General features: G+C 54.0%; 3 protein-coding genes and 1 non-coding gene across 13 annotated transcripts; 1 reads left to right on the top strand and 3 right to left on the bottom strand.

Annotated features, from left to right (window-relative positions):
* Positions 1-5,194: 5,194 nt before the first annotated feature.
* On the bottom strand, positions 5,195-8,368 carry CD209 (CD209 molecule). Of its 2 annotated transcripts, XM_019944075.3 has the most exons (8): positions 8,235-8,368; positions 8,012-8,086; positions 7,812-7,898; positions 7,363-7,512; positions 7,071-7,148; positions 6,676-6,827; positions 6,074-6,186; positions 5,204-5,664 (listed from the first exon to the last, which is right to left on the bottom strand). In XM_019944075.3, exons 1-8 carry the CDS (start codon positions 8,272-8,274, stop codon positions 5,523-5,525), a joined length of 837 nt encoding a protein of 278 aa, XP_019799634.2. In that variant the 5' UTR covers positions 8,275-8,368; the 3' UTR covers positions 5,204-5,522. The 2 variants fall into 2 exon arrangements, with proteins under 2 accessions (XP_073658040.1, XP_019799634.2); XM_073801939.1 differs by lacking the exon at positions 7,363-7,512 and having other exon boundaries at positions 5,195-5,664.
* Positions 8,369-11,085: 2,717 nt separating this feature from the next.
* On the bottom strand, positions 11,086-11,192 carry LOC117312068 (U6 spliceosomal RNA). Its single transcript, XR_004526236.1, has one exon. It is a non-coding gene; the product is annotated as a U6 spliceosomal RNA (small nuclear RNA).
* Positions 11,193-30,612: 19,420 nt separating this feature from the next.
* Positions 30,613-60,535, top strand: EVI5L (ecotropic viral integration site 5 like). 9 transcript variants are annotated; one of them, XM_073803304.1, is made up of 20 exons: positions 30,614-30,789; positions 41,974-42,157; positions 43,520-43,709; positions 44,111-44,335; positions 44,421-44,495; positions 45,155-45,280; positions 46,453-46,596; positions 46,728-46,817; positions 47,965-48,062; positions 48,146-48,206; positions 51,413-51,466; positions 52,343-52,375; positions 53,367-53,507; positions 56,235-56,480; positions 57,916-58,056; positions 58,138-58,293; positions 58,380-58,526; positions 58,609-58,704; positions 58,761-58,880; positions 59,037-60,535. In XM_073803304.1, exons 2-20 carry the CDS (start codon positions 42,021-42,023, stop codon positions 59,313-59,315), a joined length of 2,559 nt encoding a protein of 852 aa, XP_073659405.1. In that variant the 5' UTR covers positions 30,614-30,789; positions 41,974-42,020; the 3' UTR covers positions 59,316-60,535. The 9 variants fall into 9 exon arrangements, with proteins under 9 accessions (XP_073659403.1, XP_073659402.1, XP_073659405.1 ...); XM_073803305.1 differs by having other exon boundaries at positions 30,615-30,789; positions 58,785-58,880; XM_073803307.1 differs by having other exon boundaries at positions 30,616-30,789; positions 56,352-56,480; positions 58,785-58,880.
* A 3,007-nt stretch (positions 60,536-63,542) lies between these two features.
* PRR36 (proline rich 36) lies at positions 63,543-68,088 on the bottom strand. Its single transcript, XM_033854468.2, has 6 exons — positions 67,958-68,088; positions 67,138-67,412; positions 66,922-67,021; positions 66,581-66,693; positions 64,568-66,487; positions 63,543-64,391 (listed from the first exon to the last, which is right to left on the bottom strand). Exons 2-6 carry the CDS (start codon positions 67,403-67,405, stop codon positions 63,877-63,879), a joined length of 2,916 nt encoding a protein of 971 aa, XP_033710359.1. The 5' UTR covers positions 67,406-67,412; positions 67,958-68,088; the 3' UTR covers positions 63,543-63,876.
* Between the last annotated feature and the right edge of the window lie 205 nt (positions 68,089-68,293).

Below are 68,293 nucleotides of genomic sequence, written 5' to 3'. Positions count from 1 at the left end.
ATTCAGGGGACACGGGTTTGAGCCCTGGTCTGGAAGATCCCACATGCCCACAGAGCAACTAACCCCATGCGCCACAACTACTGAAGCCTGCGCGCCTAGAGCCTATGCTCCGCAACAAAAGAAGCCACTGCAATGAGAAACCCGCGCACCACAACAAAGAGTAACCCCCACTCGCCAGAACTAGAGAAAGCCCACGTGCAGCAACGAAGACCAAAAGCAAACAATAATTAATTAATTAATTAAAACAATCTAATCAAAAGATGGGTGGAAGATCTAAATAGACATTTCTCCAGAGAAGACATATAGATGACCAAGAGGCGCATGGAAAGATGCTCAACGTCACTAATTATTAAAGAAATGCAAATCAAAACTACAGTGAGGTATCACCTTACACCAGTCAGAATGGCCATCATCAAAAAGTCTACAAACAGTAAATGCTGGAGCGGGTGTGGAGAAAAGGGAACCCTCATGCACTGTTTGTGGGAATGTAAATTGGTACAACCATTATGGAGAACCGTATGGAGGTTCCTTAAAAAACTAAACATAGAGCTACCATATGACCCAGCAATCCCACTCCTGGGCATATATCCAGAGAAAACCATAATTTGAAAGGACACCTGCACCCCAATATTCATAGAAGCACAGCTTACAATAGCCAGGACATGGAAGCAACCTAAATGTCTATCAACAGATGAATGGATAAAGAAGATGTGGTACATATATACAGTAGAATATTACTCAGCAATAAAAAAGAATGAAATAACACCATTTGCAGCAACATGGATGGACCTAGACATTGTCATACTGAGTGAAATAAGTCAGAAAAAGCAAATATCATATATCACTTATAGGTGGAATAAAAAAATGGTACAAATGAACTTATTTACAAAACAGAAATAGAATCACAGATGTAGAAAACAAACTTATGGTTACCACAGGGGGAAGCAGGGTCAGGGGGAGGGATAAACTGGGAGATTGGGATTGGCATAGACACACTACTATATATAAAATAGAAAACTAATAAGGACCTACTGTATAGTACAGGGAACTCTACTCAATACTCTGTAATGACCTATATGGGAAAAGAATCAAAAAAGACTGGATATATGTATATGTATAACTGATTCACTTTGTTGTACAGCAGAAACTAACACAACATTGTAAACCAACTATACTCTAATAAATTTTTTTTTAAAAGTTGCAGGTCTCCCCACCTATTCCTGCCACCAACAAAACAAACCAAAACAAAATCCACTAAAGTAAGTCAGCTTTGCTGCATTGACATAAGCAGGTGACATTGAGCTGCCTATCTCATAAAACATCCCCAATACATGACACATACGAACAAAAGGAAAATAGTAAATTCAGAGACAGTAATTGAAAAGATTCACGAAATGAAAGTTCACACAAATCAGCTAAGGAAATAGTCCCCCAGAAAAGGAATCAGGAAGTAAAAGAAAACCGTAAGTCTCCACTTTAAAGAGAATTAAATCTAATCAAACAAGCATTTGAGGATATGAAAAATCATCTTACATCAAAAATTCAAAAACTAAAGAACCAAGTACTGATGTGGGCAGAAAAGAAAAACAGGAGTAGATGAAGAGAGGTTTGAATCAACTCAGGAAATAAATGGAAGAAAAAGACAAAATTATTTCAGAAATGCAGAATAAATTATAAGGTACCCAAGAGAGAATAAACTCAGATGAAAGTGTAATAAAAAGCATTGGATAAAAGCAGAAAAACGACTAAGAAAGTGACAATGGGGGCTTCCCTGGCGGTCCAGTAGTTAAGACTCCACACTTCCAGGGCTTCCCTGGTGGTGCAGTGGTTGAGAATCTGCCTGCCAATGCAGGGGACACGGGTTCGAGCCCTGGTCTGGGAAGATCCCACATGCCGCAGAGCAACTGGGCCCGTGAGCCACAACTCCTGAGCCTGCGCGTCTGGAGCTTGTGCTCCACAACAAGAGAGGCTGCGACAATGAGAGGCCCGCGCACGGCGATGAAGAGTGGCTCCCTCTCGCCGCGACTAGAGAAAGCCCAAGCGCAGCAATGACGACCCAATGCAGCCCCCCCCACCCCCGCCACCAAAAAAAAAATTGAATGGAGACCGTCTAGAGATTCTTAGAGCTCTCTCTATTCAGTTCTCTCTTCTTGGGACACTGTCCATTGAATTCTAGCCTTTTCAGCCTGCCTGAATTCCCAACTCTATCTCCTCAAGCCAGTGAGAACTCAGAGCTCTGCTTGGGTTTACCTTCCCTGCACTGCAAACTGGAAACTCCTTCCAGGCAGTCAGCTGGGCCAATTGTAGGGCTCACCTTGTTTCTCCCCTTTCAAGGACCGCTGCATTACACTTATCTCCAGAGACCGAAAATAATTCTTTCATATACTTTGTCCAGTTTTTCACTTACTTCAAGCAGGAGCTGGTACCACATCTTGGCTGGAAATTATCATGGGGATCTCTTAATTCCGTCTTTACAAACACAAGCTAGTAAATAAGAATCGTAATAATTACTGGAGGGATTTTTCTTGAGAAAAGCCATTCCAGCATTCACTGAATTTGGACAGTGTGATTCCTGGATCATTTTTGTTTTCAACACAGTTCAACGGTTTCCATTTTTTCCCCCTTTGTCCCCTTTTATTTCACTGGAATTATTTTTAATAATCAATTATGCTAGCCTCATAGAATGAGCTAGGAAGAATTCTCTCCTCTACATGCCAGGTGCATGGCTGGGAGCCAAGGTTCTGGAATTCCTCTGTGGACAAGTTAATAAGAATCTGCTACACTATGCCACAAATAGCAAATACACCCCAGCATCTCAGCAATGTAACACAACACAGTCATGGCCAAAACACTTGCAAAACTGTTGCAGATCAGAGAAGCTATCTTGCATCCAAGTTGCAATTGTGGGTTCCAGCGTTGCCAAGGGGAGAGAAGAGTGTGCAGGGAGGTGACCACCAATCGTTCTTAAATGTCCCAGTCTGGAAATGACATGGTCAATCTAGTCTCAGCCCATCTATTTACCAGGCGTGGTTCTGATGCACTGTTTGAAATGAGTCCCATGAGCCCAGCCTGAATTTGGTTCAGTTCCCCCAGACGCAGGCTTTAAGACAAGGATTTCAGTACAAGAGGTTGATTTGTTGGGTCATCCTCAGAGGGCACTAGGAGAGAAGGGAAGGAAGCCATAAGAAAGCATTATTTTTTTTAAATTTTTATTTATTTTTGGCTGCATTGGGTCTTCGTTGCTGCACGGGCTTTCTCTAGTTGCGGCAGGCAGGGGCTACTCTTCATCGCGGTGCGGCTTCTCATTGCGGTGGCTTCTCTTGTTGCAGAGCACAGGCTCTAGGTGTGCGGGCTTCAGTAGTTGCAGCACACGGGTTCAGTGGTTGCAGCACGCGGGCCCTAGAGCGCGAGGGCTTCAGTAGTTGTGGCTCGCGGGCTCTAGAGCACAGGCGCAGTAGTTGTGGCACACAGGCTTAGTTGCTCCATGGCATATGGAATCTTCCCGGACCAGGGATCGAACCGTGTCACCTGCATTGGCAGGCGGATTCTTAACCACTGTGCCACTAGGGAAACCCCAAGAAAGCATTATTGGCATTATTGAGCAGGTGGCTTTTTCCTCTTGCTAACCTCTACGAGCTCTGAAACATGCCTCAGAGTTGTCTAAGTCAAGAGCAGAGAGAGTTAGGATATTATCCACCAACTCATTGAGATTTACCTCGTACAGCACATCCATAAGAAGTACAACACGTGGTAGACAGAATAGCATCCCCCCTAAAGATGCCCACATCCTAATCCCCAGGACTTATGAATACTTTATGCTGCATGGAAAAGCAGGAAGTAAGGTTGCAGGTAGACATAAGGCCCCTAATCCGCTGATCTGAAAATTGTGAGATTAGACTGCATTATTCAGGTGGGCCCAATGTAATCACCGGGTCCTTTAAACGTGGAAGAGGGAGGGAATTCCCTGGTGGTCCAGTGGTTAGGGCTCCGTTCTTCCACTTCAGGGGGCACGGGTTCGATCCCTGGTCATGGAACTAAGATCCCACAAGCCGTGCAGCGTGACCAAAAAAAAAATTAAATGTGGAAGAGGGAGGAAGAAGAGTCAGTGTTTGAGCAAATGCAGGGTGAGAAAGCCTTAGTCCTTGCTGGCTTTGCAGAAGGAGGGAGGGCGCTCCCAGCCAACGATTGCAGGCAGCTTCTAGAAGCTGGAAAAGACAAGAAAGCAGATTCTCCCTGCTAACCTCCAGAAAGGAAGGCGGCCTTACTGACACCTTGATTTCAGGCCCATGGGGCCCATTTTGGACTTCCAACTTCCAGAACTGTAAGATAATACATTTGTGTTGTCTTAAGCTACTAAGATTGTGGTAATTTGTTACAGCATCAATAGGAAACTAATACACATGCCTAGAAATAATGTGTTTGTTTGTTTGTTTTAATTTAGGGACTTCCCTGGTGGTCCAGCGGGAACCAACTGGACTGTGGAGTTAAGACTGCACACTCCCAATGCAGGGGGCCCAGGGTTCGATCCCTGGTCAGGGAACTAGATCCCACGTGCTGCCACTAAGACCCAGTGCAGCCAAATAAATAAATAAATATTTAGGAAAAAAAAGTTATATGAAGAAAATCATAAACCTTTACTGAAGGACATTTTTAAAGTACCCGAACAGGGGAGGGAGGGTGGGGGAGGATGGGTTGGGAGTTTGGGGCTAGCAGATGCAAATTATTATATATAGAATGGGTAAACGAGATCCTATTGTAGAGCACAGGGAGTGATATTCAATATCCTGTAATAAACCACAATGGAAAAGGATATGAATAAAAAAATATACATGTATAAAATCACTTTCCTGTACACTGGAAATTAACACAACATTGTAAATCAACTTTACTTCAATAAGATATATTTTGAAAAAATAAAGTACCTGAATAAATAATTGGTTCACGAATCAATGAACACATAGATAGCTAGACAGACACACACATACCTATACATATTGTATATATATACATATATGTATATATGTACTGTCCCAACCAAAATTACAAACTGATTCAAAACTGTATCTGGGAAATAAAATACACAGTAGTAGAGAAAAATATATTGAAAAAAGATCATGTCCTAATGTACATCAAACAGATTATCGAACTATAGTAACTGAAAAAAAAAACCTGTAGTAAGTGAAACAGTGGCAAGGAACAAAAATAAGTTCAATGGAACACATAATGCAATGTATGACTTTATTAAGGGGATGTCATGGGGGAGCTGAGGCGGGGCTGAGACCATCAATAGATGAAAAAAGATGGTCTATAGCCTATGGTGGGATGGGTCCTAGAGGATAAGGCGGTCTCAGGATCTGCCTCAGGATCTCGAAGACCTCCGTACAGGAGGGAGATGGGAATTCACCAAAGGGAAAAACAGAAACGGGTGGGGCCTGAGAGAGACCAGACCAGCAGACCGCATGTCTCAGTTGCCTGATCTCTGCAAACCGGGACAGGGTGGGGTGGGGGGGAGGCAGTGACCCTCAGAGGGCTGGGCAGGGAGACGAGGGCTTCTCACAGATCCAGGAGTTTTGGGTGCTACATTTGCCATCATTCCAGCCATCGTTGTACAATTCCACACAGTCCTCATCTTCGTGGTTGTTGGGTTCCCCTTTCTTCCAGAAGCTGTGAACCCCATGAGAGCTCTGAGCCCCCTACTCCTCCCAGAGCCCACCCCCAGGCCCCCCCTTTGGAGGAGCTGGTCCCTGGGCTTTGGCAGCAAATTGCCAAGAAACAGCCAGAGGGTGGTGAGGAGTTTGGAGGCAGGGTTTTGGAAATGTGGGTTAGGGTTAGAATCCACCTCCATTAGCATCAGCTCTGGCAAAGTTAAAATGCAGATTCTTGGGCCATTACCCAGACTTACAGAATCTGAGGCCCCCACCACTACCACTCCCACCCCCAGAATGAAGGCAGGACTCTGCATCTTCACCAAGCTCCTCAGGTGATACTTTCCAGTCCCAGAGTCTGAGCAACCCTGCTTTGAAGGAGGGGCGTCCCTGCCCGCACCCTCGGGCCATTGTCACTGGGAGGTCACCTGAGTTGGAGGGGGCTGTTGTCCACCCATTTCCAGGAACCCTCATTGTGGTGGTCACTGAGGCCAATCCAGGTGGGTTTATTATATCTGACATACCAAATCTTCAGGAATTTCTGGGGGTGGGGGTGGGGAGAGGGGTATCAGAAGGAAGATCCCTGAATGCCACGCATCCCATGTCTGCCCACGTTCCCATGGTCCCCTGCCTCCCGTGGAAGTTCCTTTCACAGTCTAGCCTATAGCCCCTACTCCAGTTGTATGTGTTCACATGTGCGTGGAGGCTGTGGATGTGTGTTAATACACATACATGTGTGGATATGTGTTAACTTGTGTCTCAGTTGACATACATTATGTGTGGTCTCAAGGGTACTCTAAATTCCTTTTCTGTCCAGACATGGGCTCCTCTCAAACATGTTCTTCTCTCACTTGACCTTCCCGAGTCCATTATGCTTCCTCCTCCAGGAAGTCTTCCCTGACTGCCTCTCACCTCTCACCCCCATCTGCTCTCTGGACCTCCATCTCTCAGAGGGCAGAGGAGTGCAGCAGAAAGCTCTTTCTTGACCAGTCATATGGCCCAGCCCCAAGGGGAACCTTGCCCGGCCCACCTGCTCCTCAAGACTTTTGATGATCACCAGCTGGGCCCCAATGTCCTTACAGGAGGAGACAGCAGATTTCCAGTCACTCTGGGTCCAGGAGAATAAGTAGCAGCTCCCCTGGAAGAATTCCCAATTCCAAGGACAGGGACGGCACAGGCCAGCTGGGAAGGAGGAATGGGGTTGGGACAGAGAGGTCACTTGGCTCCTAGGCCCCAGACACCTGCATCAGACCTTGGGAACCTAGGGCCAGCCCCTGTGTTCAGCTGTCAGCTCAGTCCCCAAGAAATCCATGAGAAAGAACCCAGCTCTGCCCTGCCCTCCTCAGTGTGGCAGCCATAGAAGGTGGGTCCCAGCCCCACCTACAATCCTGTGACTTCCTCTTGACTTTGACATGGGACCCTTACCCAGGGTGGCATTCATCCAGGACAGGTGCTGCAGGATCTCCTCCAGGTTTGATTGCATCTGCCCCTGTGCAACATCAACTGGAGGGAGAGGACCTCAATTATTAAGCCCCTACTGTGTGCTTGGTGCAGAGAGGGCCCCATGAGAACATTATGTATGGATCTCACAGGAACCTGAAGAGCCCATGACACAAAGAAACTGAGGCTTAGAGAGTGACTTGCCCAACATCACCAGCCCCCAGGACCTCTTGCAGGGCTCCAATCCACTCCCCCACTCCTGCCCTCTCTCCTTCACCCCTGGTGGTGATGGATGTTCCAAGGTCCTGCTCCCTCAGAGCCCCATCCCCTCTCTGACTCTGGAACCCGACGTCCAGCCCCTCATCCAGGCTGTTGTTCTCCACGTGGTGGTCCCCCAAATCTCTCTGCAGGAACTGGATCCTGGAAACTACAACAGAGCAGAGAATTCCCCCTTTATGAGCGCCAACTCTATCCCTGACCCGGTGCCAAGTCCGGTTTCAAGGTCTCAGGGAAACTAAGCTCCCCATAGAGGAGGATGTACTGCATTTCACGTGAGGAAACAGAATCAGAGAGGGGGAGTAACTGGCCCATGGTCACACAGAAGGTGACACGGAGCCCAAACGCCCCAGCCCTAGTAGGTCTGGAGGATGTGGAAAAGGGCAAAGACCATCCCAGAGAGAAAACCCAAAGGGACCCAGGACTCCAAACCCCCAGATGCTGACTCACCTTGAACCAGGGTGGTCAGCTGGAGCATGAAGAAAGCCAGTGAGATGAAGAGCAGCAGGGGAAGCAGAGGGTTCTGGGTCAGACACCCTGCAGGACCAGCAGATGGGCAGAGCTTGGGGCTCAGGGGCAGATCCTGTCCCACCCCACCCCCAACCACCCCCTTCCCCAGTCGCCTGCTCCTGAACCAGCCGCTCTGGTACCTGGTGAGCTCCTCAAACTGCGTATGAGTCCAGGGTGTCTCTCAGCCAATGTCTGGCCCCCAAATGTCTCCTCCTCTGAATAGGACAGAGCACATGCAATTGAACTTGGAAGCCTGCTGAGTCCTCTCTCAGAACTGCAAGCTGAAGGCCAGGCCCCAGCACCTTCAGAACACTGGGGCCCTGTCATCCCCACCATCACCCCAGACTGGGGGTCCAGCCTCACCGGAGCCACCCGGTTCCTTGGGGTTACACATCTCTGCCATCCTCCTTTCCTCTCTGTCCCTCTTTCTAACTCCTCTCTGAACTATGGTTTTTATAACCCCACGTATTTCCCTCTGTAGCCCTTCCTCAGATCTGTTCTTTCTCAACTCAGGAAGAATGAGGAACAGGATGCGGATAACACTTCCTCTCAGAAAAATCCGGGGAGGGATAAAGCGCCTGACACAACTGAGAGGTCAGTTAGGATCGGGTAGAAGCTGTGCAGTCAATTTTGGTGCCAGAAGGCACTGTTCCAACCCCTATCCAGTCCTGGGACCTTCAGCCTCACATTCTCAGAGCCTCAGTTTCCTCAACTGTGAAATGGGACAATTACCCTGCCTCACACTGTAATTGTAAGGTTTAATACAGTGCACTAGTAATGGGTATAAATTGCCTATTCTAATGATGAATACTCAGCAATAACAGCACTTAAGCATGTGCCCACTGTTCCCCCTGGTGTGTGTTCTCCCTCACTGTAGCAAGTAATAAGCCCGGATTTGTTAACCACAGGTGTGTTCCTAGTGGTCTAACAGTTCTCACAACAGCCCTATGAGATAGGTAGTTATTATCCTGCTTTACTGATGAGGAAACTGAGAAACAGAGAGGGCAAGCAGTTGCCTGAGGTCACATAGCTCAAAAGCAGTGGGGCTGGGAGTTGACCCATGAGTCCCTGCTTAACCACTACACAAAGCAGTTACTTTTTTCTCCGTTGTAGTTACTAAGTATTTTGTAGAGAGTCACTTTGAAACTTTGTGTATTGAGCTTCCAATTTATTTCTGTATGGACCCTGGTCTCCTATCTGATGCAATTGGGTGTATGTTACAATCTTTTTTTTTTTAAATCTAAAGTGAGTTTCTTGGGGCTTCTCTGGTGGCGCAGTGGTTAAGAATCCGCCTGCCAATGCAGGGGACACAGGTTCAAGCCCTGGTCCAGGAAGATGTCACATGCCACAACTAAGCCTGTGTGCCACAACTACTGAGCCTGCGTGCCACAGCTACTGAAGCCCGCCTGCCTAGAGCCCATGTTCTGCAACAAGAGAAGCCACCACAATGAGAAGCCTGTGCACCGCAACCAAGAGTGACCCCCTCGCCACACTAGAGAAAACCTGTGTGCAGCAACATAGACCCAATGCAACTAAAAATAAATAAGTAGAACAAATAAATTTATTTTAAAAAATAAATAAATAAAGTGAGTCTCTTGTAGACAGCATATAATTGGATCATCTTTTTATTCATTCTGTCAATCTCTACCTTTTAATTGGAGAATTTAACTCTTTTATATTTAATGTAATTACTGATAAGGTAGGGCTTCTATCTGCCATTTTACTATTTGTTTTTCATATGTTTTATTTCTTTTTCGTTCCTCAGTTCCTTTGGTACTACCTTTTTTCATGTTAAATAGATACTTTCTTCTTTTTTTAAAAATTGAAGTATAGTGATTTACAATGTTGTATTAGTTTCTGGTGTACATCAAAGTTATTCAGTACATATATATTCTTTTTTCATATTCTTTTCCATTACAGTTTATTACAAGATATTGAATGTACTTCCCTGTGCTATACAGTAAATCGTTGTTGTTTATCTATTTTATATATAGTAGTTTTTTATATAGTAGTTCATCCTCTCCAGCATTTTTATTTATTTGTTTGTTTGTTTATTTTTGGCTGCATTGGCTTTTCATTGCTGCACACAAGCTTTCTCTAGTTGCGGCGAACAGGGGCTACTCTTTGTTGCAGTGCACAGGCTTCTCATCGTGGTGGCTTCTCTTGTTGTAGAGCACGGGCTCTAGGATGCTCAGGCTTCACTAGTTGTGGCCCACGGGTCTTGTTGCTCCGTGGCATAAGGGATCTTCCCTGACCAGGGCTCAAACCCATGTCCGCTGCATTGGTAGGCAGATTCTTAACCACTGCACCACCAGGGTAGCCCTCCAGCATATATTTTTTGTAACTTTTAAAATTTATTTTTTTAATTATTTATTTATTTATTATTTTATTTATTTATTTTGGCTGCACCAGATCTTAGTTGCAGCATGTGGGATCTACATTGCGACATGTATTGCAGAATCAGTTCCCCGACCAGGGATTAAACCCGGGCCCCCTGAATTGGGAGCTCAGAGTCTTACCCACTAGACCACTAAGGAGGACCCCTGTAAATTTTTAATGGTGGCTATTCTGACTGGTGTGAGGTGGTACCTCATTGTAGTTTTGATTTGCATTTCTCTAATAACTAGCAGTGTTGAGCATATTTTCATGTGCCTATTGGTCATCTGTGCATCTTCTTTGGAGGAATGTCTATTTAGTTCTTCTGCCCATTTTTTTTAATTCTCTTGTTCTTTTATTTAACCAGTTTTTTAAAATAGATCTTTATTGGAGTATAATTGCTTCACAATACTGTGTTAGTTTCTGTTGTACATCAAAGTGAATCAGCCATATGCATACATATGCCCCCATATCCCCTCCCTCTTGAGCCTCCCTCTCATCCTCCCTATCCCACCCCTCTCAGTCATCGCAAACACCAGGCTGATCTCCCTGTGCTATGCTGCTGCTTCCAACTAGCTAAATATTTTACATTCAGTAGTGTATATATGTCGATGCTACTCTCACTTTGCCCCAGCTTCCCCCTCCCACCCCGTGTCCTCAAGTCCATTCTCTATGTCTACATCTTTATTCCTGCCCTGCAACTAGTTTCATCAGTACCGTTTTTTTTTAATAAGATTCCATATATATGCGTTAGCATACAGCATTTGTTTTTCTCTTTCTGACTTACTTCACTCTGTATGACAGACTCTACGTCCATCCACCTCACTACAAATAACTCAAAAATATAGAACGCTTCACGAATTTGCGTGTCATCCTTGCACAGTGGCCATGCTAATCTTCTCTGTATCATTCTAATTTTAGTACATGTGCTGCCAAAGCGAGCACTTCTGCCCATTTTTTGATTGGGTTGTTTTGTTGTTGTTGTTGTTGTTGAGTTGTATGAGCTGTTTGTATATTTTGGAACTTAAGCCCTTGTCGGTCGTATCATTTACAAATATTTTCTTCCTAGTTGTAGGTTGTATTTTCGCTTTGCTTATGGTTTCCTTAGCTGTGCAAAAGTTTATAAGTTTGATTAGGTCCCATTTGTTTATTTTTGCTTTTATTTCTTTTGCCTTGGTAGACTGACCTATAAAAACATTGGTACAATTTATGTCAGAGAATGTTTTGCCTATGCTCTCTTCTAGGAGTTTTATGGTGTCATGTCTTATATTTACGTTTTTAAGCCATTTTGAGTTTATTTTTGTGTAGGGTGTGAGGGTGTGTTCTAACTTCATTGATTTACGTGTGGTTGTCCAGCTTTCCCAACACCACTTGCTGAAAAGACTGTCTTTTCTTCATTGTATATTCTTGCCTCCTTTGTCAAACAGTAATTGACCGTAGGTGTGTGGGTTTATTTCTGGGCTCTCTAATCTGTTCCATTGATCCTTTTGTCTGTTTCTGTGCTAATACCATGTTGTTTTGATTACTGTAGCTTTGTAGTATTGTCTGAAGTCTGGAAGGGTTATGCCTCCAGTTTTGTTCTTTTTCCTCAAGACTGCTTTGGCAATTCTGGTTTTTTTAAGGTTTCATATAAAATTTAGGATTATTTGTACTAGTTCTGTGAAAAATGTCATGGGTAATATGAGAGGGATCACGTTAAATCTGTAGGTTGCTTTGGGTAGTATGGCCATTTTAATCAATATTAATTCTTCCAATCCAAGAGCATGGGATATCTTTCTATCTCTTTGAATCATTTTCAATTTCCTTTTTCAATGTTTTATAGTTCTCAGCTGATAAGTCTTTCACTTCCTTGGTCAGGTTAATTCCTAAGTACTTCATTTTATTTTGTTGTTGTTGTTGCAGTTTAAAAAGAGATTTTTTTAAATTTTCCTTCTTGATATTTCATTGTTAGTGTAAAGAAATACAACAGATTTCTGTATGTTAATCATGTATCCTGCTATCTTGCTGAATATGTTTATCAGTTCTAGTAGTTTTTGTGTGGAGTCTTTAGGGTTTTCTATTAAATAGATATTTTCTAGTGTATCATTTAAAATCTCTTGTTTCTTTTACTATATATTTTTGACTTATTTTCTTAGTGGTTGCCCTGGGGTTTACTATTAACATTGTTAATTTATAACAATCTAGTTCAGAGTAATATCAACTTAATTTTAATAATATACAAACCTTTGCTCTTATTTAGTTCAATTTCTGCCTCCTTTTGTGCAGCTATTATCACAAATTACATCTTTATACACATGTGCCCATCAACTTAGATTTCTAATGATTGCATTACACAGTTGTCTTTTAAATCAGATGGAGGAAAAAAGGAGTTGCAAACCAAAAATACATGTATACTGTCTTTTATATTTACCTGTGTAGTTACCTTTGTTGGTGCTTTTTATCTCTTCATGTGGATTTGAGTTACTATCTAGTGTTCTTTCATTTCATCCTGAAATACTCCTTTCATTTCTTTTATTGTGGGAAAATACACGTAACGTAGATTTTACCATCCAAACCATACAGTTCAGTAGCATTTAGTACATTCATAATGTTGTGAATTTTGTGCAACCATCACCAATATCTAGTTCCAGAACATTTTCATCACCGCAAAAGGAAACCCCATACCCATTAAGCAGTCACTCCCCATTTCCTCCTCCCCCCCAGAGCCAGAAACCACTAATCTACTTTCTGTCTCTATGGATTTACCTATTTCATATATATGGAATCATACAACACCCTTTGGTGTCTGGCTTCTTTTGCTTAGCGTAATGTTTTCAAAGCTCATGCATGATGTGACATTTATCAGTACTGTATTCCTGTCTATGGTGGAATAAAGTAGTTTTGCTGGATATAGAATCTTTGATTGACAGGTTTTTTTCTTTCAGCATTTCAAATATGTCTTCCCACTGCCTTCTGGCCTCCACAGTTTCTGATGAGAAATACACTGTTAATCTAATTGAGGATCACTTGTACAAAGTGAGACATTTTTCTCTTGCTGTGTTCAAGATTCCCTTTGTCTTTGAACAGTTTGGTTATTATGCGTCTAAGTGTGGATCTCTTTGAATTTATCCTCCTTGGAGTTCATTTAGCTTCTGGATATGTAGCCTAACATTTTCATCAGATGTTGGGTGTTTTCAACTGTTATTTCTTCAAATATTCTTTCTGCCCCTTTCTGTCCTTATTCTCCTTCTGACGCTCCCATGACGCATATGTTGGTATGGTTGCTGGTGTTCCACATGTCTCTGATGCTCTGATAATTTTTTTTCTGTTCCTCAGACTGGATAATCTCAATGGATCCATTTTCATTTTTTGCTGATACTTCCTTCTACCTACTCAAATCAATAGCAATTTGCCCTCTAGTAAAATTTTCATTTCAGTTATTGTACTTTTATTGATTGATTGATTTTTGGCTGCATTGGGTCTTCATTGCTGTATGTGGGCTTTCTCTAGTTGCAGCGAGCAGGGGCTACCCTTCCTTGTGGTGCACGGGCTTCTCATTAAGGTGGCTTCTCTTGTTTCAGAGCTCAGGCTCTAGGCACACGGGCTTTGGTAGTTGTGGCACCCAGGCTCAGTAGTTGTGGTGCACGGGCTTAGTTGCTCTGTGGTATGTGGGATCTTCCCAGACCAGGGCTCAAACCCATGTCCCCTGCATTGGCAGGTGGATTCTTAACCAGTGTGCCACAAGGGAAGTCCCTGTACTTTTTAACCCCAGAATGGTCTACATTGTTCCTTTTTATAATTTCTTTCTCTTTGATATCCTCTAGTTAGTGATACATTATTCTCATACTTCTCTAGTTTATTAAATATGATTTACTTTTGCTCATCGATCACTTTAAAAACAGCTGATTTGAAGTCTTTGTCTAGTAACCAATATCTGGACTTTCTCAAGGACAGTTTCTATTTACTTTTTTCATGTGTACGGGTAATATTTTCTTGTTTCTTTGTATGTCTCATAACTTTTTGTTGAAAACTGGACCTTTCAAATGCAAGCATGCCTCATTTTATGGGGCTTCACTTTATTAGGCTTTGCAATAATGCATTTCTTTACAATTGAAGGTTTTGGGCAACTCTAAGTTGTCAGATGATGATTAGTAATTTTTAGCAATAAAGTTTTTTTTTTCACTTTAACATCTTTATTGGAGTATAATTGCTTTACAATGGAATAAAGTATTTTTAATTAAGGTATGTACAGTGTTTTTTTAGACATAATGCCATTGCACACTTAATAGACTACAATATAGTGTAAACATAACTTTTATATGCACTGGGAAACCAAAAAAGTTATGTGGCTTGCTTTATTTCAATATTTGCTTTATTGTGCTAGTCTGGAACCAAACCCAAAATGTCTCTGAGGTATGCCTTGTAATATAACATGGCAACTATGGAAATAGATTCTACCTCCTCCTGAAGGTTTGTTACCATTGCTGTTCTTCCATAGTAGTTGTTTTTTTGTTTATTTAATGACTTTTCTGAACTAATTCTGCAAAGTCTCTATTCTCTGTCACGTATGGTGACTAAAATCTCTACTTAGTTTGGTGCTGAGCTAATGATTGAACAGACTTCCCTGAAAACCTGAAACTAAAAGTCCCCCAGTCTTCACCCAAGATCTCTGTGTGCTTAAGACACAACTTCAACACTCAGCCAGGAAGATTAAAACTCTGCTTTCCCCTCCCCTTCCTGCCTTCTCAGAGCCTCAAAGTCTGCCAGAATTAAGAGCTTAGCACCTTTTCAGGTATTTCCTGGGTATGCACACAACCCTCCACATACATGTGGCCTTCCAGATTCCCGGGGTATGTTGGAACTTGTCAAAGTCCCTAAGGACATCTCATTCCTTAACGTTTCCTTTTAAGACTTTTTGGTTAAGCTATTATTTACCCCCAACTGTTACCCATCACCTCAGGCAGCTGTGTTGTTAAAGCATTTGACAGGTGCTCCCTGCTGAGAGGATTTTAGCATTGGGCAAGTTCAAGTGAGGTCAATTAAAGACAAGCTTTTTGAGTGTGGTCTTCTGGGGAACCACTAGACAGATCAGATAATTACTCTTCCTTGGGAATGAGGCTTTGTAAGAGCTCCCGCTCTATTCTTTTTCTTCAGTACCAGGAATGTGGGCTGTTATTTTTTAAGGCTATTTCTTTTTTAAAAAATATTTTTCTCTTTCTTTCTTTCTTTCTTTCTTTGTTTCTTTCTTTCTTTCTTTCTTTCTTTCCGGCTGCGTTGGGTCTTCGTTGCTGTGCGCGGGCTTTCTCTAGTTGCGGTGGGTGGGGGCAACTCTTCATTGTGGTGCGAGGGCTTCTCATTGCGGTGGCTTCTCTTGTTGCAGAGCACGGGCTCTAGGTACGCGGGCTTCAGTAGTCGCGGCACACGGGCTCAGTAGTTGTGGCTCAAGAGCTCTAGACCACAGGCTCAGTAGTTGTGGCGCACGGGCTTAGTTGCTCTGCAGCATGTGGGATCTTCCTGGACCAGGGCTCGAACCTGTGTCCCCTGCACTGGCAGGCGGATTCTTTACCACTGTGCCACCAGGGAAGTCCCAAGGCTATTTCTTTTCTTTTTAATTTATTTTATTGAAGTATAGTTGATTTACAATGTTGTGTTAATTTCTACTGTACAGCAAAGTGATTCAATTATACATATATATACATTCTTTTTCATATTCTTTTCCATTATGGTTTATCACAGGATATTGAATATAGTTCCCTGTGCTATACAGTAGGACCTTGTTGTTTATCCATTTTATATATGATAGTTTGCATCTGCTAACCCCAAACTCCCAATCCATTCCCCCCGAACCCCACCCCTTGGCAACCACAAGTCAGTTTTCTATGTCTGTGAGTCTGTAAGGCTATTTCTGAGTTGGAGAGTGGGGAATGGGACTAGGGTACGTTAAAATTCCACCAAGCTCGTTGTTCTTTACTGAGATTCAGTCATTTCTCTTTACTCCCTGAATTACTGTAAGCTTTTGGTTGATTGCCAGAGTTCGAAAAGTGTTGATTCTGACAAATTCTGCAGTTTTTTCATTGTTTTTATGGAAAGGCAAATTTTACTCTGCCGTTTTTGCTGACGTTCCTTTTTTCTCTTTCTGTTTTTTGATGCTTAAATTTTCTTTGATTTGGCCAGTGGAAGCCTTTCATGCTGGCTTCTGTATCCTTTTGACATGTGCCTATCGGTTTTTTGCTGAGTAGACTTTCCTTGTCTGAACCCTGGAATCAACCATTTTTCCAAAGAGCACTGGTTGCTTTTAAGCAGAGAATGGCATTAGAAACCAAGACCTGAGTATTAAGTATGCTCATTATTATTGGGGTGTCACTGATCCCAGGACTTCTGAGTAGGCAGATGAGAAGACACACACAGACACACACACACATTTATTTCTCTATATATTTTGAAAACCATGAATTCACACCAACATCTCCAATTAAATACAATAAGGTTCATTCTCACTTCCCCTTCATTCGCTTTTTTTTTTTTTTTTTTGCCACAGAGCTTGCGGCATCTCAGTTCCCCAAGCAGGGATTGAACCCTGGGCATGGCAGTGAAAACCTGTAATCCTAACCACTAGTCCACCGGAGAACTCCCGCTCCATTCATCTTTGTAACACTCTTTTCTGATGGTGGGAAACCTGGTTCCCATTATCCTTCATGATTTATTTATTTCATCAATCCCCCTATATATAGCCAATCTCATTTTCCCATCACTATCCCCTATGCCAGCGGTCCCCAATCATTTTTTGGCACCGGGGACCAGTTTTGTGGAAGATGATTTTTCCATGGACCGGGGTGGGGGTCGGGGGATGGTTCCGGTGGTAATGCAAGCAATGGGGAGCGGCAGATGAAGATTGTCTCACTGGCCTGCCACTCACCTCCTGTTGTGCAGCCCAGTTCCTCACAGGCCATGAACCGGGTGTTGGGGGCCCCTGCCCTATGCTATGTAGATGCCCTCCTCACTGCACTTGGACACTGACCCTCTCCCTCCGGCTAGACAGACCCCCATGTTGTTGTCCTGCTTACGTCACTTGGGCTCTGACATCATCCCATACCAGCCATCCCTCCACGAGGATGCTCTCCTCACCAAGTTTGGACTCCAGCACTCTGGTGCCCACCATTTGGAATGCTTATTCTCGTCATCTAAGAACTGTATGATGTACCTTGTCCCCTAAACACCTCTCCATCTATGCAAACCTATCCACACCCAGAGCTGGTGTCTGCCTGCCCCCTTGGTACAGGAGCTAAAACTGCTCTTGCCTCACCTATGAAGGACTCTTTTTTTAAAACATTGTTTTTTAATTTTTTGGTCACGCCACTTGGCAGGTGGGAACTTTGTTCCCCGACCAGGGATCGAACCTGTGCCCCCTGCAGTGGAAGCTCAGAGTCTTAACCACTGGACCACCAGGGAAGTCCCTGAAGGACTCAATTTTATGTCTGAAACCCAGCTCATCAAGGCTTCCTTGCATTCATTCTTGACTAGTCCTATTGAAAAGTACGGGTTTTTCTAGTTATCACCATGGAAGGGAGGGTCTTTGGGGGACTTCTACATTCTCAACAGAAATGGAAATCCTGCCAGCACTCCTTCACCACTTACTTTGTGCTAAAGCTAGGAGGGTGTGGAGTGGGAACTAATAGTTTTGCCTTTCTTAATTAGGGAGTCCGACAGAGAGAGAGAGAGAGAGAGAGAGGGCCAGATTCAGGTTCAAAATTTTATCTGTCTACCAGCTGTCTCACCCTGAATGTAACCTTCTAGACCAAGAATTGGCAAATGTTTTCTGAAAAGGGACAGATAGCAAGTATTTTTCGGCCCTGCGGGTCAATCAGTCTCTGACACCGCTCCTCCGTTCTGCCCCTGTAACATGAAAGCACCCGGACAATATGTCAGTGAATGGGTGGGGCTGAGTTTCACTAAACTATTTATAAAAACAACTGGGAGCCAGCTGTTCACAGGGAGGAGACTGAGTCTATTTTCTTCACTGCTACATCCCCAAAGTCAAGAACACTGCCTGGCAGGTAGTGGGCACTCCAACAATGATAATAAACGAGTTATTATCACTTGTATATTCTTTTTTTTCTCTCTCTTTTTTTTAAAGTTTTTTCGGCCACGCCAGGCAGCTTGTGGGATCTTAATTCCCTGACCAGGGATTGAACCCACGCCCCCTACAGTGGAAGCATGGAGCCTTAACCCCTGGACCACCAGGGAAGACCCTCCCTTGTATATTCTTTTTTTTTTTTTTTTTTTTTTTTTTTGCGGTACGCGGGCCTCTCACCGTTGTGGCCTCTCCCGTGGCGGAGCACAGGCTCCGGACGCGCAGGCCCAGCGGCCATGGCCCACGGGCCCAGCCGCTCCGCGGCATGTGGGATCCTCCCGGACCGGGGCACGAACCCGCGTCCCCTGCATAGGCAGGTGGACTCTCAACCACTGCGCCACCAGGGAAGCCCCTTTTATATTCTTGATGGAAAAGTAATGACACAACCAGAGTGACTAGTGCTGGTGGATGGTTGAACAGAGAATGGGAGATCCAACTGTGCGGCATGTTCAAGGTCTTTCGGAGGGGGTTTTGTTCCTTAAAGAAAGGAGGAGGGGGCTTCCCTGGTGGCGCAGTGGTTGAGAGTCCGCCTGCCGGTGCAGGGGACACGGGTTTGTGCCCCGGTCCGGGAGGATCCCACATGCCGCGGAGCGGCTGGGCCCGTGGGCCATGGCCGCTGGGCCTGCGTGTCCGGAGCCTGTGCTCCGCCACGGGAGAGGCCACAGCGGTGAGAGGCCCGCGTACCGCAAAAAAAAAAAAAAAAAGAAAGAAAGGAGGAGGGGGACTTCCCTGGCAATCTAGTGGTTAAGACTCCGTGCTTCCCATGCAGGGGGCGAGGGTTCGATCCCTGGTCAGGGAAGTAGATCCCACATGCCGCCTGCCCAGCACGGCCAAAAAAATAAAAGAAGAAGAAGGAAAAAAAAGAAAGGAGGAGGGAAAGAACTTTTATCGGGCATCTGTTTGGTGCCAAGAGACCCGACTTTTCTCACGACAGCCCTGTGCAGTGGGTTTGTATCATCGACGGGATGTTTGTGTCCCACTCGGCCACATTCCTATCTTGAAACCTAATCCCTAAGGGGATGATATTCTGAAGTGGGCATTTGGGAAGTGATTACCTCGTGAATGGCATTAGTGCTCTTATAAAAGAGACCCCAGAGACGTCTCTCACCCCTTCTGCCATGTGAAGACACAGCCAGAAGATGGTCTTCTGTGAATCAGGAGGCGGGTCCTCACCAGACACCAAATCTCCCCACACGTTGATCTTAGACTTCCAGCCTCCAGAACTGTGAGAAATAAATGTTGGTTGTTTAAGCCCCCCTGTCTATGGCATTGCGTTATCGCAGCCTGAAAGGACTAAGACGCTCTGTGTCCCCATTTCACATATGGGGAAAACTGAGGCTCAGGGGTTGATGAGACATGCTCACGGCCTCACAACTGGAGGCAGATCTGGGGAGGTGGTGGCTTTCCCACCTCCAGAGACACATCAACAGAGCTGGAACACCAACCCCTCAGGAAGATGAAACAAGATACTTTCTCTTGGATGGGCTGTTCCTACTACTGTTCTTTATAAACCCCTCCGCCTGGTGTTCAATACTTCATGGTTGGATCCTGGACCGGCCATCCCATTTTTCCTCCTGGGGCTCTAAAGTCCTGCTGAAAAACTTTCAGTTCCTCTAGGAAGGAAGCCACATTCTCTTTCACTTCCTGACCTTTGCACGTGTGGATCACTTGAACTGAAAGCACCCTTTCTCCTACCACCCTGTTCCATCTCCTCTCAAACAACTCATCCTTCAGCACGTAACCTTTCCCCTAGAATGTGACCGTCAGAAAGCTCTGGAGTATTTTCCAACATCACCAAGCCACTCTCTCAGTCTCACCCGACTCTGACTGGATGTCCTACAGATTGAACGCAGTCCTGACACTATCCACCTGGAGACAGCATCAGATCTGTTAAAAAAAAAAAAAAAAAAAAAGCAACTGTGTACATGTTAAAGATCTTGTTGGCTTTATTCAATGATTCAAGAACTGGGCAGCATCCAGTCTAGCAGATAGAAAGGAGCCCTGAAGAGCTGTACAAAGCTAGAGGTTTCTTGGTTTGGGGTTTTTTTGTTTTTTATTTTCTATCTTTTGGCCGCACCACACGGCATGCAGGATCTTAGTTCCCCAATCAGGGATCGAACCCATGCCCCCTGCAATGGAAGCGCAGTCTCTTAACCACTGCACCGCCAGGGAAGTCCCAAGCTAGAGGTTTTATATAGGCAGAAGGGAGTAGGATCAAGGAAGTGGTACCGGCAAAAAAGTGGCTGGGTCATTGTAAGATTATTTTCCTGCAGGGGATGGCAGGGGTCTATCAGACGATTCCTTATTGGCTGGTTTAAGATTCCATTTCTGAGAGAGCTCTAACTGTCGTTAAGCCTGAGTTTGGTGATGTGAGACTCACTATAAGTGACTCCATTTTGGCTCTGTTTTCTTGTTTTTAACAGATCCCACAGGTTAAGGGGTCAGTCCCACAAAACTGTCCTCAACTTCAGACACCAAGTGTAGATCCAGGCCATGTGTACTTCTGACCCACCCACTACAAATCAGGGTTTCCCATGACTCCCTCCTCAAGTCTGATAATTTGTTAGAACTCACAAATCTTAGGGAAACATTTACTTACCAAAACATTTACTGGTTTGTTATAAAGGATATTATAAAGGAGACAGATGAGCAACCAGATGGAGTACATAAGGCAAGGTCCAGAAGAATCCTGCATGGAGGAGCTTCTGTCCCCGTGGAACTGGTGTGCGCCACCCTTACCAACCGCAAAGCTCATCAGATCTCAACAAATGTCTGGTAAACAGATGAGGTGAGTGAGGAAATACTGTCTCACTCCATTGCCTAGTTCATCTTCTGTACCACACAGACATATGTAGCTGCCCAGTCCTACATTCCCGCCTGGATTCTCATCTCTCTCTTCCACCGACAAATCACACCATCTTTTAATACCACCTCCCCCAGGAAGTCTTCCTTGCCTACCCACGTGGAGCCCCCTCCCAAACGAGTTGAGCTGCACAGACTCTGTCTACCTTATAAACTTTGATCTGACAGCAGAAGGATTTCCCCAAAGATCTGCCCCAGGTTATACCCCACCTTCCTCCCTGATTCTCAGACAAGTGCCACCTGCTGCTTTAGAGGTGTCATTGAAATGGGACCCAGGCTGGGCTGGCCTCACAGAAACCTACCAGCACCAGAATTCCAGAACCTCAGCTAACATACACAGACCAGGAGGAGACCACTGTGGGCTGTGGGCAGGAATCAGGCAATGGACAGCCTACTGTGTTTCTCACCAGGCTGGACAGCACCACCCAGTGGTCAAGGAGGCTTCAACACAGGTTTACAGAACAGATACCTTCCTGCCTCCTTGCCTTTGCATTAGCTGGTCCCTCTGCCTGGCATGCTGCCCTTCCTCCTTCTCTCAAGATTTTACCTATTCTTGAGAGTGACTTCACAGTCCTCTGGGTTTGCTCATTTCCTCACCTTGAGCCTTAGCCCCTCCTAGGCACTGCTGCCCTCCAGAGCCCCAGGAAGGAAGGTGTGCCCCATCACACATTCTGCCCTGCAGTAAAGGGTCCTGGGTCAGCTGTTGCTCCAGCCTCATCGACTCCATTCCTGGTGATGTGGATGAGTTGTGCCTCACGTCTTGGAGCAAGAAGACTTCCAGGAACAGAGGCATGCTTCATCCATCTTTGTGGAAAAACCTCTAGGTGTCACCACACTTCTTAGAAAAGGGCTGTTCTCACTCCTGCCTTCACCCCTCCCAAAACCACCAATGGCAGTATCTACTTTTCCTTTGAGAACAGCAGCAGACCCATTACTGTCTTGGCCTCACCCTTGATAAAGGTGGCCACTCCCCACTTCCTGCTTGAACCCCGCTTTCCTGGGACTCCCCTGATGGCTTCACCTGCTGGGTCTCCTCCTTCCTCCCAGCCCGTTATTGCTCCATCTCCTTCCTCTTCTTTTGCCTGACCTTGCAATTTGCCTGTCATTTATGAACCTTTGCAATCCAAATCCCCTTCTGCTGTTGGAAGGACAAGAAAGGAAGAGAACCAGGGATGGACTGATTGTCCAATTTCTCCAGGATTGCAGCCAGCCTGAGGTTGCAGAGGGCAGCAAAGTCAGAGGGAGACACCGAGACCAGAACTGAGTGAGAAACCACCCAAGATCCAATAGGTCAAAAGTGAAAGCCCAAAGTGGTTATAAATACCAAATGGCCACAAGCTAGGGTATAGGGAGACAAGGGTGAGGCTATAAAACAGTCTTGTTCTGATGTTGTTTTAGGTACTAGATCTTGAATTACTTTCCCTTCTAGTGTCTTGTATGATATTTAGTCTGCTCAGGTTTTTGTTTGTTTATTTAGTCTGCGCTGGGTCTTTTTTTTTGATATAAATTTATTTATTTTATTTTTGACTCTGTTAGGTCTTCATTTCTGCGTACAGGCTTTCTCCAGTTGCGGTGAGCAGGGGCTACTCTTCATTGCGGTGTGCGGGCTTCTCATTTCGGTGGCTTCTCTTGTTGTGGAGCACGGGCTCTAGGCGTGCGGGTTTCAGTAGTTATGGCACGCAGGCTCAGTAGTTGTGGCGCATGGGCTTAGTTGCTCCGTGGCATGTGGGATCTTCCCGGATCAGGGCTCGAACCCGTGTCCCCTGCATTAGCAGGCATATTCTTAAACACTGCGCCACCAGGGAAGCCCCTGCGCTGGGTCTTAGTTGCAGCGTGCTGGATCTTTTAATTGCAGCATGCAGACTCTTAGTTGCAGCATGCATGCAGGATCTAGTTCCCCGACCAAGGATTGAACACGGGTCCCCTGCATTGGGAGCACGGAGTCTTACCCACTGGACTTCCATGGAAGCCCCAGTTGGCTCGGATTTCAAGCTTCTTCTTGGGTCCCTTTGGATATCTTGTATCGCTCTGTGATCTATCTCCAAATTGTTCACTGATTTGCTTGTTTCACCTCTGGCTCCCCTACATAGAAGTTATCTGTTTCTATATAACAAATTGCCACAAACTGAATGGATTAAAACAACACACATTTGTTATCCCAGGTTTTTGCAGGTCAGGAATCTAGCCATGACTTAGTGGATCGTTTGCCTGGGATCTCTCTTGAGGCTGCAATTAGGGGGATGGCCAGGAGGACTAGGGTTTCATCTGAAAGTTGGATAGGGGAAGGATTCACTTCTAACCTCACTCATGTGGATTTGGGTCAGATTTGCTTCCTGTGGGATGTTGGACTGAGTCTCAGTTCCTAGCTATCTGTTGGTCAAAGGATGCCTTTAGTTATTTACCACATGAGTTTCTCCAACAAGGCAACTTCATCAAAGCCAGCAAGGAAGAGAGTGCCAGCAAGACAGGAGTCAGAATCTTTTGTAACCTAGTTTCCGAATTGGCATTTCTTCATGATGAGATATTCTACTGGAAGTAATTAGAAGCAAATTACTCTTTAGTAGAGGATTACACAAGGCCATGAATACCAAGAGGTAGGGACCATTTTAGAAACGGCTTACCATATCCCACCAGACTATAATTCTGTTAGTGCTGGGACCCTTTTGTTCACATTAACTATCATGTCTCCAGTGTTTTCGAGTGAATGGCATATAGTAGATGCTCAATTAATATCTGTAAAATGAGAGACTAAATGGAGTAAGCTGTATAGTCTAAGAGTAGAATAGCTAAGGAGTGCTTCAATATTTCTTTTATTATGTTCACGGGTTGTTGAAACTAATCAAGGAGCAGTGGGATGGGTGGAATTGTCATGGCAGGTAAAACCAAGGGCAGTGGACTGTAGGGTGAACACAGACAGGGAGAAGTCATTGCACTACAGAAGCCATGGGTCTTCTCATTTACATCACCTTGCAGGGCTCCAGGAAGTGATCAGCAGATATTAGGCTTGGTGAGTGCTATGTACCTGCCAAGATGTATCAGTTAGCATTTGCTGCATAACAAACTTCCCCTCTCCAAAAATTAATGATTCAAAATAAAAACTAGGGCTTCCCTGGTGGTGCAGTGGTTGAGAGTCCGCCTGGTGATGCAGGGGACACGGGTTCATGCCCCGGTTAGGGAAGATCCCACATGCCGTGGAGCAGCTGGGCCCGTGAGCCATCGCCGCTGAGCCTGTGCGTCCGGAGCCTGTGCTCCGCAACAGGAGAGGCCACAACAGTAAGAGGCCCACGTACCACAAAATAAATAAATAAAAAGAAAAGCTATTTAGTTCATAATTGTGTGGTTCAGAAATTTGAGTCTGGCTCTGTTGGAAAGTTCTGCTGAGCACAGGTGAGCTCATTCATGAATCTGTGGTCAGCTGGTGGGTCGATTAAGTCTGGCTACTTAGCCAGTGCAGTTTTACAAGATAAGTGAAAATACTTTGACAATGCTCGCATCAAGAGAGGAGGTCTTGATCCCCCTGAATCTGGGTGGGCTTGGACTGCTTCAACGAATAGAGTATAGCAGAAACAATATTATATGAGCTCCAACACTAGATCATAAAAGACCATGCAAGCTGCTTCCTTGTTTGCTGGAAGACTCACTCCCAGAGACTTGAGACGTCATGTAAGGAGTCCAACTACCCTGAAGCTGCCATGTTAGAGATGCCATGTGGAGGGACTACATGGAGACACCCTGAGACTACAGAAAAAAAGAGGGATTTTCCCCCCAAAAGACCCCAATCATTTGAGTGATCCAGCCCAGAAACCAGACATGTGAATAGAAATGCCAGCTCCCAGTCACTCTAGGCACCCCCCAGCCCTTCAAGTCTTCTCAGCTTAAGTCCTAGATGCCATGGAGCAGAACAAGCCATCCTGTTGTGCCCTGTCCAGGCTCCTGACCCACAGAACCCATGAATATATTTTAAATGGTTGCTATTTTATGTTACACAGCAATAGAAAATGGGAACAGATGGACTTACTCATGGCTGGAGGTTGATTGGTTGGTGATTGAGGCCGCAGGGGTGACTGAGTCACGTGCCTCTCATCACCCAGGTTACTGGGCTAAATGGCAGGGTAGGCAGCTCTCTCATCAACCCCCAACAGAAACATCAAAAAACAAGCAGAAACTGTCATAACCAAATTTCTCAACAGTCAAAGGTTTATAGCAACCCTACCCAGTAAAGAGTTTAAGGTATGATCGCAATGGTGCTCAAAGAACTAAGGAGGAAAATGGATGAACAGAGTGAGAAGTTAGGCTTTTTTTTTTTTTTTAAGCTGTGCCACACAGCTTACAGGATCTTAGTTCCCTGACCAGGGATTGAACCTGAGCCTTCAGCAGTGAAAGCGCAGAGTCCTAACCACTGGACTGCCAGGGAATTCCCAGAAGTTAGGTATTAAAAAAACAAAAGTTGGAAAATATAAAGAAAAAACAAAGAGAGCTGAAGAGTACAATAACTGAAATTAAAAATACACTTGAGGGGCCTTCCCTGGTGGCGCAGTGGTTGAGAGTCCGCCTGCCGATGCAGGGGACACGGGTTCGTGCCCCGGTCCAGGAAGATCCCACATGCCGCGGAGCGGCTGGGCCCGTGAGCCATGGCCACTGAGCCTGCGCGTCTGGAGCCTGTGCTCCGCAACGTGAGAGGCCACAACAGTGAGAGGCCCACGTACCGCAAAAAAAAAAAAAAAAAAAAATACACTTGAGGGACTTCCCTGGTGGTCCAAGGGTTAAGACTCTGCACTCCTAATGCAGGGGGTCGGGGTTCGATCTCTGGTCATGGAACTAGATCCCATATGCCACAACCAAAAGATCCTGCACACCGCAACGAAGATCCTGCGTGCCGCAAATAAGACCCAGGGCAGCCAAATAAATAAATATTTTTTTAAATACACTTGAAGGAATCAACAGTAGATTAGACGATACAGAAGAATGGATCGGTGAACTGGAAGAAAGAATAGCGGAAATCACTCAAGCTGAACAGAAAAAAAGAAAAAAGAATTTTTAAAAATGAGGACAGTTTAAGAGACCTCTGGAACAACATCAAGCATGCTGACATTCACATTATAGGGGTCCCAGAAGGAGATGAGAGAGAGAGAAATGGGCGGAGAACATATTCGAAGACATAATAGCTGAAAACTTCCCTAACCTGGGAAAGGAAACAAACATCCAGGTCCAGGAATCACAGAGAGTCCCAATCAGGATCAACCCAAAGAGGACCATAACAAGACATGTTGTAATTAAGATGGCAAAGATTAAAGATAAAGGGAGAATATTAAAAGCAGCAATAGAAAAGCAAGACGTTATGTACAAGAGAACTCCCATAAGGCTATCAGCTGACTCTTCAGCAGAAACTCTGCAGGTCAGAAGAGAGTGGCATGATATATTTTAAGCGATGAAATGGAAAAACCTACAACCAAGAATACTCTACCCGGCAAGGTTCTCATTCACATTTGAAGGACAGATCAAAAGTTTTACAGACAAGCAAAACTAAAAAGACTTCAGCACCACCAAACCAGCTTTACAAGAAATGTTAAAGGGACTTCTCTAAGCAGAAAAGACCATAACTAAAACTGTGAAATTATGAAAGGAAAAATCTCATTGTTAAAGGCAAATATACAGTAAAGGTAGTAGATCAACCATTTAGAAAGCTAGTAGGGGGTTTCCCTGGTGGCGCAGTGGTTAAGAATCCGCCTGCCAATGCAGGGGACACGGGTTCAAGCCCTGGCCCGGGAAGATCCCACATGCCGCGGAGAAACTAAGCTGGTGCACCGCAAAAAAAAAAAAAAAAAAAGGCAAATGTTAGGTTCTATATATTTTACCACAATTAAAAATTCTCCAAAAAAAAAAAAAAAAGAGCAGAAGCTGCTAAGCCTCTTAAGATCTGGGCTCAGAACTAGCCCAGCATCACTTCTGATGCACTTTGTTGGTCAGAATAAGTGATAAAGCCAGCTCAAATTCAAGTGATGGGGAAACAGACTCTACTTCTTTATAGGAGGAGCTACATATATTGTCCCCTTTTTCGCTCTTTATAAGACAGTATCAAGTCTGAGACCATATTAGTCAATATTCCCAACAAACAAATTTTGAGTCCAAAGCTTAGTCCAGAAAAAAAATTTTGATTGTGCGAAAACTTATCTGCTAAATACTGAGAAGAGTCTTTTAATAAATTTAAATATGCAAAATCTGACTCTGAAGAAATGACAACCACCCCCCCAAAAAAAAATCACAGAGGTAGAATTGACAGCTGGTAAAAACTGGACAAAAAGAGTCCAATTAATGAATCAAATGTTTACTGCAAAAATCACATGGAAAAAAATGTTCCTGATAAAAATGATTTCAATCAAGTAAAAATGAACACTGAAAAAAAATTGGGAACGGTTTAAGTGCACTGAATAGCAAAGTGATCCAGCAATCTAATTGGCTAGATTCAGCTTAGGATTCAAAAGTCTTTTCCAACAGAAATGTGTTGGATTTTTTTTTCCCACTGTGCTTATAAAAATGGAATCAAAGCATCCCCAGAATAAAACCATCCTTTGTGTGAATACGGCAGAGTAAGGATGAGAGGGTCAGATGCCCTGTGCATCTTCCTAGTGTTTAACTTTATTCCCCAGACACCAGATGCCACTTATCTCCTAGGCAAGGTCCCAGAAACGATCTGGTCATGACCTCTATCTGGGTGGCCTTGGACCCCACCCAGGTTTGTGCCTCTGCAGACCCCTCTGTCCCCCACCTCCTGTACCAGTCCAGGTTCTCCTGTTCCTTGGAAATTGTGGGTCACACCAAACTGTTCTTTTCTGAAGGCAAACTCCAAGATTTGTCCTTTATGACGGCTCCTCACTCCTCCGCATGAGGGACCATGGGCAGCCAGCTCAGAGATTGTCCTTTGGTGACTACTTGACCCTCACCACATGCTGGTGTCACTCTTGCCCTCCTGACTTCCTGCATCCTATCTCTAACATGCCCATAGGGGTCCTCCCCCCGCCTCCCAAGTCCACCCAGGAATCAGAGGACAATGTCTAAGATTCTCTTCGGCTTCATACTCTGCAAATCCAAGGTCACCTTGGATTTGTCAAGGACTATGAAATGGCCAGTACATAAGCTTTAAAAGAAAGAAGGCAAATAGGGACTTCCCTGGCGGTCCAGTGGTTAAGACTCCACCCTTCCACTGCAATAGGGCATGGGTTCGATCCCTGGCCTGGGAACTAAGATCCCACCAAAAAAAAAAAAGGGAGGGGGAGGCAAAGATATGCTTTTCTTTTCTTTTTTTTTGGCCCTGCGGCACGTGGGATCTTAGTTCCCCAACCAGGAATGGAACCTGGGCCCTCGGCAGTGAAAGCATGGAGTCCTAACCACTGGACAGCCAGGGAATCAAAGTTATGTTCTTTTTTATATATATATAATTTCATTTTTTTATTTTTGGCTGCATTGGGTCTTTGTTGCTGTGCGTGGGCTTTCTCTAGTTGCGGCGAGCAGGGGCTACTCTTCCTTACGGTGCACGTGCTTCTCATTGCAGTGGCTTCTCTAGTTGCAGAGCATGGGCTTTAGGCACGTGGGCTTCAGTAGTTGTGGCACACAGGCTTAGTTGCTCCGCGGCATGTGGGATCTTCCCGGACCAGGGCTCAAACCCATGTCCCCTGCACTGACAGGCAGATTCTTAACCACTGCACCACCAGGAAAGTCACAAAGATACGTTCTTTTTTAAAGAATGGGGTATGGGGGTATATGGGCGTGTGGGGGAGAAGGAATTCATTATAACTATTTTTACCACAGAGTTTTTAGAAATACGCTTGGAAGCTTTTCTTAACAGTTCCAAAATTTTAATAGATGCAATGTACAATAGATAGTAAGAGAGAGGGAAGACACAGAGAAGGAGTATAGACAGCGGCAGAGAGGGTGTAGACAGATTCAGAGTAGAGACAGAGACAAAGAGAGAACAGACAGAGGCAAAATGTAGATGGGACAGATTGTAGACAGGCAGAGACGGATGGACAGGGGCAGAAAGCGTGGCTGTATGGCATTCACCACTCCCAAAACCAGAAGGAGCCCCCTACCTACTATTTAGAAGGTGGAGATCTCAAACCTCAGAAGGTCCTGACACTCCCCACTCTGGGTGCCAGCCTTCCCCGTTTCCATTTCTGTCTCTCCATTTTGAACTTACGATGTCACCCACTCTTCTGTGACAGGGTCCTTCGCTGCCCCACTCCCCTCCAGGGCCCACCCCTGCATCTTGGGGCGGAAACTTGTCCTTTTCTCTAAGTCTTGCCCCCTATCCATAACTGCCTCTACATCTCCCTCCCCAGCCTGAGCGATACCCCCACCCTTCCCTTCCCTGTTAATAACCTTGGGCCCGCCATTCATTCACTCATCAAACATTTATAAGCAGTTCCCATGTGCTGGGCCCCTGCTCAGCAATGCCGGGGAACCCCTGACCTAGGCCCTGCCTTCCCCCGCCCCCATCTATTTAGGAGGGGTGGGGGATGGGAGGGCCATGTAAGCAGTGATAACAGCGTGCTCTGAGTTTGATGGGGGAACATAAGACACTGTCAGCCTCAGACAAGATACCTAACCCGGCCTAGACTAGAGAATGCGACAGGCCTGAGTCTCCGGTGTGACACCCCGACCACCCAAAGCCCCGCCCTCAGCACAGAGCCGGGCTCAGAGAAGACGTGGTTCCGCAGCCTAAGGGATTTCTGGCAACGCCCCTTCTCAGACCCAACCCATTAGCCTCTACCTGATCTGCCCCCGCCCCATCACTGATCTAGGCCACGCCCTTCTCAGCCCCTCCCGTACTTCATTCACTCCACCAGGCCTCAAGCCCCACCGCCCGGGAGGCTAACCTCACATGATCTCGTTGGCCAGAGAGCGTCACTTCACCGCCCTCCTTCAGTGTCATTGGCTCTCTAGGTGTCAATCTTCTTTATAGAGGCCCAAGAGTTACCAGGGCCGAGGTTTGAGGGGCAGATAATAATGGCCGTCCCAGGAAGTCTCGTTATTGGGCAAAAAGCCCGGCTCTGGGCGGGGCTTAGAGCCAAACGCTGGCCTGCCTCTGTCTGGGGTTCCTCAGGGACGCAGCCTTCCCTCAGAGACACACCCCCTCTCTCCTTCCTATTGGTCCTTCCAAGTGTTGATCAACAGGATTCCACATTCCGATAGGCAAAACACCCCGTCCTTCACTGCTTCCCTAATTTCAATTCGCTTCTCTCCTTAAAGGCGGCAACCTTCTGGCCGTAGCCAGGGCCCTCGCCCTCCTTACGGAGTGACCATGGATTGGCCAGACACCCCGTCACTCCTGGCCAGTGGGCGGAGCCATAGCGCCTGGGGGCGGTGAATTGGCTGACTGGGCCTCGGGGGCGGGGCAGCGGCTCCTGTCAGCGGGTGAAATGGCAGCGACAGAGCCGGCGGCGGCCGCGGTCCCGGGGGGCGGCTGAGGGGGCCGGGCCGGGCTGCGGGGCGAGCGACGCGGCGGGGCCCGGGACGGCGGCGCGGCCCGGGACGGCGAGGCTCGGCATGGCTATGGCAGCGCGCTCTTCGCAGGTAGGTAGGCGGTGCGGGCCGGGCCTCCCGGGCGCCTTCTCAGGCCCGCGACTCCGCGCTGCGGCCCACGGGGGCCGGGCAAGACTGGGACTCGGGCCCCCTCGCCCCGGACCCCGCGCCGGGAGCCCTCGGCACTCCCAGCACGGACCCTGGCCGTCAGCCTCGGGCCCTGGCCCCTGCCCATCCTCGTTCCGACGCTTCCCGACCCCTCAGGGCCCCTCCCACGACTCCTCCGGGCGCCCTCCGCCCCCACGCCGCCCCCTCCCCGGGAGGGCCCCTCAGGCCCGTGACCCCCGCTCACCCTCTTTACTGACCCTCAGGACCCCTTCCCGGACCCTTCAGGGCTCCCCCAGTCCCCACCCCGCAGACCCGGCCCCTACGAGCGCCCCCGCAAGCCCAGGACCTCCGCCCTCTCTCTGTCCCGATCCCTCAAGACCCCTTTCATCTGTAGACCCCTTGCCACACCATCCCTCCCCTCACTTCACATCCTATCTCTGGGCCCAGACCTGCCCCCGCCCCCAAGGATACCCGTCTTAGAGCCATACCCCTCCCTTCTGACCGCACAGGACCCCTCCCCAGCCTCTGTAAATCCGGATTCCTGCCCGCAGGCCTCACCTCGGCCTGCTGGGCCATCTCCCACCCCCAGCAGCCCCATGCCCAAGGGCACCCCTGAAAGCCACTCCTCAGGGTCATCATCGCACACACTCCCTGATCCTGACCCGTCTTGATCCCTACTTCCTGAAAATCCACCCTCACCTCATGCTCAGGACCTCCCAACAGATGTTCTGAACCCCACTCCTCACCTAAGGGACACCCACCTCTGTGAGGGCCCCACTCACATGCACACACACACACACATCCGGGAGGCAACAGAGCAAAACCCATGAACCCCCAACAACTCATACTGATAGACACCCTGGGCCCCTCACACACATTCAGGAGCCCTTCACACACACACGGACAGACACTTGGATCCCCAGCACACGCAGAAAAACTTAAGACCTCCAACACAGGGCCAGGCAGTTGGGACCTGCCCCCGTCAACGCGCGCGCACGCACACACACACACACACACACGGCTCCTCAGCACTTTGGCACCCCTCTTTGGAATTCACCTGCCCAGGTCCTCCTGGAGGACCCCGCAGCTCCCAGCTCAGGCAGAGACTCAGAGACATGAGCTACCTGCCCGGCCCCAGGCAGCCAGCCTTCCCATCCACACCAGCCTCCCTGAGCCTGTGCCCCTATTGGGGCCCTGGAGGTGGCGGGGTGACCCAGAATCTCCCAGCACCCCTTGGACACCTGCCCCAGGCCTCTTCCCCTTTATTCATCTCCCTCGCTTTACCCTTCTTCAAAGGGAAGGATGCTCCCTCTCTCGCCTACACCAGTCTCCCCAAAAGAACCACTGGCTGCCCCCTGATTTCTGCCACCCCTGGCAGAGGGGTAGGGGTACCGCCTGCTCCTGGCCCTGGTCCTGAAGCCTGACCAGACTGGTAGGACCAGCATCCTGACCCCACCACGCCCGCTGGCCTCAGATGGCAGGAGCAGCCCCTGACAGCCCCGAGAACTCTTTCACCCACGACCGGCATGTCATGCCAAAATGAAACAGCTTCCTTCGATCCTGGCATTTGAGACCCAGTGGGGCTGGGTTTGGGCCTGCCAGAAGCAGACAGCTCTTTGTTAAGGAATATTTTCAGAAGGGAAAAATGTGCTGAAGAGGCTCGGGTGGAACACGAGTGAGGAGTCGGCTTGGTTTTTTTCCCCTCAGCCGGGCTGGGATGGATCTGGGGGACCCATGTCATCGTGTCTTTCCAGGTGTACTGGCTCTTCCCGCCCTACAGCCCACATCCTTGGGTCCAACCTGTGTGTTCCCTTGGGCTTCTGTGGTCGACTGCAGGTGGTTTGGTTTGACTGCAGGTTGGGATGAGGCAAGTCAAAGAGGAGGGCAGATCACAGAACTGGCGAGACAGGGCAGCCAGGACCGCAGGGACTGCGAAGGAGCCCCAGGTCCTGCCTGAGGGGAATCCAGATCAGGCCGGCGCTGCCTGTCTGACATAAGCACGCCTGGAAAGCCCCAGAGGAGCAAGCCCAGGCTTCCTTGTGGATATTTACCAGCGGATTCTGGATAGCTCTGGGGAAAAGCGCATCTAGCCTTGGGGCCTCGACTTACCCATCTAGAAAATGGGGAGAGAAATCCCGAAACCAGGACTTTGTACTGCAGGGGAGCCAGAGGGGTTAGGATGTGGCCCTGAATGTCCCCTGGGCACCAGGTGGAAGGGGTCAGTGGGGTCCAGGAGGGCAGTCACCCACCTGTGGGTGCTGGCAGAGTCACTGGGCATCCTGGGCCCCTGGTTGGAATTAGCTGATGCCTCAGTGGATAATGACTGTCTTTCCATGGCTGAGCCAGTTTACATCAGGGCTAAGAGACAGTTGGTTGTGGGATTTGTGGCCCCACAGGGACCTCCCGGGGGGCAGAGGGCAGTCGGGTGCCTGCTTGCTGGCAGTGCCCACACCCCACGTAGACCTCTGACGCAGGGCGGGGAGAGGTTTGTTCTGCCCACGTGCTGAAGGGAGGACTGAACGAGGAGACTTCTGAAGGTCACGAGGCACACAGGAAACAAACTCCACGGCCTCCCCAGGGGGGACTTTGTGCAGATGCAGTGGGCTCAGAAGCCTCCCCGGGATAGACTGTGGACTCCTTAGGAAAACACGGGAAGGTTCCCGGGAAGGGCTGGTGAAAGACATCAGTGCCCTTTACCCTAGACTGGGGGGCGGGGGCCGGGTCTTTGTGCATGTGCTTTTGATGGGTGCAGGGGGAATGGAGGATTGTGCTCTAGTTTCCTCTTGCAGAATATGGGTGCTGGTTATTCCGGATGAGGCCTCCACCACGTACTGGGAATCGAGTCAGGGGCTGGGGTGTGAAGGAGCGTCAGGGGTGGCTCCTGCCCTGCATCTAAAGACCCTCTCCACGTCAGCAGGCAAGAGCTGAAACCAGGAACGCACACTGATCAGGCCGTGCTGCGCACCAGGCCCTGTATCAAGCCCCATTGATATACTATCTCATTTAATCCCCCCAAACCACCCGGAGGAACCAGCATTCCAGCCCGTGCCCGTACCATCCCATCCTGTGTGGAAGCAGGAGACAGATTAACGGACAGCATGCTGTGGAGCAGAGAAAAGGGCCCGGTGTATCCCCGGGGCATCAGGGAAGGTGGAGCAGAGATGATATACGAGTTGGGAGAGGAGCTCTCTGGGCAGGCATGGCACGGAGGGGTGTTCCAGGCAGCCTAAGTGCTTGGAAGAGGCCCAGGCGGCAGGAGCAAGCATGGTGCACGCAGGGGAGCGTGCCTTGTTTGGTGGGTTTCATCCTATAGGCCTTTGTGTCCCAAATGCCATCCAAGGGGCACACACCATGGGACACTCCCTGGTCAAAGGGACCAGTATTTGAGGGCTTCCCTGGTGGCGCAGTGGTTGAGAGTCCGCCTGCCGATGTAGGGGACACAGGTTCGTGCCCCGGTCCAGGAGGATCCCACATGCCACGGAGCGGCTGGGCCTGTGAGCCATGGCCGCTGAGCCTGCGCGTTTGGAGCCTGTGCTCCGCAACGGGAGCGGCCACGACAGTGAGAGGCCCGCGTACCGCAAAAAAAAAAGAGACCAGTATTTGGAATTGAACTTGGAAAGGCAGCAAACCACCCCACCCCACCCCTCCCCGCCCAGGGACGTCTGCTGCACACATGTTCTAGAAGCCAAACAGAGGGCAAGAGGGAGGTTACTTAGGAGAACTAACAACTCACCGGGGCTGGGGAAGAGATTGATCCCTTCCAGGGAAATTTCAAGAGCCCCACTGGCACTTTTCTTTGATTTCTCAGCGCACCGTGATGTGTTTGTGAGATTGTTCTTTGTTGTTGTTGTTGTTTTTTATCTTTTGGCCACGCCACGCGGCCTGTGGGATCTTAGTTCCCCAACCGAGGACGGAACCCGTGCCCCCTGCATTGGAAGCATGGAGTCTTAACCACTGGATCGCCAGGGAAGTCCCTGTGAGATTGTTTCATTGAGGGCTATCTCCCAGCCCAAGAGTCCCACGAGGGCAGGGCACGTCTCTGTCTATTCATGGTTGAGTCCTAGGCGAGAACAGGGCACATAGCAGATGCTCAGTAGACACTTGGTTGATTTTAGGAGCTGACAGCCCTCCCTACTCACCCACTTCTGAAAGAGGGCCTGGATCTCTTCTGTAGAAAGAGGTCAGATCCATCTGCTTGGAGAGCCCCCAAAGGCAGGGCCGACCCACCTCACCCTGGGCCCTGGCCCAGCCAGCCTTTGCAGCAGGAAAGATACCATCTTGGCTTTGAAGAGCCGAGATCCTTTACAAGATGCCACTTCTCTTATCCACCTGTCCCTGGAAGGCTTATGAGGGCTTTAAATTGTTTCCTTTGTCATTCTCAGGGATACTGAAATATAGAGAAATCAGGGATTTGCCAGGAAGGAACCTGTGATGGTGGCAGAAAGTAGCTGCTGACATGCAAGGTAGTAAACTTTTTTTTTAGGTCAGAAGGGATTCCACAGGTCCTAGGTCAGAAGGGATTCCACAGGTCCTAAGGGATTCCACAGGTCCTTCCACAGCTGATTTTAGCCTGAAGGTACTTGCTGCTGCTGCTGTTACTACCAATAACAATGATTTTAGTTTTATTGCGTTTAATATTTAAACAGGGCCGCCACATAAGGGGTGGGCCTGCTGAGGAGGGGAAGTTTGTTTATTCAGTCCACAAATACCAGATGCCTAATGGTACACTAGACTCTGGGGATCCACTAGTGGGCTAGCCAGCCCCTGCCCTCATGGAACTTTCTACCCAGGGGGAGATAATTATCATGGGCCAGCTCCTGAACTAAGTACTTGACAGGCTTTAGCTCATCTACTCCTCCCAACAAAACCTGTGAGGTCGGTACTATCATCAGCCCTGTTTTCAGATGAGGAAACTGAGACAAAGCACATTGTACCCAGATCAGAAAGATAGAAAAGTAGGTGAGGAGGGATTTGAACCCAGGCTGCTGGCCCTGAAGTCCTCCCGGGAGGCCAAGAGATCTGGGATCATTTATCCACACATACAGCCATGGAGGAAGGTACCTGGATGTGGAAACATCACAAGTGGCACGGAGGAGCGGCTAGAACTGGGGACAAGAGGAGGGCCGGCAGTGACTGCTGAATTCCAGCAGTCGTTCTTGTTACCTGAGGGGCAGCTCGCCCATCAAATGCCCACCCCATGGCCAAGGAAAAGACCCGGAGACGTCAGGCCGTCTCCCCAGGAGTCGGGGTGGTCTGAGTGGCCCAGCTGATAGTCTGTCTGGGCAGATGGGGTCACGTGGCATCTTTCAAGGCTTCAGATTTAGAAATGACTCTGGGTCCCCATAATCATTAGAGGTAGAGGATCAGAAGCTGGGCTGGTAGGGGGTGGGGTATGGAGGCGGGGTAGGTAGGAAAGCAAAATTAAAGGAGTCTTGGGGTCTTCTGCCTGCCTCTGAAAGATGGCACACACACACTCACTCACTCTCCCTGTTGAAAAAGAGTAAGTCATTTACTGAGCGCTCACTGCATTCGGTGTTTTACATAGGTTGTTTCTAAAGTCATTGAATGCAGAGTGACAGCTCAGCTGATCAACTTGGGGCAAAGGCTCTGGAGTCAGAAATCCAAGTGCAGGGAATTCCCTGATGGTCCAGTGATTAGGACTCTGCACTTTCACTGCTGAGGGCGCGGGTTCAGTCCCTGGTCGGGGAACTAAGATCCCGCAAGCCGCTCAGTGAAAATAAAATGAAATGATTTTTTTAAAATACTTTGGTCAGTACTTAAAGAAAAAAAGAAAGAGAAAAGAAATCCAAATGCAAACCTTTCTTCCTCTACGGCCTCGTCAGGAGACCCAGTGAGCAACTCTCTACTCGCTAGGGTACCTCTCACATGTTATAAAACTGTCCTTTACTTTTCTGTCTACCCTGGTACAGAATCTTTTTTTTTTTAATTTTAAAAATAGACTTTAGTTTTCAAAACAGTTTTAGCTTTACAGAAAAATTGAGAAGATCAGGACTTCCCTGGTGGCGCAGTGGTTAAGAATCTGCCTGCCAGTGTAGGGGACACGGGTTCAAGCCTTGGTCCAGGAAGATCCCACATGCCACAGAGCAACTAAGCCTATGCTCCACAACTACTGAGCCTGCGCTCTAGAGCCTGCGAGCCACAACTACTGAGCCTGCGTGCCAAGAACCTGGTCTCTGCAGCAAGAAAAGCCACCGCAATGAGAAGCCTGCACACCGCCATGAAGGGTAGCCCCCGCTCGCCGCAACTAAAGAAAGCCCACGCGCAGCAATGAAGACCCAATGCAGCCAAAAATAAATAAATAAATAGATGTAATCTCTCATCATTTCTTAAAAAAAAAAAAGAAAAATTGAGAAGATAGTACAAAGCATTCCCACAGACCCCACCCTCACAGACTAACAGCCAGTTTCCCCATATGTGTAACATCATCTGGTAAGTTTGTTATAATTAATGGACCAATATTGATACATTATTATTAACTAAAGTCCATACTTTATGCAGATCTCCTTAGTTTTTCCCTAATTTCCTTTTTCTTTCCCAGGGCCCCTTCCTGGATCCCGTAGGACATTTTGTCAAGTCTCCTGAGGCTCCTCTTATCTGGGACAGTTTTCTTAGGCTTTCCTTGTTTTTGATGACGTTGACAGTTTTGAGGAGGACTAGTCAGGGATTTTCTAAAGTGTCTCCTAATCTGGATTGGTCACATGTTTTTCTCATAGTCTTGGGGAGAAAGGCCCAGAGATGAAGTGCCCTTCTCATGTCAGCGTATCACGTGCACATGCTCTCAACATGACTTATCACTGATGGTGTTGACCTTGATCACCTGGCTGAGCAGCACAGGGGTTTTTCTCTTCCTTCATCCAGCAGACATTGATTGAGCACCTACTATTGGCCAGATGCTGCATTAGGGGCTTGGAGTAGAAAATTAAGAAGATAGGCCTTTGCCCCCAGAAGGTTCATGACCCAGTAGGGCAGGCAGGTGTGTATGGTAGGAATTGCCATAGAATGTGCCTTGGGCTGGGGTATAGGGGTAGGTATTTTTGGGGAGAGGGGAGAGAAGTGAGCCAGAACCCTGGAGGTGGTCGGGGGCAGGGTGGTTTGCCAGGAAAGAGTTCACTGAAAAAAATCATTTTCCTTCTTTTTGATGGTTGAATACCATTCCATTGTCTGGATGGACCACATTTCATTTATCCATTCATCCATCGACGTCTGGGTTGCTTCCACTTTCTGGCTATTGTGAATCGTGCTGCTGTGAACCATCATGTACAGGTGGGACTTCCCTGCAGGTCCAGTGGTTAAGACTCCATGCTTCCAATGCAGGGCGCGCTGGTTCTATCCCTGGTTGAGGAACTAAGATCCCATGTGCCGTGCAGCCCGGCCAGGAAAAGAATTTAAAAAAGAATTGTGTACAGGTTTTCCTGTGAATGTACGTTTTCCATTCTCTCAGGTAGATAACCTAGAAGCGGAATTGCTGGGTCATATTGGCAACTCTTTGTCTACCTTTTTGAGGAACTGCCAGACTGTTTTCCTCTCTACCTCATCTTTTATTCCATGTGTTTCTCTCAATCTGTAATAGAAATCACAGGTGATCATCTCTTGGTCTCTGCCCGCCCCCCACCCCTGTATGCTCTGGGTGTGCAGGGGCTGCTTCTGTCTTTGCCCAGCAGTGTTCAGCCCTCATCATGGTGCCCAGGACCTGACTGGCACTAAGGAAATACCGGTGGGTGGGCAGGCAGGTTCTATTCCTCCAATATTTCTCGACTCTCAGGTTGTACCAGGCTCAGTGCAGGTCGCAGAAGTAGCAGGGACCCAGACAGTCGTGATTCCTACCCCGGTGGTGGATCTGATTGAGCCATTCTGGAGCCAGCTGGCAATCTTGGCTGGTGCTCAGGAGAAAGGAAAAGCTGCGGACGAGGGTGTCACAATCACCGACGTGTATCTGATCATTTAAGTCCTGAAAGTGAACTCACCGAGGGCATGAAGGGATAAGGACCAAAGCAGGGCCTGTGGAGGAAGGGGTGCCAGGCTGGGCCGAGGCAGGAGGAGCCTCAGGACCCTGGCCTCTTGGCAACTAGACGGGAGAGTACTTCAAGAAGGAGGAAGCATGACCGGCAGTGTCCAAACGCCCCTGCGAGGGAGAGGAAAAGGGAGGTGGAGGGTCCCCAGCATCTGGACCTTTCTGCCCCCCAACCCCACCCCCAGCTCACCGGCAGTCTTCTCCCACCCCTCTGGCTTGACTGGGCTTCCGAAGCCATGGGCCACCTTATAAGGGCGTGGCGGGCGGTGGTGCCAGCAGGGACGGCATTAGGTGACCCACTGCCCACTCCGCAGGAGCCAGGAACCCCCTTCGGGTGGCTGCAGTGAAGCAAAAACAAAGGGCATTCAAATGGGGCCGTTGAGAGGCTGGGACCCCAGACCTGGAGGGCCTGTGTGTGGATCTCAGAGGCCAGTGGCCCCTCAGCACTCGAGGGGACCTGGCTTGTCTCTGCGTCTCTGTGCCCATCCAGCAAGGGTAGGGCGGCCGCGTGCCCTGGGAGATGGGGGCTCATTCGCCTCGTTCCACTCCACATCCCTGTCCTTAGAACAGTACCCGGCCCTCAGATGACCCCCAGTAAGCGCCAGGGAAGGAGGGACTGAGGCAGTAAGAGTCCGGGCGCTCTGGAGAAGGGACAGGGCTGCTCACAGAGCTAGGAGGGCAGTGAGCCCATGTCCATCCGTATGTACTCGGTTCCAGGCGTGGCGAGACCTGGTCAGTGCAGGAAGCGTGCGTGTGTGTGTGTACATGTGCACGTATGGTCAAAGGGGTGTGTGGGTGTGAGATAGTGTGTGATTGTGTATCTGAGCGCGTAGGTCTGCGACTGTGTGTGAGTGTATGTCAGAGCGTGTGTGCATGTGCACGCAAGACTGTGTGAGGTGGTTTGTGAGTGTGAATGTATCTGAGTGTGTGGGGTGTAAGGTTGTGGGTAAGTGTGAGTGTGTGAGTGTGAATGTATCTGAGTGTGTGGGATGTGAGGTTGTGGGTAAGTGTGTGTGTGGATGTATCTGAGTGTGTGGGGTGTGAGGTTGTGGGTAAGTGTGAGTGTGTGAGTGTGAAGGAGTATGTGTCTCTGTGCGTGCACCAGGAGGATGGCTTCTGGGGCTGTGCAGCATTTAGAGAGTATGGGGATGAGTCAAGAGAAAGTTCCTGAGGGACCAGAAGGTTCTGCCTCTCAGACTGCAAATTTAAGCCCTGGGTATTGAATACATTTTATTTCTTGTATGAAATACACATTAATTTGTGATAAGTATCTGAGCAAACTCTGCTAGTGGATTGCCCTAGTAGTTTCTTTTAATCGGAAACCCAGAGCTGAACCATTCTCTTGGGCTCTTTGCAGGCCAGGGTTGGGGTTGGCGGGGGAAGGCAATGTGCTTCTGAGGCTGGGGTCCCCTGGGCTCAGCACAGAGACAGTGGACCCCAGCCCCAGCCCTGGCCACATGTGGTCTTTTTCTCTGAGGCCCCCACTACTCCCCAAATCCAGCTGTGCTTATGGGGCTCCAATCCTCGCCTCCACCACCTACTCCCCTCTCCCAGCTCTGAAGTTGGGAAACCTACGCAGCCTTCCCAGCCCCTCCCTGCCCAGAGAGATCCTTCCAAGTCAGCACTCCTTGTCCATGGCCCGTCTCCGCCCCAGGCCAGCCACAGACTTTACGGGACGCCCCAGAGCGGCCCCCACTGTCCCTCTCTCAGGAATGATTAACTCCTGGCTTGGTGGCGCACCGTGGCTTGGTCTTTGGGGCAGGTTGTCCCTGGCCAGCTGGGCAACAGGAGGAAAAGGTCTTCTGCTTCTGATGGGAGCCATCGTCTAGAGTTTGTACCACTCACCAAAAGCTAGAGCCCTCAGTGCCTGACAAACTCGGGGGCCCTCAGGGGCCAGAAGCAGAACCAGTAGCCTTGGGGAGCCACAGAGTCCTGGGGTGGGAGGGTTATGAGCCCCCCATGAGGTGAAAGAAAAATGGGGAGCACAAGGGAAGGAGACTAGAATCAAGTGCATGGCCAGGATCAAGTCCAGCTGACCTGTGGACCCTCAGGTGCTGGTTGGGGGCTGAGCTTGGGCTGTGGGAAGGTGCTCAGTGACCTGAGGGTGCCAGGCAGGTGCAAAATGGGCTGCTTTTGTCCTGTGACTGTCCTCCTGCTGCCTGGAGACCAGATGCCCCCTCTCCAGGAACTGGGCGAGGGCCCCTCTGTGGCTGAGCTGTCAGAGCCAGGTCAGGTGAGGTCCAAGGAGAGCCACACTTCAGACGCTGTTCCACTTGAGACCAGAGCCTTTGCTTTCGGCACAGTGCTGAGCTGGAGCCAGTGTCCCTGAGGCTCCCAGGAGGGTGGGGCTGGACCATCCCCAGGAGGAGTAGGAGAGATGGGCCGGCACCCACCTGGCACATGACAGGCCAAGAGCAGGATACTGATCAGAGCCTGTAGCTCTCACTCTGACGCCATCAGAGCACAGATTCCTAGCACTTTGACATGTCCCTGGCTTCCCAGCCCAAGGGGAGTTGACTCTTCTGGCCATTGGCAGCACCAGACAATTAACAGTAGAGAATAATTGCTTCTGGCTGTGCCAGCAGCCCACTTTGGTTGATGAGACAGGGAAGGTCAGATGCTGAGGCAGGACTCCCAGGACAGGCCACAGCTGGGGACAGGGACCAAAGCTGTCAGGAACAGCCACAAAAGCAGGGGCATCGGCACCCCCAGGGTTGCAGCAGGGACCCTGAGTGTGACGGGGAGCCTTGGCCCCTGGCCCTGCTGAAGACTCAAGGGTGTCAGCTGAGACTTGGTGTTCATGCGCAGGGACAGCAGGACAGCTCAGGCGCTGGCCGTTGCCCTCCTGATTCCATCCAGGCGCTGGACTACAAAGGCAGGGATCCCAGTAGCCAGCCCCCGGGGCAGAAGGAGCCGGCCAGGCCGTCAGCTAGACTGGGGTGCATGGGGATGAGGAGTGACCAAGTGGACAGACCAGAGATGGGAAGCCCGGGGCGAGGAACTGTCTCTGGGTGACCAGCAGGCTCACTGGTCCAGAGCTGGCAGGACAGGGTGGGCACCCTGCCCAAAGCTGACCACACGTTTCTGGTCCCCAGACAGAGCTGTGACCTGGCCCTGCTCGCAGCTGAGGAGCCTGCCCACCATGGCGAGCCCCACTCTGAGCCCCGACTCCTCGTCCCAGGAGGCCTTGTCGGCCCCCACCTGCTCCCCCACCTCTGACTCCGAGAACCTCAGCCCCGATGAGCTAGAGCTACTGGCCAAACTCGAAGAGCAGAACAGGTGAGTTGGGACCTGAGGGAAAGGGAGAGGCCCCAGGGGTATAGCCTGGGCCCCAAACAGAAGCTGCTGGTGCCACCTCACTCTCAGAGCTAGACCTGGCCCTGGGCCAAGTGACAGCTCCAACAGAGGCTTGACAAGGATGTTTGCCGTCACCTCCCACCAGACGGTTCTCCCATTCAGATGAGGAGGCCACAGTATCAGGGGGCCCAGTGGACCTGGCCTTCACTTCTCTAGCCTTTGTTGAAGGGAAGAGTAAATCCTCTGACTCTGGCGTTGGCCCTTCCCACTTCTCCTCTGGCCCACCCCCTGTTTTAAAGTGTAGGTTTTATTATTATGCCAGTATGGCGAGGCCAGCAGATCAGGAGATGACTGCCATTAAAAAGACAGTTTGGGGAATTCCCTGGTGGTCCAGTGGTTAAGACTCCATGCTTCCACTGCAGGGGGCACGGGTTCGATCCCTGGTCAGGGAACTAAGATCCCACATGGCGCGTGGCATGGCCAAAAAAAAAAAAAACCCACAGTTTGTTACGCACAGATTCCAAGAGGAGGGGCACAACACACCATGCACCATGCAGGACCACCCGGGGAAGTACCAGGGTCAGTCAGGAGGCAGAGGGAATGAGAAAAATGTGGGCAAGAGCCTTTATTGTGGTTTCTGCCAGAAGGAATGGTGAGGCAATGTAATCAGGCTTAGGACTGGCTAGTCTGAATACCTTCAGCAAGCTGGGGGCATAGGGGCTGGGCCTATTTGTCTAGTACCCGGCCCTGGGGTGATTAGGGCAGAGGGATAGTGGCCCTGAGTGCAAGAGCCTAACAGAGGTGGGTGGTTTGTGGGTTCTGGGTTGGTTGGTTTGCATATGAAAAGTGCACTAGCAGGCAAGTCGTTAATTATCTCTAGGAATCTGCTAGGCCTGGGAGGGGCAGTCCCTCCTGCGTCAGGGAGGCCCCAGATGTCAAAGCCTCAGAAATAGGTGGTTCATGCAACCCCTTGCTAGTTGGGTGCCCCCAGCCAGCATCTCACCCTCTCTGTACCTCGTCTGTAAACAAATCTTTACAAAACCCGCCCCACAGGGTTGGTACGAGGCTAAATGAGCTACTCCCCATGCTTCTCAGCCCAGGGCCGGGCACAGAATGGGACACATGAATGGCAGCCTCTCCAGGGCTCCCGGGATCAGGACCAGGGCTCAGAGAGGTTAGGGCACTGGCGAAAGTCACTCAGCAAGTGCCGCTCAGGAAAAACAACTTAGACCCAATCCCTGGTATCCTCTGGGACCCCAGGGAGGGGGAGCCAGGCTCTTTGGGACCCAGGGGCCAGGGTGGGAAGCTCCTGCAGCCTCCACCCTCCCCCCCTGCCATACCCAGGCTCCTGGAAGCCGACTCCAAGTCCATGCGCTCCATGAATGGCTCCCGGCGGAACAGCGGCTCCTCGCTGGTGTCCAGCTCCTCAGCCTCCTCCAACCTGAGCCACCTGGAGGAGGACACATGGATCCTGTGGGGCCGGATCGCCAACGAGTGGGAGGAGTGGCGGCGCAGGAAGGAGAAGCTGCTCAAGGTGGCCCAGGCGGCGGGGCTGGCCAGGCGGCCGGGGGGTGGGGAACGTCTGCCAGGGGCCCCAGCACGAGCAAAGGGCAGGACTGGAGGTGTGTGGGCACTTTCGGGGTGCCTTGCCAGGGCCGGGGGGATGGGTGTGGAGATCAGGGCTGGCACCCCAGGCACCCTCCTGCTTCCCGCCTGTGAGTTCCGTGATGGGCTGGGGCAGCACATTCAGCCTCATGGACGCCGCGTGCCGTGCAGTGGCTCGGCCGAGCTCTGGGCCCCGGGTGAGGCGTGGGTGGACCCGATCTCAGAGGCCGGGCTGGGTGGCCATGGGGAGGCTGCTCTGGGATGGGGTCCAGCCCAGCCTCCCGATCCCACCCCCCAACCCCCCCACCCCCATTCTGACCCTGTCGCCAGGAGCTGATCCGCAAGGGCATCCCACACCATTTCCGGGCCATCGTGTGGCAGCTCCTGTGCAGCGCCACGGACATGCCAGTCAAGAACCAGTACTCGGAGCTGCTCAAGATGTCCTCACCTTGCGAGAAGCTGATCCGCAGGGACATTGCCCGCACCTACCCGGAGCACGAGTTCTTCAAGGGCCAGGACAGCCTGGGCCAGGAAGTGCTCTTCAACGTCATGAAGGTGAGGCCCCCTGGCCCCACGGAGAACCGCTGTGGTCATCAGGCCTGGCAGGACCCTGCCCTGACTCGCATGTGTTCCCTCACAGGCCTACTCCCTGGTGGACCGGGAGGTGGGCTACTGCCAGGGCAGCGCCTTCATCGTGGGCCTGCTCCTCATGCAGGTAGGTGGCCTGGGCCCGGCCCATCCCGGCTCTGTCTGCCCCCAGGAGGTAGACAGAAGGAGAGTGTTCCCTCCATCAGGTGTCCTCCTAGGTCAGAACCTCCCTCTGTGTCCACGTGTGACCTCTGACAGTCTCCCAGCCAGGCCCCCAGGGGGTGAGCACAGAAGGCTGGCCACCTGTTCTGTCCCCTATCCCTTCCTAAGATTGGAGGGAGGGGTACGCCGTCCTACTCAGTCACCCCCCCAGGGTTGGGTGGGACATTCAGGCTTAGGTCAGCCAGTGTGATGTTTATGGGGCTCGGGGTTTCCTCCAGAGAATCCAGCAGGCTTAGGAGGGGGAGAATGGAGATGGCTGGGAATGGACCAGAGGATGCCTCTACCGTGGGCTCTGGAGGTGGCCAGACCTGGGGTTCAAGTCCCAGCTCCACTGTTTCCTGCCAGGAGGCCTTGGGCAGGTGACTTCAGCCTCAGGAGGCTTCCTGTCATTGAAACAGGGTGATGATATTTACCAGAGAGGTTTGCTGTGTGGGTCCGGGCAGCCCGGCACTGTCCACGTTCAATAAAAGTAAATGGAGCAGAGACAAGCGAAGCCATAAGAAGAGCAGTGGGCGCCCCCGCCCCCCCACCCCCACTCACAGCCCCCTGCCCGCCCACCCCCAGATGCCCGAGGAGGAGGCCTTCTGTGTGTTCGTGCGGCTGATGCAGGAGTACCGCCTGCGAGAGCTCTTCAAGCCCAGCATGGCAGAGCTGGGGCTCTGCATCTACCAGTTCGAGTACATGCTACAGGTGAGTGGGCCCAGGGGCGGTCCCGCCTGCCCCCTCCTCTCCACCAGCCCACACCTACGGGTGCTAACGTCGGCCGTCCCGGCGAGTCTCTTTGACTGAAAATTCCACGCCTGAGAAATCACATCCAGACGTTCCAGCTCAGAGGGGGGCTCTACTCCCCAAGGGGCTGTAAAGCACTGCCCTGAAGTATGCTTTGAGGGACCAGGTAGGGGCCAGCCCTTTCCAGTGGGGGCTTCTCAGAGCTCGGGGCTCCCAGAGCCATTACGGCCAGGGTGGAGGGGTCAGCCTGGCTCAGACACACACACGGCGCCCTCCTGTCTGCTCCCTGGTGTGGCAGAAGGAGGGAAGGTGTCGTCTGCCTGCCTTTGCTGATTACTGGAGAACCGCAGCCGCCTTTGTTTATAAATAGCAGCCCCACAGGGCCCGCTCCTGGCTGGCAGAGAGAGCCGGTGTATGTGTGTACACACACACACACACACACACACACACATACACGCACACGCACGCACGCCTGCCTGCTCTGCCACAGTGGGCAGGATGCACCCAGTAGTGAAAGCCCCCTTCCTCAGGCCCAGAGGATGGAGAGGTGCTGTCGGTCAAGGGGACCGGTAGTGCCAGCAAGCAGGTGTTCCAGGGCCACAGAGAAGGAGCAATCCCACCCCAGGCTGGGGAGCTGAGAGCTCCCGTGGTGAAGGAGCTGGCCGCCACCAAAGAGCTCCTGAGTCAGGAAGCCCAGGGCAGGCCGGGGGACAGCCCGAGGGTGTGTTCTCCCAGTGAAGGACCTCCAGGGGGTCCTACAACCTTCTCCAGCCTCAGTTCCCCCAGTTTCTGTCGCTTTCCAGCAGTCTGAAGTTCAGACCAGTCAGACAGGCATCCCTTGAGCGTTGCTGGGCGCAAAGCACAGAGCATTGTAGGAGGCGGTGGTGAGCGTCCCACAGGCAGCTGGGCCTCCTGCCATCCCTGTCCATGTCCCCACCTAGTGCTACTCAGAGCTCTGGGGTACTGCCGCCGCACCCAGAGACAGTGCGGGGTGCTGCCCAGGGCAGGTCAAGGAAGGCTCCCTGGAGGTGCAGGCACTGAGGCCTAGCACTTCCGGGTGGAGGGAGCCTGTGGTGCCGACAGCTGTGCCCAACACCCTCCTCATGGCGCCTGGCCTCCTCCCCCCACCCCAGGAGCAGCTCCCGGACCTGAACACCCACTTCCGCTCCCAGAGCTTCCACACGTCCATGTATGCCTCCTCCTGGTTCCTCACGCTCTTCCTGACCACCTTCCCACTGCCCGTTGCCACGCGTGTCTTTGACATCTTCATGTACGAGGTGAGGACCACATGCCCCTTCCTCTCCTGGCCACTCTGGATGGAGTGGAAACGATTGCAGGGCTCAGGGAGGGGTCGGAGGGCTCCCAGGAGAGCATGACCAGAGATGCACTACCCCCGCCTCCTTCGCAGGGCCTGGAGATCGTGTTCCGGGTGGGCCTTGCCCTGCTGCAGGTGAACCAGATGGAGCTGATGCAGCTGGACATGGAGGGGATGTCCCAGGTGGGCCAGGAGGGCCAGGGCGGGCAGGCTTGCCCCCCAGCAGGGGCACCTGGGCAGGTGGAGCCCTTCTGAGAGATGGGGAGGCCCTGGACTTCCTGAGCACCCTGATCCTTTCCCATCACCTCTGCGCCCCCCCAGGTCTCCATGGAGGACCGGGGTGGGGGGGTGCCTGAGGAGACCCAGGCTCTGCCAGACACATCCCAGGGCCAGCAGCCTGGCAGCAGGGAGAGAGGAAGGCCCAGGCCGAGCCCTGGGAGTCCCTCCGCTTCACCTGCCCCCAGCTCTGTGTCCCCAGAGCCTAACATGGCAAATAGTAATACTGGCCAAACCAGGAGGCCTTGGGTGTGGTTTTGGCCCCAGCAACCAGGCCGGGCGAGGGCACAGGAGGGAGTGAGGGGTCTGGGGCAGACTCTCGCCCTGCCTCACCACAGCCTACCCCAGCTGCCCTGCCTGCTGAGAAGAGGCCGGCCTGCATCTCACCGCCATGTCCGCATCATGCAGGCCCCCGCCCCCTCCCAGCGTCCTCCAGCTGGTGCTTCAGGGAAGAATGCACAAAGGCCACAGTTGTGTCCACGAACACGGGCATCCATTGTCCGCAGCTGCCAGAGGGGCCAGCTGGGCTAGGGCGCGGGAGCCAGCCTGGCCCCGAACTTCAGCAAGCTGTGTCCACCCGGCAGCTTGCACTTAACTCTTTGCGGAGGTTCCCGGGGCCCCAGGCGAGCAGGCAGACCACTGACGGGTCCTCCCTCTGGCTTCCTCCACACCACCCCAATCCTTCAGCCTCTTCCGTCTCCTCTCACTGCCCCTGGGGCAGCGGCATGTCTCCCTCTTCCTCCGTGAAGGTCCTCTGTGCTCGGACCCCACCCACACCCACACCTGGCCTTCGCCCTCAGGAGCTCCCGAAGCCGCTTTCCCTGCACACAGAGGTCCTGGCTGCAGGCAGCTCCTTCTCATGATTCCTGCTTCTCACACTCACTCACTCAACCCACACAACAGGCCAGGTGATGGCGAGGGCCCAGGCCGACCGGCTCTGGCCGTCCCTCCTGGTGTACCCAGGCCCTCCTCCAGGGGAGCAGGGTGCCGCAGGGGCTCAGGTGGCCCCAGGTGGTCAGGGCCCGTGTGTCCGTGACCGCCCGTGTCCCCACAGTACTTCCAGAGGGTAATCCCCCATCAGTTCGACAGCTGCCCAGACAAGCTGATCCTCAAGGCTTACCAGGTCAAGTACAACCCCAAGAAGATGAAGAGGTCAGTACCGGGAGGCCAGGGTGCTGGCAGAAGCGGGGTCCCCGAGGGTGGGACAGTGAGCATGTCGGCCCTCTCCTCTGCAGGCTGGAGAAGGAGTACGCAGCCATGAAAAGCAAGGAGATGGAGGAGCAGATCGAGATCAAAGTGAGTCCCTGGTTGGCCTGGGCAGTGTTGGCGGGAAAGGGGGGGATGGTGGTGGTGGTGGTGGATATGCCCTTGGGAGCCCCCTCGATGGCCGCTAGAGGGCAGCCCACCCAGCGCGGGCCACACAGCAGGGGGTCCTTAGGCTCTGAGAGGTGGTCCCTCGGCCTGCCTGTCCTTTCACTCACCACCAGGCCGGCATGGGAGCAAGGCCCGCACCCCCCCACCAGCAATGGGGACACGGTGGTGAACAGGGCCACTGAGATTCAACCTCCAGCCCTTTCCCCTCCCGGTGGTCTCAGGCTGGGACTGAAAGGTCCAACCCTCTCATCACAGGACTGGGTCCCCTGGCAAGCAGCACCATCCTTAGGGTGGGTGGGGGTGGGGCTTTCCAAAAGTCGTCTCATTAACATAACAAAGACACCTTTATTCCTCTCCTCACTTAGGAAATTCCCAGGGTTTTAGGAGCCTGTGCCAGGACCAGGGACAAAGACCAAGTATATATTCCTTGTAAATCACAATATCGTAGAGGGTTTTCTGGGTGTGCAGAGCCTCTGAACCCAGACGTCCCTCCATCTCTCCTTCCCTCTGCTGTCATCCCGCCAGACGTGATTTTGGTTATTCCCTCAAGAGGCGTTTAGTGAGAACTGTGTGTCAGAGTCACAGCAGGACTGAGGGCCCCCAGTCCAGTGGAGGTGGGGGACAGACACAAACACAAACACCAGCACAGCCTGGCTCTGTCCTCTTCAGGGGCAGAGTCCCACAGTGGCTGGGACTGGAGTTCCACAGACCAGAGTTCAAATCCCAGCTCTCCTACAGAGCAGCTGTGTGACCTGCAAGGAAGGTGAATTCACCTCTCTGAGCCTAAGTGTTCCCTTCTGCAAAATAGGGATGACGCTCTCCTGTTCAAATAATTATTATTATTAACCACCACCATCATCGTCATCCCTACCTCCTCTAGAAAGGCAGAGACAGAACCTAGGTTAGAATCCAGGTCACCTGCCACCCATACCTGAGTGGCGAAAGAGGGCATCATTGTCCTGGCCCCGTTTGTAAGTTTTTGAGAAATAGTCTTGTGTCCTGAATTTTTAAGCATCTCCCTTTCTCAGGAATGGCAGCTTTACTGATGCACCAGTCCAAACGTGTATGTGTGTTTTGCTCATGCACGGACAAGGGCCTGCTGCCATATGGTGACCATATGGCTCAGCAGTAGGGAGGGACACAGCGGATCCTTAAACCACATTCCCAGCCTGGAATATTATCACTAGAGGAGACTGCGTGCCCCAAGGGCAGGGCAGATGCCTTCTCCCCTGACCCTGCCCTGTGCCCTTTCACCTTTCGCCTGTTTAAAAATGTACCTGGGATTTGTTTTAATCAGGTATGGTGAGGTGACAGACACAGAGACAACTGCCTTCAAAAGAAGAGTTTATTACTCACAGGAGGGGGCACACTTCTGCATGCAGGGCCACATGAGGAAGCACCAGGGTGGGTCAGGAGGCAGAAGGAGAAAAGCATGGGCCAGAGCCCTTATTGTGGTTTTCACAGGAAGGGATGGGCGAGGCAGGGTAGGCAAGTTCAAGAGAGTTCAGGATTGGCTAGTTTGAATAATTTCCAGGCTCTGGGCTATAGGGGTGGTCCCTAGCTGTCCTGGAACAATTGAGAGCAGGGGAAATACTAGCTTGGTGTGCGAGAGTTAGATAAGGGAGGTGGGTGGGGGCATGGGCTCTGGATTGGCAGGTTTGCCTGTGGAAGGCAAGCTAGCAGGCAGGTTGTCTACTCTCCCTAGGAATTAGCTAGCCCTGGGAGGGGCAGTGCCTCCAGGATTAGCAAGGCCACAGGATGTCAAAACATCAAAAATACAGAAAAAAAGGGACTTCCCCGGCAGTCCAGTGGTTAAGACTCTGCGCCCCCACTGCAGGGGCCACAGGTTCAATCCCTGGTTGGGGAACTAAGATCCCGCATGCCGCATGGCAAAAAAAAGAAAAAATAAATTTAATAGTGTGATTAGTACATAGGCCCCCATAGTCCTTGTTCACTCCCTGTCTGGTTTTCCCTTGGGAGGAAGAGGAGAGAGGCGAGTTGTTGGTCGGTACATCCAGCTCTTCCAGGGATGGCTGAGCTTGTGGCATCAATGCATTGAGGCCAGAAAGGGGGCAGACATTCCAGGGGTCAGGGGTCAGGACTCTGGTTCTGGATCCCTATGAGCAACAGAGACCTGTGCCGGCAACAGCTCTGACCCCAGCGAGCCGGGAGGCTCGGGCAAGACACTGCCTGCCTCTGACTCAGTTTCCCCTCCCATGACATGAGTCAGTGCCTGCCCATCAGTCAAGTCTGCAATCCTCTCTGACCAGAGTTGCTTCCTGGGAGTGCTCTGGGTGTTTCCATCGCCTGTTTCTCCCCGGTAGAAACCAGGCAGTGTTCTGTGTGATCCACAGGGAAGCAGGACCCTCACTAATCCGCCGATCAAAACTATTTCTGTACCCACTGCTTAAGGGGTACGTAGTTAGAAACTAGGTGCAAGGCAGATGTGAACCTCCCCTGCTTCCCAAGAGGCTGTGAGGGAACCTAAAACCACAAATATGTAACCAAGACTACCAGCACAGGATGGAAGGCGGAAGCAAGGAGACCATCTCCAGAACCCCAGCCGGGGGAAACTGACCACTCTTGGGTACAGCTGGCTCTCAGTGGGTTGCGGAAATGTAGTTGTCAAACTGAAAGAAGCATGTGTTCAGCAAGACCTCTTCCCCTGGACCCAGACTCTGAGTTTGTCCTCTGAGAATTCAACCCTGGCGCTCCAAGTAAAGCAGTGAGGGAGTGGGGCCTGTCTGCGAGCAGCTTCCCCCAAAACACAGAGGCCTTTGCCCTGTGGGAGGCGTCACATTGGCCCTTGACAGGCTCAAGCGTTGGGTAGAAACAGACTCCGGAGGAGGGACCACCCCCCCCAACGCCCCCCACCCCCTGCACACACAGTGCATAGCCATCAAAGTGATCACATTATTTTTACTGAACCAGAGTTTGTTTTTAAAAATAACACCTGGTGGACCATTCCAAACGGGAATTGGCCTTGACTGGTTTCTGGAATCACTGACCCAGAGCGAGAGACACTGGCGCTGTCCTCCCGGGAGGTGGCCTAGCCCTGCAGGGACAGCCGTCTGTGTGTACAGAAGCAGGCGGCGGGCTCTGACGTGCTCTCCCCTCTCCCCGCATAGAGGCTTCGGACAGAAAACCGGCTCCTCAAGCAGCGGATTGAGACCCTGGAGAAGGTGAGGGGTGTGGCCACCAGCCTGTGGCACCGAACCCTCCCAGTCCCGAGCAGGACCCAGCAGCCAGAGGGCCAGCCAGCCTCCTGCCCCGGGCGCCGCGCCCCACCCCCCCCGAAGCCTGTGGCGTAAATCCCAGAGACCCCACCACAAGCCTCACTGAGATTTGGGCCGCTGTATAAATTTGGGACTGTGGCGAAACTTTGCTTGAGGAGGGATTGAGTTATAACCCTGCTAACTGCAAACACGGAAATCCATTTGTGCCCGGTGCCCTCCCGGGCTGCCTGGGTGCGGGCTGCTTGGACAAAAGAAAGGAGACAGGGTGGGGGAGAAGGGGGCGGCCTTGCACTGTTGAGGGGCTGCCATAGCCTTGACCCTGGCCCCCAACCTGTTTTTAAAGATGGGAGTAGAGACGGGGATCCTCTACTTCCAGCTCCCCACTCAGTCTTGCTTGACCCTCCACTGACCACACGGAGTAGGTGGAATTTGTTGCCCTTGCCCCAAAGCCTTGATTCTTGCTTTGCCTCCAAATTAAAATGCACCTACCGGGCCCAGTGCTTCCCTCCCCTGCCCCCTCCCCGGACGGCACCTCCTCACTCACGAGTGAGGCCCCCGCCTGGCGGCCCCCATGAGTGGCACCACCCTCCCCACTCACACGCAGACCCCTCTCCAGGACGGAGCTGGCTCTGGCTTTGGTCTTCCTCTGGGTCCTCTCCTGCTGGTTCTCTGGTTCTCTGGTCTCACTCCTTTCTCCCTGCTTCTAGAGACAGTCCACTGCGTTAGTGACAAGTGGTTCTTGTCTGTCTCTCCCTCTCTCCTGTCCCCGCGCCTTCTGCTCTGCCTCTTCCCCCTGTCGCTCGGAACCCCTCCACCGGGTAGGAGAGCGCTGCTCTGGCTGATAGGCTAATCCAGGTACTGTAGCTTTTCGTCTCCCGTTCCCACTTCTTCCTGGTCCCCACACATGACCACCACACCACCTCTTCCCTGGCCGCTGCCATCCCCCGGGGGGTGACGGGGGCAGGCCTGGAGCTGCGCATGGGGGTGACTGGGGACCGCTTCTCCTGGGAGACAGAGGCTTCCCTCTGGGGGAGGGGGCGTGCGTGTGAACGCGTGGTGCGTGTGGGCGCATCTGTGAGTGTACCCACACGCACATGCACAGGTTTCCTCCCTCCAGGGGACACAGGTGGGGACCCAGGAGGGCTCGGGGACCCTGAGGCTGCATCAACAACAGGCCCTGGTGTGTGCACGGCTGAGCCTCCCCAATACACACACACACACACACACACACACACCTTCCGGCCCCTCACGCTCTTCTCTGCTTCCACCTGCAAGGCCTGCCATCTTCTTTCACTCACCTGCTTCTGCTGCTGCCTCATCTTGAATGGCTTTATCTGGAAGCTTCTGTCCACTACCTAGTGGCTCTGAGCCTGGAACGGGGGGCCTAAATTGGGTGGGCTGAAGGGATGAGGCTGGGGGGGCCTTGGGCAGGTGGAAGTCCCGGGCTCCAGGACTGGAGAAGGCCCCGCAAGAGCTGTATCCCACCCCCCGACCTGGCCCTAAGGAGCCAGCCTCTGGGCCCTTGGCTACCCCCACATCCTCAGCGTCACCAGCAGAGCCCAGCCTCTGCTGTGCCATGTGCCCTGGATAAGGACTTCTTTCTCCTCACCTGGGACAGAGGCAGAGAGCCAGAGCCTGGGCCCCGGGCGGCTGTGTTCCTCCAGGTTCCTCCCAGAGTGTCCTGTTCCTGCCGGTCCCCCCATCCCCAGGCCCCGTGGGGCGCCCCATCCCAGGCTCTGAGTGTGGGAGGCCTCACCCCTCTCCCTTCCGCCCCACCTCCACCCTCTCTGGGCTTCGCCTGGGGTGTGAGCAGAGGGTCACGGCCCCCTGTCCTCGCTGTGCTCAGGGGCAGGTGACACGAGCGCAGGAGGCTGAGGAGAATTACGTCATCAAGCGGGAGCTGGCAGTGGTGCGGCAGCAGTGCAGCTCAGCGGCCCAGGACCTGCAGAAGGCACAGAGCACCATCAGGCAATTGCAGGAGCAGCAGGTAGCAGGCTGGGTGGGCGGGGCCACCAGGGCCAGGCCACACCCCATGCCCAGCTGCCTGCGGGGCTCTTGAGCAAATGGCTCCAAATCAGCCCTGCCTCAGTCCCTGGCCCGCCTGTTCCTTGCTGGGGGGCAGGGGACCCACAGCAGAGTGCAGATTCTTCCCCATCCTCAGCAGCGAACAGCCCCACACCCAGGGGTATCCCGTGTTTTCCGTTTCCCAGCCCCCAATAGGGTGTCTGGCCTTCCACACTGAGAGCAAGGCAGTCACCCTCCCCGGGCCCCAGCCTCAGCACAAGAGCCCCTGGGAACCAGCTGTCCCTGCTGGGACCCCTCCTTCCACCGATGGGGCTGTGATTCCTTGGGGGAGCCCTGGTGTCTCCCCAGGGTCTGAAGGGCTGTTGGGCTGTCATCGAACTAAACCCGGGTCTGCTCACCTGACATGTAGCAAAGCCAATCTACCAACACTGGGTTGTGGCGAAGGAAAGTAAAGCATCTATTGCAAACAAGGAGAACAGGCAGCTCATGCTCAAAAGAACCCATAAAGTCCCCAGTGGCTTTTAGGCAGGGGTTTGTAAAGACGGTGTTAGGGGAGAGGGTCCTAGGATGCATGACCAGCTCATGGACCTCCTTCTGGCTGGTTGGTGGGGAGGTAACAGGATGATGTTTCAGGAATCTCCGTCATCAGCCTTCTGGTTCCAACCAGGCGGGGCTGTGCGTGCTTGTGTTCAGCATGCAGTCACCATCCTCCACCTGGCTGGGGGTCCCAGTTCCTGCAGAACAGCTCAGAGATCCATGTCAGATGGTTATATCTGTGTCCCTTCAGGAGGACCTAGGCGTCCTGTGACCTGCTGTCCTCATTAACTGCTTGCTGCGTTCTGGAACTCAGGGAAGGCCTAGGAGACTAAAGCCTTTTTCTACAAACAAGCAATGGGGACACCAAAGGGTTTTTGTACTTGGGAAGGCCCCACAGGGTCCTGCTCGGTTTCAATCCCCCCTTTTCTTCGAAACTTGCCAATCCTGATGGGGGGAGGGGTGGCACAGAAAGGCAGTAAAGTTTTGGATGGAGAGGTTAATCCTAAGCTTGGCAGGGGAACTCAGCTTTAGGGGGACTCAGTTTCAGGGCTTCCCCGGCAGGGCCAGCCATGCAGGGCAGGACCTGGGACAAGGGAGAGGGTAACTCCTTCCAGCGCCCAGCACTTTGCCCTCGGAAGAGGGTCTGGCCTGTGCCCACCAGTCTGAGCCGGTGAGATGGGGGTGAGGGGGCAGCCCAAGTCTGTTGTGGGGTCATGAACTTCGGATGGGTAGTGGGAGGACCCATGGGCTGGAGCACTGCAGAGAGTCTGCTTCTCCCAGAGAGGGCTTTCAGAACTTTCCTCCAGCCGTACCCAGCAGGCTTCCTGCCTCATGTGGCAACCCACCAGCAGCTGCAGCCTGCAAACTCAGCATGCGTGCCCCAGCGCAGGTCCCAGAGGGGCAGGGAAGGATGCTGTAGGCTCCCTGCGATCCAGGGCTGAACCCAGCAGGGCCTGGCAGTGAGCTGGGGGCAGGGGTGTTGGGGGGGGTCCCTGATTTGGAGAAACCACAGGGTGCTCAAGAAACAGTGGGTGGAGACAGAAGGGTCATTCGCTGAGGAGGGCCCCCTCACCCAGGCCTGGAGACCTGGCCTGAGGGGTGCAAGCTGATTCTTCACTCCCAGGTCCAGGGGGGTGGAACTTCACCTTTGTTGCTCACCTGCATCCACCTCCTGCCCCACAACTTCGAGTGCTGTAGCCCCACCTGGCTCTGAAGCAGCCAGGCCAGTGGGGAAACTGAGGCTGGGCTAACCCCACCCATGGCATGATGCCCCCTCTCAGGCCAGTCAGAGAGGCATTCACCTGCCACCTCTGAGCTCTGGCCTTTAGGGCCTGATCAGAGCTGGGTGAGGCAGGGAGGCTGCTGCAGGCAGAGGGAGGGAGTGCGGGAGGTGCCAGTGCAGCCCCTGAGCACCGTCTCCAGAGGCTCCTGGAGGAGGTGCAGCCTGGCAAGAGGTTGGCATGGGGCCCGGAGCCCATCTGAGCCAAGGGAGAGCCACTGGTACCCATGGGCCTCAGAGACCCCCAGTGGTCAAGGGCAGCGAGCAGACCTGAGCAGCTAGACAGGTGGGGGAAGAGGGTGGCAGCTGCCCTGCCAGGCTCCCCGGGCAGCAAGATGCAGGCCCCGCTCTGACCCCAGGGGCTGCCCTCCCCCACTGGCCAGGTTGGTTTTGTTTTGGCCATGCCACGCGGCATGCGGGATCCTATTTCCCCGACCAGGGATCGAACCTGTGCCCCCTGCAGTGGAAGTGCGGAGTCCTAACCACAGGACCGCCAGGGAAGTCCCACGGCCAGGTCTTCTTTATTGGGCCCACCCATCACCCCTGGGATTCCTAGGGTACCTTTGAGAAGCCCCTGGGCACTGACCAAGAAAGGAGTCTCAGCAAACTCTTTCCCCATCTGCCCCATGCCACCCTCACCCTGTGGTTAGGCCACGGGCCACACACAGGAAGGGGTCCCCGGAGAACTCACCCTCCGTCCTCATCCCAGTGATCCTGGGAACCAGTCACTGGTGTCCCTTTCCATGGCATCCTGAGGCCATGGAAAGTCCCCTCTGTTTCCAGGACCCCTAGACACAGAGCATCAGGGCCCCCATGGCATCCGGCCCCTCCGGCAGATCCGGAGTTTCTCCTCACCCCCCTCTCCACCCACAGCCCGGCCCTGGAGGTGGACGGGGTGGGGCCAGGCCTGGGCCCACAGCCGGCTGGCAGGAAGGCTGCCCCCCTCTGGCCACAGCCTGGGGCCCAACGCAGCCCTCTGCCCGCCCCCAGGATAACCCGCGCCTCACCGAGGACTTTGTGGCCCACCTGGAGACAGAGCTGGAGCAGTCACGGCTGCGGGAGACCGAGACCCTGGGGGCCCTGCGGGAGATGCAGGACAAGGTTCTAGACATGGAGAAGGTGCGACTGGGCAGGTGCTGGGGGAACCCTGGGGAAGGGGAGATGACAAGAGGCCCTAGCCAAGGAGAAGGGGCCGCCAGGGGGACCAGTGGGACAGGCCCTGGAGTCAGAGCCCCCTGCCTCAGCAGCCCCCAAGGAGCTCAGGGCACCTCCCTCGGCCCCTGCCTCCTTCTCCTCGGTCTCCACACCAGGGTCAGGGCAGATGGGAAGTTGGGCCCCTCACCCTCAGACCCTCTCAAGCCCTGGAGGTACATACGTGCGTGCGCGCGCGCGCACGCACACACACACACGAGCATACAAAAAGCAACACGACTCCACAAGGGGTGCGCCCACCCTCATGTGCCAGGCACCAGGCCACCAGTGCGGTGGCCTTCATGGGCTCCCTGGGCTGTATGTGTCCCCTTCAGGCCCTGGGTTCCAGGATGGAGAGGGGGAAGGGAAGGCCAAGGCCCAGGCCCATCAGGGCTGCTCCCCTCCGTGGAGACACCACCCAGGGGGCCATCCTCTCCCACCTGCAGCCCTGCAGGGGGCACCAGGCCTCTTGGTCCTTTCCCAGCTCCTTCCACACTGGTTGTCTCAATTCCCAAGGCGCTGCCAGAAGGGAGGTGCCCGGGCCACCAGAGGGCAGCACTCACCCACTGGCAGGAGCCATGCCCCCCACCTCCAAGCTGCGCTATTTGGGGTGCCCTCCCAGGTGGGAGGCCCCAGGTGGGAGGCTCCCAGGTGGGATGGCCCCATGCCACAGCCTTGCATGGGGCCATCGGCCTCTCGGTCCCCAACTTCCCACCTGCCCAGAGCTGGGCTTTCCACCCCCTCGCTCCACATCAGAGGGAAATGTGGGCCCAGTAGGTCTGCCACCCCCCGCCACCCCAACTCCCAGACTCAAACGAGGGTCAGGGAGAACATCATGCAGCAAGTTGGCTTTTGGTCCAAGAGCCTGGAGCACGAATCTCTCATCACTGAGCCCTTGGGAGGCCAGGATAGGGCCTAAGCCGGCCCTCAGTCCATCCCCAGGGAGACGGTGCTGAAATCCACGGTCTTCTCTGCTCCAGCTGGGCCAGGTCCCGGGTCTGGGCCCGGAGGGTGTGGATCTCAGATTCCCAGGCAGGTAGCACCCGTCCTGTCCCAGCTAGTGTTACTAGCAGTCACATGTTGTAAGGGGGTTGCCCTAGGCCAGTTGTGCCAGAGAGCAGGTGCTGTTATTACACCGATTTTACAGACCACGATGTCCAGCTGGGGCGGCAAGGGCGGGGTCTCCCCGCCTCGGGCCTGGTCCTTGTTCCCCCGGCGCATCCTGGGGTCCAGGGTGCACCCTCTCGCAGCCGGGCCGCCCAAGGCGGAGCGCAGGGGAGAGGAGAGCGGGGGCGTGGGGCCTACGGGAAGGGCCGCGTGGCCGCGCAGCTCCCCTGGGCTCTGACTGCTCCTCTCCCCGCAGAGGAACAGCTCGCTGCCCGACGAGAACAACGTGGCGCAGCTGCAGGAGGAGCTGAAGGCGCTCAAAGTGCGGGAGGGTGAGGCCGTGGCCTCGGCGCGGGAACTGAAAATGCAGCTGCAGGAGCTCTCGGACACCTGGCAGGTGAGGGAGGGCCTCGCCCGACGCGCACGAAGCGGCTTCGGGGCTCCCAGGCGGAGGACGACCGCCGACCTCTCCCCGCAGGCCCATCTGTCCCGCGGCGGCCGCTGGAAGGAGTCCCCGCGGAAGCTGGTCCTGGGCGAGCTGCAGGACGAGCTGATGAGCGTGCGGCTGCGCGAGGCCCAGGCTGTGGCCGAGGGCCGCGAGCTGCGGCAGCGCGTGGTGGAGCTCGAGACGCAGGTGGGCCGCTGCCCGCCTGGGGAGGGGACCCGGAGCCCGGGGTCGGCCCCGCGACGAGGCCGTGACCCCCGCCTGTCCGCCCCCAGGACCACATCCACCGCAACCTGCTGAACCGCGTGGAGGCGGAGCGAGCGGCGCTGCAGGAGAAGCTGCAGTACCTGGCGGCGCAGAACAAGGGGCTGCAGACGCAGCTCAGCGAGAGCCGCCGCAAGCAGGCCGAGGCCGAGTGCAAGGTGCCGCACCCCCCACACACACCGTGCCCGCGCCCCCGCCCGTCCCGCAGCGCCCCTTGACCGCTTGTTCCCCCGCCCCCAGAGCAAGGAGGAGGTGATGGCCGTGCGCCTGAGGGAGGCGGACAGCATGGCGGCGGTGGCCGAGATGCGGCAGCGCATCGCTGAGCTGGAAATCCAGGTAAGCGGCGGGGCCGGGGCTGGGGCCGGGCTGCGGGGCGGGACCCCGCGCTGAAGTCCGGCGACCTGGCCCGCCCGCAGAGGGAGGAGGGCCGCATCCAGGGCCAGCTGAACCACTCGGACTCGTCGCAGTACATCCGCGAGCTCAAGGACCAGATCGAGGAGCTGAAAGCCGAGGTGAGCGCGGGAGGGGCGTAAAAGCCCCGGTGTCCTCGGCCGGTGACGGGCCGGGAGTCGGCGCCTCGGGGAGCGGGAGAGGAGGGGGCCAGGCGGCCGGACTCCGTCCGTGGGTACGTCGGTCCACGCCTCCAGCGCGCGGGTCCCCCGCCCCAGGTGCGGCTTCTGAAGGGCCCGCCGCCCTTCGAGGACCCACTGGCCTTCGACGGGCTCGGCCTGGCACGGCACCTGGATGAAGACTCGCTGCCGTCGTCGGACGAGGAGCTGCTCAGCGTGGGCGTGGGCGCGGCGCTGCAGGACGCGCTCTACCCGCTGTCCCCGCGCGACGCGCGCTTCTTCCGCCGTCTGGAGCGGCCGGCCAAGGACAGTGAAGGCAGCTCAGACAGCGATGCCGACGAGCTGGCCGCGCCCTACAGCCAGGGCCTGGACAACTAAGGCAGTGCCCCGCGTGCTCGGAGCCCGGGGCCGCCGCCTGCCCGCTCCTTGGCCGCCGCCCGCACTTAACAAACTCCAGGCCCTCGGTGGTCCCGCCCAGCCCGAGGGCCAGGACCAGCGCGGCAGGGCGCGGAGGGTAGGACCGAAGTCTGGGGATCCTGAGTCCCCTGGCAGGCCCACTCTCCCCAGCAGTGTTTACCCATCTTGGTCCATAGCGCTCTGGGCCCAGTAACCTGGAGGGTCTGTCCCTCTTAACAGCCAGGGCAGGGGCGGACCCAGGGGTCCCAGGACTGGAGGAGCAGGAACCTCCCCCCTCCTAGCTGGCCTCCTTCTGGGACAAGGGTGGCCCGGCTGGGAAGGACCCAGGAGCTAGAGGAGGCCTGAGGAAGAAGAGGCCGCTCTAGGCCTGTCGTTACAACCCCGTGCCACCCTCGGGACCCTTGGCCTCTGGGGACAGATGGCCAGGCTGGGTTTTCCTGCCTGGGGCAGGCATTGTGGCCCCTGCGACAGAAACCAAAGCCCCCCCTACTGTGTGCAGGGCCGCGCAGGGTGTGGTGGCCAGCCGGAACCAGCCAGGGCCTGGGTAGTGTCTGTCCCTGCTTCTTGGGGGCCAGAGCAGCTGTAAGGAAGTGAAGAGACCCCTCTCTCCCCAGCACATCACGTCTCCCTCTGTGACAGTCCCATCACCCCAGGCTGGCCAGTGATGAAGGGGCTCCCCGACCCAGGCTAGCCTCCTCTCCAGGGGGTCCCCAGCCTCCACTTCCATTCCTTCTCAGTATCCCCGGCCCCACTCTCTGGCCAGAGCCAGGCCCCAGGGGAGGAGGCCTCCCAGTTGAGTTGCCTCCCAGCGCCTGCTCATGGTGGTCCCGTGGTCTCTGCTGAGTCAGAACCAAGAACGGTGCCAAAATCCAACGATGCCCCCAGACCCCTGCCCCCTGGGGCCTCACGACCCTCAGGCTGACCCTCTCGGTGCTCCTGGAGCCTAGAGCAGCATCACAAGCAGTCTCCCCGGCACTTCCTGGGGTGGGGATCCATGCTCAGTACCCCCTTCCCGGTCGCCCACTCCTCAGTGTTACAAAGCCTGGGGACCAGGGTGGGCATCCGAGGGGCTCTCCCACGTGCCCCCCACACTGCCCCCCACCATTTTGCACACTGCCTGTTCACACTCCACATGTCGCCCAGGCGGGAAAGATGGAAAATAAAGTGTATTTACACAGTAACGGACAAGGGATGCTGAGTGGGGCAGGCCTTGGGGTAGGGGAATCACCAGCAGCCATGGGTCCCTGGCCCCTTGTCCAGTGAAGCAGCGGGGAAGGGAGCAGGCTGTCCTTGCCCTTGGGAGCCTCCCACCATCTAAGAGAACCAGAGGTGGAGGTCATAGCACGCCAGTGCGGGCGGGGGTGGGGGGGGCAAAGAGGCTGTCCAGGTCGGGTGCATCATGGAAGAGGAAAGGACATTCACATGTACAGTGTGAGCATAAGTGTGGGTGTCAGAAGAGATGGTTAGTATTGTAGGAACGAGTCACCAAGGACCTGGGACGTCAGGCGTAGGGACAGACCCTTAGAGCAGGGCATTTTCAGGAGGGTGTCTCTGGAGATGGGGAGGGAGGATGGGCCATGATTTCCCATCACGGGTGACTGGGTGACTCAGCTGGGGCCTCCCCTGAGAGACACAGAGGAATGAAGGGTCTTAGGGCCTCAGGAAGATTCAGTATCTGGTTTATTCAGCACCCACTTCCCAAGGCCTTCCGGGTACTCCACTGTGCCTGGTTCTGAGGGGTCCCAAGTGTAGTGGAGCAGACAGACATTGGGGTGGGGGCGGGGACTTAGCCTGCACAGTAGTGTGGCAAGTGCCTAGACGAATGTGTAAGGAGATCAGGGAAGGCTTCCTGGAGTGGGGGGATCTGCAAGGGCATAAGCATAACGGTGAGACGTGGCAGGGACCAGCAGGAGGCACATGAGGTCTGTGAAGAAGGAACAGGAGAGAGTGGGCATGGCCAGAGCGGGAAGGGGTTTTTCTAGTCAGGAGAAAGAGTTTGCACTGTGAACTAAGGGCGCTGGGGAGCCATGGAGGGCTTAGGTGAGAGGGGCACCATCAGGTAGACTACAGTGTTGGGGGGCAGTGCAGAGGCAAAACAGCCAGGCAGTGGGGGTTCCCCTGGGGGAAGAAGGCCCGGAGAGGCAGCATCCTTTGTGGGGTTGCCCATGGAGCTGAGACGGAGTCCCAGTTAGCGGGTAACACAGCCAGGAGCAAAGGAAGACTTCCTAGGAGGAGACATTTAATTGGGTCCAGGTAGGTGCCAGCCAGGCCCTACCCTCTACACCCAGTGTGGACCCACCAAGTGTCCCCCACTCTGCTGCCTGATACCTGCCAAGCGGCAGGGCAGGACACTGGTTATGCACCAGGACAGCCGAACCCCAGCTCTATTCCCTCCCACAACAGCTCCTGTGGGCCCATGCGTCATTCCCATCACACAGATTTAACACTGAGACCCTGACAGTTGCTGTCTGCCTCTCCTGTTGCCGCCGGGTAGCTGGTGGCTCCAGCTGGCTGGCTCCCAGGAGGCGGCACGGCCTTGGGGGAAGTGTCTGAGGTTCTGCCCTGCTCCCTCACAGGGGGCCTTGGAGCCCTGGCTGCCCAGCATGTCAAGAGTCAGCCCCTACCCTTGGGCTTGTCTCAGCATCTGGAAACAAGGACACCTGGGTTCTCACCAGGGCCCAGCTTAAAAAAGAGACCTCTGTGGACTTCCCTGGCAGTCCAGTGGTTAAGACTCTGCACTTCCAATGCAGGGTGCATGGGTTCAATCCCTGGTCAGGAGAACTAAGATCCCACATGCCACTAGGTGTGGCAAAAAAAAAAAAAAAAAAAAGGAACTTCTGTAGTTTGCCACCTAACTGATTGGCTCCCAGGGGTGGAGATGGCAGTGTCCCACTGCGACAGCGCCAATGTCTCTTCAGACCCCAGGTTGGGAGGCAGCCGCTTCTGGGGTGGGGGACAGGCAGGACTTGGTGATTCCTGTCTGACAGGAACCTGGCTTCAGGGACTGGGTCTAGGAGCAGAGATAGGGCTGAGGGCCCAACACAGGGTCCCACTCTGTCCTTCTACCTGCCCTGGGGATTGTGGTTCCCCTCGGGCCTCCATCATTCTTGGTATGAAGCAGGACACCCTCAGGGAGGGAAGGCGTAAGGGGTGCATTTCCGGCAGGGGCACTTGGAAAGGAGAGCCTGGGCTGGGGTTTAAAGGGTCCAAGGTCAGGGTGACTGGACTGTGGGAGAGCAAGGAATTCTGACTGGGGGAGACAAGTGAAGACATTGGTTGGCTCTGGTGAGGACCCTTGACTCTGGAACACAGGCAAGAATGCCTGGCTGGAGGGGCTTGGGGAGGACGCCCGAAGTTGGGATGAAAGGCGAGGCCCATGGTTGGGAGGCACAGAGGGGCATGATGAGGGCACCTGGAGAGGAGTGGGCATTGTGAGGACTCCCTGATCTCCCACCCAGCCTTGGGAGAGGCTGCTCCTTCCCTGCAGGCCCTCCTAGTGCGGTCCACCCAGGAGGCAGGGAATGCCCTTCACGAGCCCTGGACCCAGCTGCAGGCCCGCCTTTTGCACTGCAGCCTCCTCGGTGAGCAGAGGGCAGTGTGTGCGCTTGAGAGTCCCTGGAGGGAACCGAGATGACCATGGGTCTCAGGCCACCCGTCCCCCTCCTACACCCCAGGGTGTACAAAGTAGGGCGGTGCACACTGTGAGGAGGGACCTCAGGAAGGGCCCCCCCCCTCGTTGGATCCAAGCAAGACTTTCCCACGTCTTTCCCCTCCCCCCAGGAGTGCGCGCTCCCCTGGCCGAGCGTGGGAAGAGCTTGGTCAACTGGCCACACGGCCCACGCCTTGCTCACTCGGTCGCGCGGCCCCACCTGGGCCCCTCCTGCACCTAATTTTTCCATGAGAAATTTGGCATGAGAAAACCTACGTTCACGAACGCGGGTGGGTGCGCGGCGCTGGACCACGGGGACTCGGCATCGCCTGGTCCCACCCCAGCCCCTCCTCGCGCGACCCTATCCTCAGTGGAGAAGACGCAAGGCCGGGGAGTGTTCGGGAAAGCGTTCAACCAGAGCTACAACCTGCTGTGCACAGCTGCCAGCACAGCCCGGCCCGGACCCTCTCGCCGCCCTGCGGTCAGCCGCGCCGCTGAAGGGCCCCAGCCCGCGACCGCAAAGGCGAAAGTGAACAGGCTTCAGTGTCCCGGCTTTATTGCAAACTCGGGCTGCGCGCGGTAGACGATACACTGGACTCCAGGCAGGGCCTAGGCCGAGGGAGGGACGAGGCTCGAGGGGAGCGGGAGCTTGTCCTAAGCCAAAGGGGCGGGGCTCAAGGGTGAGCCTTGGCCAAAGGTGTGGGTGGGTCGCAAGCCTGGGCCAAAATTCTAGGGCTCTAAGGGGTCTGAGACCAATCCACAGGGAGCCGGACTCCAGGAGGAGGGGAGGGGGAGATCTAAGACAAAGATGTACAACCTGAGGGACGGATCCTAAGGCAGGGGTGGGGCGGGTGGGCAGGGCTAGGGTCTAGCTCAGTGGAAGGTCTCCACCTCTACCACCGTCCAGTCACCCTGCGGGGAAGTCACGTCATCCGGGGAGAAGCTAGTGACTGAGGTGATGCTGGCGCGGGACTCGTCCAGGGGAGACAATAGTTCGGCCCAGCGGCCCAGTTCGGCGTCGCTGAGCGCAGTGCGGGCTCCCCCCGCGCTGCCGGCACCCCCCGCGTCCCCTGAGCCACCGGTGCCGCCCGCGGCACCCTCGGCCGCAGCTAGCAGCAGCGTCCGGCTCAGCAGGTGCTGCACGACGCTCGCCTGCAGCGCCCCCAGCGGCAGCTCGCCCAGACGCGCCGGCTTCGCTCCCCGCGAAGCCGCTCCAGCCCCAGCCCCAGCCCCAGCCGCCGCCTTCCCACCGCCCGCGCCAGACCCGGGCCCCGGATCCAGCGCGCCTGTGGCGGGAGTTGCCGACTCGGGCCCTTCAGCCTCGTAGATGGTGCACAAGCCGTCAGCAGAGCCCGACCCGGCAGCAGGAGACCAAGGCAGGGGCGCTCCTGCGGGGAGAGGAGCCAGACTGGGCAAAGGGAGCGGGAAGCCCCGCCCCTGACACAAGACCCCGCCCCTTCCGTCAACTCCGCCCTCAGACCCAACTGTCCTGCCCCCGAGTTGCAAAGCCTCGCCTCCAACCTCGCCCCTCCTACTGGTCCGCAGTGTCCGGAGGGCTGCTTACCTGAGGTGCCGCGGATGGCCAGCGGCGGAGCGGAACCTCGGCTCCAGGCGGCCGGGTGGCAGGCGGCGAGCTCCGCATCGGCGGGCGGGGAGGTTGCGGCGCCGCCCTCGGGCCCACTGTCGTAGCCGCGCAGCTCTTCGGGCGTGCTCGTGGCGCTGCTGCTGTGGCCCGCCAGGTCCGGGCCGCTCAGCGTACTGGACGGGCTGCGCGAGGGTGGCGGCGGTGGGCCCGGGGCCAGCGCCAGGGTCAGCCGTGGGCCCGAGATTGGGGCATCGGGACCCGGGGTTGGGGGGCGGCGTGGGGCTTGCAGAGGGGGTGAGGCAGGGGGAGAGGGAGGGGTCTGCAAAGCGGGCAAGGCCAGGGAAGGTGGAGCCCGCGGAGGGGGCGAGGCCAGGGGAAGGGGAGGATCTTGCAGAGGGGGTGAAGCAGGGGGAGAGGGAGGAACTTGCAGAGGGGGTGAAGAGGGGGGAGAGGGAGGGGCCTGCAGAAGAGGTGAGGCCAGAGAAGGTGGAGCCCGAGGAGGGGGCGTGGCCAGGGGAGAGGGAGGGTCTTGCAGAGGGGGTGAAGCAGGGGGAGAGAGAGGGGCCTGCAGAGGGAGCGAGGCCAGAGGAGGTGGAGCCTGCAGAGGAGGCAAGCTCTGAGGAGAGGCAGCGGCCTGAAAGGGAGGCGTGGCCAGAGAAGGTGGAGTGTGTGTGAGGGGCACGGCCAGTGGAGGAGGGGCCTGCCCAGGCTGTGAGGCCAGAGATAGTGTCTGTATAGGAGGAGTGGCCTGTAGAGGGGGAGTGGCCAGAGGCGTGGCCAGGGGAGAGGGTGAGCCTAGAGGAGGAGCACCTGGCAGAGAGAGTGTGGTCAGACGAGAGGAAGGGGGAGAGGTCTGTGGAGGGGATGTGGCCAGAGAAGGGTCCTGTGTGGGAGGCGTGGCCAGCGTATAAGGCGTGGCCTGAAAAGGTGGAGACAGAGAAGGACCGGCCTGCGGAGGGGGCGTGGGCAGAGCAGAAGGAGCCTGGAGAGGGGGTGTGGTTAGGGAAGAAGACGGGTTCCTCAGAGATGTTGCTTGAGATAGAGGGGCTTGTAGAGGGGCAGTGGCTGGTGGCAGAGGACCCGACAAAGGAGGTGTGGCCAAGGGAGAGGGGAGAGCTGGAAAAGGGGGTAAAGCCAAAGACGCCTCGGTGGGGGGCATACTCTGCAGAGCGGGTGAAACTGATGGAGGGACTGAAGTCAGAAAAGTGGCCGTGGCCAAGGAAGAGGCGGATACCTCCGGAAAAGATGTACCCAGATGTGCGGGGGGAGCTTGCAAAGGAGGTGTGGCCGGTGGAGAAGGGAGGGTCGGCAGAGAAGGTGGAGCAGAGGGAGGAGGGGCTAGTGGAGGGGGCGTGGCCAATGGGTGGCTATGGGCCTGGGGAGGGGGCGTGGTCGGTGGAGATGGTGGGAGCGAGCCCCTCAAGGGAGTGTCTGTGATATGGGAAGGCGGTGCAATAGGACAGGGTAGGGAGGAGGTGGCCAAAGGAGGAGAAAAGCCCTGTGCGGGGACTGCGCCCTTCCTTGGGGGTGTGGCCTGCGGGGGGCGTAGAGCCTGCAGTCCTCTGGACTTGAGCTGCGAGGGATGCCCCAGAGCCCGGGGTGTTCCAGCCGGGGAAGCCCCGGAGCGGGCTGGGGAGGACAGAGGAGTGGCGCTGGAGGCCAGGGGGCGCAAGGTTGGCCTCTGGAGGCCCCCGCCGGCGCTGGGTCGCCTCCTGGTGGCAGGGCTCGGCTCCGCGGCGCTGCGCTCTGGGGCGCTGCTCACTGATTTCCTGGAAGCCTCGGTCGGGGGCCGGGGCCGGGCACTCGGAGCTGCCCGGGGGACACCCACCTCAGCGCCCGCAGCCCGGGATCGACGGGAGATGGCCGAGGAGGAGACGGCTGGAGTGGACCCAGAAGAGTCTGGGGACAAAGCAGAAAACCGAAGGGTCGCCGATCCTTCTAGGCTGGTCCCCCTCACATCCGAGGAACCCCCTTCCTCCCCAGATCACATACCTCTCCGTGCCCCAGCGCTCAGGGCGCTCCTTCTGGGCCCTTCAGGGGCTTTTCCTCTGGCCACAGGTTCCTCAGCTGGGGGCCGGAGCCCCTTCTGCCCAAGAGGGCCTGGCCTGGGGACAAAAGGGTCTGCGCTCAGGACAGCGCTCCAGCTCCTTGTTTCGTCTCCCAAGTCTACATTTCCCCGTGGGTGAGGACATATGCCCTCTCTGCCAACCAATAATAGCTTTCACCAATTTGCACCCAGTGATGAGCAAGTACTCCCACACACTTTAATTAAAAGCTTCCAGATGGAGACACTAACCCTTGCCCAAGGCAACAGGGGAGAGGGGGCTTGTTACCTGGTGGGCCCGCTGGCATGCCCCGAGCTAGAGATACAGCCTGGGCCTGGGGTCTTCGCAGGGGCCCGCTCCCCTCTCCCAGCTGCTGGGGGCCTGGAGGCTGTAGGGGGAAGGCCGAGTCAACGCAGGTGCCCCGGAAAGGAAGGGGAGGCTGGTGCCTCAGAGGAGAGGGGGGCAAGAAGATGGGGTCCGAATCAGGGAAAGAGGCTGGAGTACCTGGGCTCCGGGGGCCTGTCCCAGCACTCCGCGGTGGTCCCCCCCGGGGAGTAGCCTCCGGGAGAGTGGCTCCCCGGCTGCCCCCCGCTCGCTCTGCCAGAGGCCCTCGCCCTGAAGCTCCCGCTGCTCCCAGAACTCGAAGAGCCGCGCTGGTTACGGGGGGAAGGGGTCGCGGAGACCCTGGGGGCTTGGGGGTCGGAAGGTTGGGAGGGCGAGAAGAGGGCGTCCGACCGGCGGCCCCTGCCCTGGACTTGTCCCTCTTGTCCATCTCGCACCTGATGAGGAGACAGACCGATCAGCATCCCAGGTCCTGGACAGCTACGCTGCCTGCAGGGATCTGGGTCCTGGCACCTCTCGGCTCTTTCCCCAGCGTCGCCACCCATGCGCGCCCAAACCTCTGCCTGGATCCACTTCCTTCCCACCCACCCACCACTCACCAGCGCAGCTGCTCATGGTTGTCCCCAAGTCCCACCCTCACCGCCTTCCTCCAGGCCATGCCAGCCTCAGCCAACCCCCTGCTCCCTCTCAGGACCGGAGATCCACCCCCCTACCCCTCGCCCCCTCAGGGACCCTGACCACCAGCGTCGGGACAGGGGGCTGCCACAGGTTCCAGATGAAGGGGACGGGAGCACACGCCCAGGTCCCCCTCGCCAGCCACCAGCGCCGTCCCGGAGGGATGTCGGCACCTGCCGGGAGGAGGAGCGGCCCTGGCTGCCCGCGCACGGGCTCGGGGAGACAAAGAGCCGCGTCCCGAGCCCTTCCCCTCCCCCAGCTGGGCCCTGGTCCGCGCCACCCTTCCACCTGCTCGAGCCGAGCTCACCTTGGGCTCCGGCCTCCCGCCGCTCCACGCTGGGTCGCCTGGGGTGGGGCAGGGTGGGAGCGCCGCGGCGGCCGCGAGCAGAGGGCAGGCGAGGGGAGGGGGCGGCGGGCGGCGGCGCGGGGAGGCCGAACGGCCCCTCGGCGGCGGGCGGGGGAGCAGGGGCCGCGCGCGCTGGATGCAGACCCGGCAGGCAGAGGCGGGAGCGCGCCGAGTAGGGCGGCCGGGAGCGCGTAGGAGGGAGGGGCTGCTTCTCCGCGGCTGCGCCTGAGGACCCCAGACACCCAACCGGTCGGGCTTCGGGGGGAATCCCTTGGGGTCCCGAACTCAACCTAACCT

This window comes from Tursiops truncatus, chromosome 3, assembly GCF_011762595.2.
Source record: "Tursiops truncatus isolate mTurTru1 chromosome 3, mTurTru1.mat.Y, whole genome shotgun sequence".
In the NCBI taxonomy this organism is placed as follows: Eukaryota; Metazoa; Chordata; class Mammalia; order Artiodactyla; family Delphinidae; genus Tursiops; species Tursiops truncatus.
This window is presented reverse-complemented; position numbering and strand designations above follow the sequence as displayed.

Bases quoted from the DNA above. Each gene is read 5' to 3' on its own strand.
- CD209 (XM_019944075.3), bottom strand. From the start codon at position 8,274: ATGGCAGAGATGTGTAACCCCAAGGAACCGGGTGGCTCCG. The intron at 7,899-8,011 runs GTACCAGAGCGG...CTGGTCCTGCAG, and splicing joins CAGTTTGAGGAGCTCACCAG to GGTGTCTGACCCAGAACCCT. The intron at 6,828-7,070 runs GTAAGGGTCCCA...CCTCCTTCCCAG, and splicing joins CTGGATGAATGCCACCCTGG to CTGGCCTGTGCCGTCCCTGT.
- EVI5L (XM_073803302.1), top strand. From the start codon at position 42,021: ATGGCGAGCCCCACTCTGAGCCCCGACTCCTCGTCCCAGGAGGCCTTG. The intron at 48,063-48,145 runs GTCAGTACCGGG...TCTCCTCTGCAG, and splicing joins AACCCCAAGAAGATGAAGAG to GCTGGAGAAGGAGTACGCAG. The intron at 58,705-58,760 runs GTAAGCGGCGGG...CCCGCGCTGAAG, and splicing joins TCGCTGAGCTGGAAATCCAG to TCCGGCGACCTGGCCCGCCC.
- PRR36 (XM_033854468.2), bottom strand. From the start codon at position 67,405: ATGGACAAGAGGGACAAGTCCAGGGCAGGGGCCGCCGGTCGGACGCCC. The intron at 66,694-66,921 runs GTAACAAGCCCC...TTTTGTCCCCAG, and splicing joins CATGCCAGCGGGCCCACCAG to GCCAGGCCCTCTTGGGCAGA. The intron at 66,488-66,580 runs GTATGTGATCTG...CTTTGTCCCCAG, and splicing joins GAGCGCTGGGGCACGGAGAG to ACTCTTCTGGGTCCACTCCA.